Source organism: Hordeum vulgare, chromosome 3H, assembly GCF_904849725.1.
Source record: "Hordeum vulgare subsp. vulgare chromosome 3H, MorexV3_pseudomolecules_assembly, whole genome shotgun sequence".
Taxonomy (NCBI): Eukaryota; Viridiplantae; Streptophyta; class Magnoliopsida; order Poales; family Poaceae; genus Hordeum; species Hordeum vulgare.
This window is the reverse complement of record NC_058520.1, coordinates 683,609-755,697: the sequence shown is the minus strand read 5'-3', so window position 1 is coordinate 755,697 and position 72,089 is coordinate 683,609.

Below are 72,089 nucleotides of genomic sequence, written 5' to 3'. Positions count from 1 at the left end.
GCCCCGGGACCCAAAATCAGTGAGTAGTAGGAGGGAAAACTGGCCACATTGGACCAAATCTGTTAGTTTGGCCGAAGTCCCCTTAAGCAGTCCCTAGATTTCGTGGAACGTTCGGATCGCCCTTTGACCAAAAATCAGTGAGTAATGCATACAAAACTAGCTAGAATGTATAAAAATGTATGAGTTTTGACGAGGTTTTTGTAACTGAACCCCGAAGTTCCCGAAACGTTCGTATGGCCCCGAGACCCAAAATATGTGAGTAATAGCATACAAAACTGGTCAGAATGGACCAAATCTGCAAGTCTTGACGAGGTTTTCGTAACCGGACCCCTTAGTTCCCCGAACGTTCGTATCGCCCCGGGACTAAAAATCGGTGAGTAATAGCATCAAAAAAATGGCCAGAATAGACCAAATCTGTGAGTTTTAATGAGGTCCCCGTAAACTGTCCCAAGATTTCGCACAATGTTCGGATCGCCCCGTGTCACAAAATCAGTGAGTAATAGCATAGAAACCCGGCCATAATGTATAAAATCTACGAGTTTGGACGAGCTCCCCGTAACCGGAAACCGAAGTTACCCGAACATTCGTATCGCCACGGGACCCAAAATCAGTGAGTAATAGCATATAAAACTGGCCAGAATGTATAAATTCTGTGAGTTTCGACGAGGTACCCATAAACGCTCCCCGAAGTTCCCCGACGTTGGGATCGCCCCGGGAACCATAATCAGTGAGTAGTAGGAGGGAAAACTAGCCACATTGGACCAAATCTGGTAGTTTCGCCGAAGTCCCCTTAAGCGGTCCCTAGATTTCGCGGAACGTTCGGATCGCCGTGTGACCCAAAATCAATGAGTACTAGCATACAAAACTAGCTAGAATGTATAAAAATCTGTGAGTTTTGACGAGGTTTTTGTAACTGAACCCCGAAGTTCCCGAAACGTTCGTATGGCCCCAGGACCCAAAATATGTGAGTAATAGCATACAAAACTGGTCAGAATGGACCAAATCTGCGAGTCTTGACGAGGTTTTCTTAACCGGACCCCTTAGTTCCCCGAACGTTCGTATCGCCCCGGGACTAAAAATCGGTGAGTAATAGCATGAAAAAATGGCCAGAATAGACCAAATCTGTGAGTTTTAATGAGGTCCCCGTAAACTGTCCCCAGATTTCGCAGAATGTTCGGATCGCCCCGTGTCACAAAATCAGTGAGTAATAGCATACAAACCTAGCCATAATGCATAAAATCTACGAGTTTTGATGAGCTCCCCATAACCGGAAACCGAAGTTACCCGAACATTTGTATCGCCACGGGACCCAAAATCAGTGAGTAATAGCATATAAAACTAGCTAGAATGTATAAATTCTGCGAGTTTTGACGAGGTCCCCATAAACACTCCCCGAAGTTCCTCGAATGTTTGGATCGCCCCGGGACCGAAAATCAGTGAGTAATAGAAGGGAAAACTGGCCACGTTGGACCAAATCTGTTAGTTTGGCCGAAGTTCCCCGTAACCGGTCCCTAGATTACGCGGAACGTTCGGATCACCCTGTGACCAAAAATCAGTGAGTAATAGCAAACAAAACTAGCTAGAATGTCTAAAAATCTGTGAGTTTTAACGAGGTTTCAGTAACCGAACCCCGAAGTTCCCAAAACATTCGTATCGCCTCGGGACCCAAAATATGTGAGTAATAGCATACAAATCTGGCCAGAATGTAAAAAATATGCGAGTTTTGACGACGTCCCCGTAACCAGACCCCAAAGTTCCGCAAACATTCGTATCGCCCCAGGACCCAAACACGGTGAGTTATAGCATACAAAACTGGCTAGAATGGACCAAATCTACGAGTTTTGACGAGGTTTTCGTAACCGGACCCTGAAGTTCCCCGAACGTTCGTATCACCCCGGGACCAAAAATCAGTGAGTAATAGCATACAAACCCGGCCATAATGTATAAAATCTACGAGTTTTGACGAACTACCCGTAACCAGAAACCGAAGTTACCCAAACATTCGTATCGCCACGGGACCCAAAATCAGTGAGTAATAGCATATAAAACTAGCCAAAATGTATAAATTCTGTGAGTTTTGACGAGGTCCTCATAAATGCTCCCCGGAGTTCCCCGAACGTTCGGATCGCTCCAGGACCCAAAATCAGTGAGTAATACAAGGGAAAACTAGCCACATTGGATCAAATATGTTAGTTTGGCCGAAGTCCCCATAAACGGTCCCTAGATTTCGCGGAACGTTCGTATCGCCCTGTGACCCAAAATCAGTTAGTAATAGCATACAAAACTAGCTAGAATGTATGAAAATATGTGAGTATTGACGAGGTTTTTGTAACTGAACCCCGAACTTCCCTAAACGTTCGTATGGCCCCGGGACCCAAAATATGTGAGTAATAGCATACAAAACTGGTCAGAATGGACCAAATCTGCGAGTCTTGACGAGGATTTCGTAACCGGACCCCTTAGTTCCCTGAACGTTCGTATCGCCCTGGGACTAAAAATCGGTGAGTAATAGCATGAAAAAATGGAATAAATGGGCCAAATCTGTGAGTTTTAACAAGGTCCCCGTAAACTGTCCCCAGATTTCGCAGAATGTTCGGATCGCCCCGTGTCACAAAATCAGTGAGTAATAGCATACAAACCCGGCCATAATGTATAAAAGCTACGAGTTTGGACAAGCTCCCCGTAATCGGAAACCGAAGTTACCCGAACATTCGTATCGCCACGGGACCCAAAATCAGTGAGTAATAGCATATAAAACTGGCCAGAATGTATAAATTCTGTGAGTTTTGACGAGGTCCCCATAAACGCTCCCCGAAGTTCCCCGAACGTAGGGATCGCCCCGGGACCAAAAATCAGTGAGTAGTATGAGGGAAAACTGGCCACATTGGACCAAATCTGTTAGTTTGGCCGAAGTCCCCTTAAGCGGTCCCTAGATTTCGTGGAACGTTCGGATCGCCCTTTGACCAAAAATTAGTGAGTAATGCATACAAAACTAGCTAGAATGTATAAAAATCTATGAGTTTTGACGAGGTTTTTGTAACTGAACCCCGAAGTTCCCGAAACGTTCGTATGGCCCCAGGACCCAAAATATGTGAGTAATAGCATACAAAACTGGTCAGAATGGACCAAATCTGCGAGTCTTGACGAGGTTTTCTTAACCGGACCCCTTAGTTCCCCGAACGTTCGTATCGCCCCGGGACTAAAAATCGGTGAGTAATAGCATGAAAAAATGGCCAGAATAGACCAAATCTGTGAGTTTTAATGAGGTCCCCGTAAACTGTCCCCAGATTTCGCAGAATGTCCGGGTCGCCCCGTGTCACAAAATCAGTGAGTAATAGCATACAAACCTAGCCATAATGCATAAAATCTACGAGTTTTGATGAGCTCCCCATAACCGGAAACCGAAGTTACCCGAACATTTGTATCGCCACGGGACCCAAAATCAGTGAGTAATAGCATATAAAACTAGCTAGAATGTATAAATTCTGCGAGTTTTGACGAGGTCCCCATAAACACTCCCGGAAGTTCCTCGAATGTTTGGATCGCCCCGGGACCGAAAATCAGTGAGTAATAGAAGGGAAAACTGGCCACGTTGGACCAAATCTGTTACTTTGGCCAAAGTTCCCCGTAACCGGTCCCTAGATTACGCGGAACGTTCGGATCACCCTGTGACCCAAAATCAGTGAGTAATAGCAAACAAAACTAGCTAGAATGTCTAAAAATCTGTGAGTTTTAATGAGGTTTTCGTAACCGAACCCCGAAGTTCCCAAAACATTCGTATCGCCTCGGGACCCAAAATATGTGAGTAATAGCATACAAATCTGGCCAGAATGTAAAAAATATGCGAGTTTTGACGACGTCCCCGTAACCAGACCCCGAAGTTCCGCAAAAATGCGTATCGCCCCAGGACCCAAACACGGTGAGTTATAGCATACAAGACTGGCTAGAATGGACCAAATCTACGAGTTTTGACGAGGTTTTCGTAACCGGACCCCGAAGTTCCCCGAACGTTCGTATCACCCCGGGACCAAAAATCAGTGAGTAATAGCATACAAACCCGGCCATAATGTATAAAATCTACGAGTTTTGACGAACTACCCGTAACCAGAAACCGAAGTTACCCAAACATTCGTATCGCCACGGGACCCAAAATCAGTGAGTAATAGCATATAAAACTAGCCAAAATGTATAAATTCTGTGAGTTTTGACGAGGTCCTCATAAATGCTCCCCGGAGTTCCCCGAACGTTCGGATCGCCCCAGGACCCAAAATCAGTGAGTAATACAAGGGAAAACTAGCCACATTGGATCAAATATGTTAGTTTGGCCGAAGTCCCCATAAACGGTCCCTAGATTTCGCGGAACGTTCGTATCGCCATGTGACCCAAAATCAGTTAGTAATAGCATACAAAACTAGCTAGAATGTATAAAAATATGTGAGTATTGACGAGGTTTTTGTAACTGAACCCCGAAGTTCCCTAAACGTTCGTATGGCCCCGGGACCCAAAATATGTGAGTAATAGCATACAAAACTGGTCAGAATGGACCAAATCAGCAAGTCTTGACGAGGTTTTCGTAACCGGACCCCTTTGTTCCCCGAACGTTCGTATCGCCCCGGGACTAAAAATCGGTGAGTAATAGCATCAAAAAAATGGCCAGAATAGACCCAATCTGTGAGTTTCAATGAGGTCCCCGTAAACTGTCCCCAGATTTCGCAGAATGTTCGGATCGCCCCGTGTCACAAAATCAGTGAGTAATAGCATAGAAACCCGGCCATAATGTATAAAATCTACGAGTTTGGACGACCTCCCCGTAACCGGGAACCGAAGTTACCCGAACATTCGTATCGCCACGGGACCCAAAATCAGTGAGTAATAGCATATAAAACTGGCCAGAATGTATAAATTCTGTGAGTTTCGACGAGGTACCCATAAACGCTCCCCGAAGTTCCTCGACGTTGGGATCGCCCCGGGAACCATAATGAGTGAGTAGTAGGAGGGAAAACTAGCCACACTGGACCAAATCTGGTAGTTTGGCCGAAGTCCCCTTAAGCGGTCCCTAGATTTCGCGGAACGTTCGGATCGCCGTGTGACCCAAAATCAATGAGTACTAGCATACAAAACTAGCTAGAATGTATAAACATCTGTGAGTTTTGACGAGGTTTTTGTAACTGAACCCCGAAGTTCCCGAAACGTTCGTATGGCCCCAGGACCCAAAATATGTGAGTAATAGCATACAAAACTGGTCAGAATGGACCAAATCTGCGAGTCTTGACGAGGTTTTCTTAACCGGACCCCTTAGTTCCCCGAACGTTCGTATCGCCCCGGGACTAAAAATCGGTGAGTAATAGCATGAAAAAATGGCCAGAATAGACCAAATCTGTGAGTTTTAATGAGGTCCCCGTAAACTGTCCCCAGATTTCGCAGAATGTTCGGATCGCCCCGTGTCACAAAATCAGTGAGTAATAGCATACAAACCTAGCCATAATGCATAAAATCTACGAGTTTTGATGAGCTCCCCATAACCGGAAACCGAAGTTACCCGAACATTTGTATCGCCACGGGACCCAAAATCAGTGAGTAATAGCATATAAAACTAGATAGAATGTATAAATTTTGCGAGTTTTGACGAGGTCCCCATAAACACTCCCCGAAGTTCCTCGAATGTTTGGATCGCCCCGGGACCGAAAATCAGTGAGTAATAGAAGGGAAAACTGGCCACGTTGGACCAAATCTGTTAGTTTGGCCGAAGTTCCCCGTAACCGGTCCCTAGATTACGCGGAACGTTCGGATCACCCTGTGACCCAAAATCAGTTAGTAATAGCAAACAAAACTAGCTAGAATGTCTAAAAATCTGTGAGTTTTAACGAGGTTTTCGTAACCGAACCCCGAAGTTCCCAAAACATTCGTATCGCCTCGGGACCCAAAATATGTGAGTAATAGCATACAAATCTGGCCAGAATGTAAAAAATATGCGAGTTTTGACGACGTCCCCGTAACCAGACCCCGAAGTTCCGCAAACATTCGTATCGCCCCAGGACCCAAACACGGTGAGTTATAGCATACAAAACTGGCTAGAATGGACCAAATCTACGAGTTTTGACGAGGTTTTCGTAACCGGACCCCGAAGTTCCCCGAACGTTCGTATCACCCCGGGACCAAAAATCAGTGAGTAATAGCATAGAAACCCGGCCATAATGTATAAAATCTACGATTTTGACGAACTACCCGTAACCAGAAACCGAAGTTACCCAAACATTCGTATCGCCACGGGACCCAAAATCAGTGAGTAATAGCATATAAAACTAGCCAAAATGTATAAATTCTGTGAGTTTTGACGAGGTCCTCATAAATGCTCCCCGGAGTTCCCAGAACGTTCGGATCGCCCCAGGACCCAAAATCAGTGAGTAATACAAGGGAAAACTAGCCACATTGGATCAAATATGTTAGTTTGGCCGAAGTCCCCATAAACGGTCCCTAGATTTCGCGGAACGTTCGGATCGCCCTGTGACCCAAAATCAGTTAGTAATAGCATACAAAACTAGCTAGAATGTATAAAAATATGTGAGTATTGACGAGGTTTTTGTAACAGAACCCCGAAGTTCCCGAAACGTTCGTATGGCCCCGGGACCCAAAATATGTGAGTAATAGCATACAAAACTGGTCAGAATGGACCAAATCTGTGAGTCTTGATGAGGTTTTCGTAACCGGACCCCTTAGTTCCCCGAACGTTCGTATCACCCTGGGACTAAAAATCGGTGAGTAATAGCATGAAAAAATGGACAAAATGGACCAAATCTGTGAGTTTTAACGAGGTCCCCGTAAACTGTCCCCAGATTTCGCAGAATGTTCGGATCGCCCCGTGTCACAAAATCAGTGAGTAATAGCATACAAACCCGGCCATAATGTATAAAATCTACGAGTTTTGACAAGCTCCCCGTAATCGGAAACCGAAGTTACCGGAACATTCGTATCGCCACAGGACCCAAAATCAGTGAGTAATAGCATATAAAACTGGCCAGAATGTATAAATTCTGTGAGTTTTGACGAGGTCCCCATAAACGCTCCCCGAAGTTCCCCGAACGTAGGGATCGCCCCGGGACCCAAAATCAGTGAGTAGTAGGAGGGAAAACTGGCCACATTGGACCAAATCTGTTAGTTTGGCCGAAGTCCCCTTAAGCGGTCCCTAGATTTCGTGGAACGTTCGGATCGCCCTTTGACCAAAAATCAGTGAGTAATGCATACAAAACTAGCTAGAATGTATAAAAATCTATGAGTTTTGACGAGGTTTTTGTAACTGAACCCCGAAGTTCCCGAAACGTTCGTATGGCCCCGAGACCCAAAATATGTGAGTAATAGCATACAAAACTGGTCAGAATGGACCAAATCAGCAAGTCTTGACGAGGTTTTCGTAACCGGACCCCTTTGTTCCCCGAACGTTCGTATCGCCCCGGGACTAAAAATCGGTGAGTAATAGCATCAAAAAAATGGCCAGAATAGACCAAATCTGTGAGTTTCAATGAGGTCCCCGTAAACTGTCCCCAGATTTCGCAGAATGTTCGGATCGCCCCGTGTCACAAAATCAGTGAGTAATAGCATAGAAACCCGGCCATAATGTATAAAATCTACGAGTTTGGACGACCTCCCCGTAACCGGGAACCGAAGTTACCCGAACATTCGTATCGCCACGGGACCCAAAATCAGTGAGTAATAGCATATAAAACTGGCCAGAATGTATAAATTCTGTGAGTTTCGACGAGGTACCCATAAACGCTCCCCGAAGTTCCTCGACGTTGGGATCGCCCCGGGAACCATAATGAGTGAGTAGTAGGAGGGAAAACTAGCCACACTGGACCAAATCTGGTAGTTTGGCCGAAGTCCCCTTAAGCGGTCCCTAGATTTCGCGGAACGTTCGGATCGCCGTGTGACCCAAAATCAATGAGTACTAGCATACAAAACTAGCTAGAATGTATAAACATCTGTGAGTTTTGACGAGGTTTTTGTAACTGAACCCCGAAGTTCCCGAAACGTTCGTATGGCCCCAGGACCCAAAATATGTGAGTAATAGCATACAAAACTGGTCAGAATGGACCAAATCTGCGAGTCTTGACGAGGTTTTCTTAACCGGACCCCTTAGTTCCCCGAACGTTCGTATCGCCCCGGGACTAAAAATCGGTGAGTAATAGCATGAAAAAATGGCCAGAATAGACCAAATCTGTGAGTTTTAATGAGGTCCCCGTAAACTGTCCCCAGATTTCGCAGAATGTTCGGATCGCCCCGTGTCACAAAATCAGTGAGTAATAGCATACAAACCTAGCCATAATGCATAAAATCTACGAGTTTTGATGAGCTCCCCATAACCGGAAACCGAAGTTACCCGAACATTTGTATCGCCACGGGACCCAAAATCAGTGAGTAATAGCATATAAAACTAGATAGAATGTATAAATTTTGCGAGTTTTGACGAGGTCCCCATAAACACTCCCCGAAGTTCCTCGAATGTTTGGATCGCCCCGGGACCGAAAATCAGTGAGTAATAGAAGGGAAAACTGGCCACGTTGGACCAAATCTGTTAGTTTGGCCGAAGTTCCCTGTAACCGGTCCCTAGATTACGCGGAACGTTCGGATCACCCTGTGACCCAAAATCAGTTAGTAATAGCAAACAAAACTAGCTAGAATGTCTAAAAATCTGTGAGTTTTAACGAGGTTTTCGTAACCGAACCCCGAAGTTCCCAAAACATTCGTATCGCCTCGGGACCCAAAATATGTGAGTAATAGCATACAAATCTGGCCAGAATGTAAAAAATATGCGAGTTTTGACGACGTCCCCGTAACCAGACCCCGAAGTTCCGCAAACATTCGTATCGCCCCACGACCCAAACACGGTGAGTTATAGCATACAAAACTGGCTAGAATGGACCAAATCTACGAGTTTTGACGAGGTTTTCGTAACCGGACCCCGAAGTTCCCCGAACGTTCGTATCACCCCGGGACCAAAAATCAGTGAGTAATAGCATAGAAACCCGGCCATAATGTATAAAATCTACGAGTTTTGACGAACTACCCGTAACCAGAAACCGAAGTTACCCAAACATTCGTATCGCCACGGGACCCAAAATCAGTGAGTAATAGCATATAAAACTAGCCAAAATGTATAAATTCTGTGAGTTTTGACGAGGTCCTCATAAATGCTCCCCGGAGTTCCCAGAACGTTCGGATCGCCCCAGGACCCAAAATCAGTGAGTAATACAAGGGAAAACTAGCCACATTGGATCAAATATGTTAGTTTGGCCGAAGTCCCCATAAACGGTCCCTAGATTTCGCGGAACGTTCGGATCGCCCTGTGACCCAAAATCAGTTAGTAATAGCATACAAAACTAGCTAGAATGTATAAAAATATGTGAGTATTGACGAGGTTTTTGTAACAGAACCCCGAAGTTCCCGAAACGTTCGTATGGCCCCGGGACCCAAAATATGTGAGTAATAGCATACAAAACTGGTCAGAATGGACCAAATCTGTGAGTCTTGATGAGGTTTTCGTAACCGGACCCCTTAGTTCCCCGAACGTTCGTATCACCCTGGGACTAAAAATCGGTGAGTAATAGCATGAAAAAATGGACAAAATGGACCAAATCTGTGAGTTTTAACGAGGTCCCCGTAAACTGTCCCCAGATTTCGCAGAATGTTCGGATCGCCCCGTGTCACAAAATCAGTGAGTAATAGCATACAAACCCGGCCATAATGTATAAAATCTACGAGTTTTGACAAGCTCCCCGTAATCGGAAACCGAAGTTACCGGAACATTCGTATCGCCACAGGACCCAAAATCAGTGAGTAATAGCATATAAAACTGGCCAGAATGTATAAATTCTGTGGGTTTTGACGAGGTCCCCATAAACGCTCCCTGAAGTTCCCCGAACGTTGGGATAGCCCCGGGACCCAAAATCAGTGAGTAGTAGGAGGGAAAACTGGCCACATTGGACCAAATCTGTTAGTTTGGCCGAAGTCCCCTTAAGCGGTCCCTAGATTTCGTGGAACGTTCGGATCTCCCTTTGACCAAAAATCAGTGAGTAATGCATACAAAACTAGCTAGAATGTATAAAAATCTATGAGTTTTGACGAGGTTTTCGTAACTGAACCCCGAAGTTCCCGAAACGTTCGTATGGCCCCGAGACCCAAAATATGTGAGTAATAGCATACAAAACTGGTCAGAATGGACCAAATCAGCAAGTCTTGACGAGGTTTTCGTAACCGGACCCCTTAGTTCCCCGAACGTTCGTATCGCCCCGGTACTAAAAATCGGTGAGTAATAGCATCAAAAAAATGGCCAGAATAGACCAAATCTGTGAGTTTTAATGAGGTCCCCGTAAACTGTCCCCAGATTTCGCAGAATGTTCGGATCGCCCCGTGTCACAAAATCAGTGAGTAATAGCATAGAAACCCGGCCATAATGTATAAAATCTACGAGTTTGGACGACCTCCCCGTAACCGGAAACCGAAGTTACCCGAACATTCGTATCGCCACGGGACCGAAAATCAGTGAGTAATAGGATATAAAACTGGCCAGAATGTATAAATTCTGTGAGTTTCGACGAGGTACCCATAAACGCTCCCCGAAGTTCCCCGACGTTGGGATCGCCCCGGGAACCATAATGAGTGAGTAGTAGGAGGGAAAACTAGCCACATTGGACCAAATCTGCTAGTTTGGCCGAAGTCCCCTTAAGCGGTCCCTAGATTTCGCGGAACGTTCGGATCGCCGTGTGACCCAAAATCAATGAGTACTAGCATACAAAACTAGCTAGAATGTATAAACATCTGTGAGTTTTGACGAGGTTTTTGTAACTGAACCCCGAAGTTCCCGAAACGTTCGTATGGCCCCAGGACCCAAAATATGTGAGTAATAGCATACAAAACTGGTCAGAATGGACCAAATCTGCGAGTCTTGACGAGGTTTTCTTAACCGGACCCCTTAGTTCCCCGAACGTTCGTATCGCCCCGGGACTAAAAATCGGTGAGTAATAGCATGAAAAAATGGGCAGAATAGACCAAATCTGTGAGTTTTAATGTGGTCCCCGTAAACTGTCCCCAGATTTCGCAGAATGTTCGGATCGCCCCGTGTCACAAAATCAGTGAGTAATAGCATACAAACCTAGCCATAATGCATAAAATCTACGAGTTTTGATGAGCTCCCCATAACCGGAAACCGAAGTTACCCGAACATTTGTATCGCCACGGGACCCAAAATCAGTGAGTAATAGCATATAAAACTAGATAGAATGTATAAATTTTGCGAGTTTTGACGAGGTCCCCATAAACACTCCCCGAAGTTCCTCGAATGTTTGGATCGCCCCGGGACCGAAAATCAGTGAGTAATAGAAGGGAAAACTGGCCACGTTGGACCAAATCTGTTAGTTTGGCCGAAGTTCCCTGTAACCGGTCCCTAGATTACGCGGAACGTTCGGATCACCCTGTGACCCAAAATCAGTTAGTAATAGCAAACAAAACTAGCTAGAATGTCTAAAAATCTGTGAGTTTTAACGAGGTTTTCGTAACCGAACCCCGAAGTTCCCAAAACATTCGTATCGCCTCGGGACCCAAAATATGTGAGTAATAGCATACAAATCTGGCCAGAATGTAAAAAATATGCGAGTTTTGACGACGTCCCCGTAACCAGACCCCGAAGTTCCGCAAACATTCGTATCGCCCCACGACCCAAACACGGTGAGTTATAGCATACAAAACTGGCTAGAATGGACCAAATCTACGAGTTTTGACGAGGTTTTCGTAACCGGACCCCGAAGTTCCCCGAACGTTCGTATCACCCCGGGACCAAAAATCAGTGAGTAATAGCATAGAAACCCGGCCATAATGTATAAAATCTACGAGTTTTGACGAACTACCCGTAACCAGAAACCGAAGTTACCCAAACATTCGTATCGCCACGGGACCCAAAATCAGTGAGTAATAGCATATAAAACTAGCCAAAATGTATAAATTCTGTGAGTTTTGACGAGGTCCTCATAAATGCTCCCCGGAGTTCCCAGAACGTTCGGATCGCCCCAGGACCCAAAATCAGTGAGTAATACAAGGGAAAACTAGCCACATTGGATCAAATATGTTAGTTTGGCCGAAGTCCCCATAAACGGTCCCTAGATTTCGCGGAACGTTCGGATCGCCCTGTGACCCAAAATCAGTTAGTAATAGCATACAAAACTAGCTAGAATGTATAAAAATATGTGAGTATTGACGAGGTTTTTGTAACAGAACCCCGAAGTTCCCGAAACGTTCGTATGGCCCCGGGACCCAAAATATGTGAGTAATAGCATACAAAACTGGTCAGAATGGACCAAATCTGTGAGTCTTGATGAGGTTTTCGTAACCGGACCCCTTAGTTCCCCGAACGTTCGTATCACCCTGGGACTAAAAATCGGTGAGTAATAGCATGAAAAAATGGACAAAATGGACCAAATCTGTGAGTTTTAACGAGGTCCCCGTAAACTGTCCCCAGATTTCGCAGAATGTTCGGATCGCCCCGTGTCACAAAATCAGTGAGTAATAGCATACAAACCCGGCCATAATGTATAAAATCTACGAGTTTTGACAAGCTCCCCGTAATCGGAAACCGAAGTTACCGGAACATTCGTATCGCCACAGGACCCAAAATCAGTGAGTAATAGCATATAAAACTGGCCAGAATGTATAAATTCTGTGGGTTTTGACGAGGTCCCCATAAACGCTCCCTGAAGTTCCCCGAACGTTGGGATAGCCCCGGGACCCAAAATCAGTGAGTAGTAGGAGGGAAAACTGGCCACATTGGACCAAATCTGTTAGTTTGGCCGAAGTCCCCTTAAGCGGTCCCTAGATTTCGTGGAACGTTCGGATCTCCCTTTGACCAAAAATCAGTGAGTAATGCATACAAAACTAGCTAGAATGTATAAAAATCTATGAGTTTTGACGAGGTTTTCGTAACTGAACCCCGAAGTTCCCGAAACGTTCGTATGGCCCCGAGACCCAAAATATGTGAGTAATAGCATACAAAACTGGTCAGAATGGACCAAATCAGCAAGTCTTGACGAGGTTTTCGTAACCGGACCCCTTAGTTCCCCGAACGTTCGTATCGCCCCGGGACTAAAAATCGGTGAGTAATAGCATCAAAAAAATGGCCAGAATAGACCAAATCTGTGAGTTTTAATGAGGTCCCCGTAAACTGTCCCCAGATTTCGCAGAATGTTCGGATCGCCCCGTGTCACAAAATCAGTGAGTAATAGCATAGAAACCCGGCCATAATGTATAAAATCTACGAGTTTGGACGACCTCCCCGTAACCGGAAACCGAAGTTACCCGAACATTCGTATCGCCACGGGACCGAAAATCAGTGAGTAATAGGATATAAAACTGGCCAGAATGTATAAATTCTGTGAGTTTCGACGAGGTACCCATAAACGCTCCCCGAAGTTCCCCGACGTTGGGATCGCCCCGGGAACCATAATGAGTGAGTAGTAGGAGGGAAAACTAGCCACATTGGACCAAATCTGCTAGTTTGGCCGAAGTCCCCTTAAGCGGTCCCTAGATTTCGCGGAACGTTCGGATCGCCGTGTGACCCAAAATCAATGAGTACTAGCATACAAAACTAGCTAGAATGTATAAACATCTGTGAGTTTTGACGAGGTTTTTGTAACTGAACCCCGAAGTTCCCGAAACGTTCGTATGGCCCCAGGACCCAAAATATGTGAGTAATAGCATACAAAACTGGTCAGAATGGACCAAATCTGCGAGTCTTGACGAGGTTTTCTTAACCGGACCCCTTAGTTCCCCGAACGTTCGTATCGCCCCGGGACTAAAAATCGGTGAGTAATAGCATGAAAAAATGGGCAGAATAGACCAAATCTGTGAGTTTTAATGTGGTCCCCGTAAACTGTCCCCAGATTTCGCAGAATGTTCGGATCGCCCCGTGTCACAAAATCAGTGAGTAATAGCATACAAACCTAGCCATAATGCATAAAATCTACGAGTTTTGATGAGCTCCCCATAACCGGAAACCGAAGTTACCCGAACATTTGTATCGCCACGGGACCCAAAATCAGTGAGTAATAGCATATAAAACTAGCTAGAATGTATAAATTTTGCGAGTTTTGACGAGGTCCCCATAAACACTCCCCGAAGTTCCTCGAATGTTTGGATCGCCCCGGGACCGAAAATCAGTGAGTAATAGAAGGGAAAACTGGCCACGTTGGACCAAATCTGTTAGTTTGGCCGAAGTTCCCCGTAACCGGTCCCTAGATTACGCGGAACGTTCGGATCACCCTGTGACCCAAAATCAGTGAGTAATAGCAAACAAAACTAGCTAGAATGTCTAAAAATCTGTGAGTTTTAACGAGGTTTTCGTAACCGAACCCCGAAGTTCCCAAAACATTCGTATCGCCTCGGGACCCAAAATATGTGAGTAATAGCATACAAATCTGGCCAGAATGTAAAAAATATGCGAGTTTTGACGACGTCCCCGTAACCAGACCCCGAAGTTCCGCAAACATTCGTATCGCCCCAGGACCCAAACACGGTGAGTTATAGCATACAAAACTGGCTAGAATGGACCAAATCTACGAGTTTTGACGAGGTTTTCGTAACCGGACCCCGAAGTTCCCCGAACGTTCGTATCACCCCGGGACCAGAAATCAGTGAGTAATAGCATACAAACCCGGCCATAATGTATAAAATCTACGAGTTTTGACGAACTACCCGTAACCAGAAACCGAAGTTACCCAAACATTCGTATCGCCACGGGACCCAAAATCAGTGAGTAATAGCATATAAAACTAGCCAAAATGTATAAATTCTGTGAGTTTTGACGAGGTCCTCATAAATGCTCCCCGGAGTTCCCCGAACGTTCGGATCGCCCCAGGACCCAAAATCAGTGAGTAATACAAGGGAAAACTAGCCACATTGGATCAAATATGTTAGTTTGGCCGAAGTCCCCATAAACGGTCCCTAGATTTCGCGGAACGTTCGGATCGCCCTGTGACCCAAAATCAGTTAGTAATAGCATACAAAACTAGCTAGAATGTATAAAAATATGTGAGTATTGACGAGGTTTTTGTAACAGAACCCCGAAGTTCCCGAAACGTTCGTATGGCCCCGGGACCCAAAATATGTGAGTAATAGCATACAAAACTGGTCAGAATGGACCAAATCTGTGAGTCTTGATGAGGTTTTCGTAACCGGACCCCTTAGTTCCCCGAACGTTCGTATCACCCTGGGACTAAAAATCGGTGAGTAATAGCATGAAAAAATGGACAAAATGGACCAAATCTGTGAGTTTTAACGAGGTCCCCGTAAACTGTCCCCAGATTTCGCAGAATGTTCGGATCGCCCCGTGTCACAAAATCAGTGAGTAATAGCATACAAACCCGGCCATAATGTATAAAATCTACGAGTTTTGACAAGATCCCCGTAATCGGAAACCGAAGTTACCGGAACATTCGTATCGCCACGGGACCCAAAATCAGTGAGTAATAGCATATAAAACTGGCCAGAATGTATAAATTCTGTGAGTTTTGACGAGGTCCCCATAAACGCTCCCTGAAGTTCCCCGAACGTTGGGATAGCCCCGGGACCCAAAATCAGTGAGTAGTAGGAGGGCAAACTGACCACATTGGACCAAATCTGTTAGTTTGGCCGAAGTCCCCTTAAGCGGTCCCTAGATTTCGCGGAACGTTCGGATCGCCCTTTGACCAAAAATCAGTGAGTAATAGCATACAAAACTAGCTAGAATGTATAAAAATCTATGAGTTTTGACGAGGTTTTTGTAACTGAACCCCGAAGTTCCCGAAACGTTCGTATGGCCCCGAGATCCAAAATATGTGAGTAATAGCATACAAAACTGGTCAGAATGGACCAAATCTGCAAGTCTTAACGAGGTTTTCGTAACCGGACCCCTTAGTTCCCCGAACGTTCGTATCGCCCCGGGACTAAAAATCGATGAGTAATAGCATCAAAAAAATGGCCAGAATAGACCAAATCTGTGAGTTTTAATGAGGTCCCCATAAACTGTCCCCAGATTTCGCAGAATGTTCGGATCGCCCCGTGTCACAAAATCAGTGAGTAATAGCATAGAAACCCGGCCATATTGTATAAAATCTACGAGTTTGGACGAGCTCCCCGTAACCGGAAACCGGAGTTACCCGAACATTCGTATCGCCACGGGACCCAAAATCAGTGAGTAATAGCATATAAAACTGGCCAGAATGTATAAATTCTGTGAGTTTCGACGAGGTACCCATAAACGCTCCCCGAAGTTCCCCGACGTTGGGATCGCCCCGGGAACCATAATCAGTGAGTAGTAGGAGGGAAAACTGGCCACATTGGACCAAATCTGTTAGTTTGGCCGAAGTCCCCTTAAGCGGTCCCTAGATTTCGCGGAACGTTCGGATCGCCGTGTGACCCAAAATCAATGAGTACTAGCATACAAAACTAGCTAGAATGTATAAAAATCTGTGAGTTTTGACGAGGTTTTTGTAACTGAACCCCGAAGTTCCCGAAACGTTCGTATGGCCCCAGGACCCAAAATATGTGAGTAATAGCATAAAAAACTGGTCAGAATGGACCAAATCTGCAAGTCTTGACGAGGTTTTCTTAACCGGACCCCTTAGTTCCCCGAACGTTCGTATCGCCCCGGGACTAAAAATCGGTGAGTAATAGCATGGAAAAATGGCCAGAATGGACCAAATCTGTGAGTTTTAATGAGGTCCCCGTAAACAGTCCCCAGATTTCGCAGAATGTTCGGATCGCCCCGTGTCACAAAATCAGTGAGTAATAGCATAGAAACCCGGCCATAATGTATAAAATCTACGAGTTTGGACGAGCTCCCCGTAACCGGAAACCGGAGTTACCCGAACATTCGTATCGCCACGGGACCCAAAATCAGTGAGTAATAGCATATAAAACTGGCCAGAATGTATAAATTCTGTGAGTTTCGACGAGGTACCCATAAACGCTCCCCGAAGTTCCCCGACGTTGGGATCGCCCCGGGAACCATAATCAGTGAGTAGTAGGAGGGAAAACTGGCCACATTGGACCAAATCTGTTAGTTTGGCCGAAGTCCCCTTAAGCGGTCCCTAGATTTCGCGGAACGTTCGGATCGCCGTGTGACCCAAAATCAATGAGTACTAGCATACAAAACTAGCTAGAATGTATAAAAATCTGTGAGTTTTGACGAGGTTTTTGTAACTGAACCCCGAAGTTCCCGAAACGTTCGTATGGCCCCAGGACCCAAAATATGTGAGTAATAGCATAAAAAACTGGTCAGAATGGACCAAATCTGCAAGTCTTGACGAGGTTTTCTTAACCGGACCCCTTAGTTCCCCGAACGTTCGTATCGCCCCGGGACTAAAAATCGGTGAGTAATAGCATGGAAAAATGGCCAGAATGGACCAAATCTGTGAGTTTTAATGAGGTCCCCGTAAACAGTCCCCAGATTTCGCAGAATGTTCGGATCGCCCCGTGTCACAAAATCAGTGAGTAATAGCATAGAAACCCGGCCATAATGTATAAAATCTACGAGTTTGGACGAGCTCCCCGTAACCGGAAACCGGAGTTACCCGAACATTCGTATCGCCACGGGACCCAAAATCAGTGAGTAATAGCATATAAAACTGGCCAGAATGTATAAATTCTGTGAGTTTCGACGAGGTACCCATAAACGCTCCCCGAAGTTCCCCGACGTTGGGATCGCCCCGGGAACCATAATCAGTGAGTAGTAGGAGGGAAAACTGGCCACATTGGACCAAATCTGTTAGTTTGGCCGAAGTCCCCTTAAGCGGTCCCTAGATTTCGCGGAACGTTCGGATCGCCGTGTGACCCAAAATCAATGAGTACTAGCATACAAAACTAGCTAGAATGTATAAAAATCTGTGAGTTTTGACGAGGTTTTTGTAACTGAACCCCGAAGTTCCCGAAACGTTCGTATGGCCCCAGGACCCAAAATATGTGAGTAATAGCATAAAAAACTGGTCAGAATGGACCAAATCTGCAAGTCTTGACGAGGTTTTCTTAACCGGACCCCTTAGTTCCCCGAACGTTCGTATCGCCCCGGGATTAAAAATCGGTGAGTAATAGCATGGAAAAATGGCCAGAATGGACCAAATCTGTGAGTTTTAATGAGGTCCCCGTAAACAGTCCCCAGATTTCGCAGAATGTTCGGATCGCCCCGTGTCACAAAATCAGTGAGTAATAGCATAGAAACCCGGCCATAATGTATAAAATCTACGAGTTTGGACGACCTCCCCGTAACCGGAAACCGGAGTTACCCGAACATTCGTATCGCCACGGGACCCAAAATCAGTGAGTAATAGCATATAAAACTGGCCAGAATGTATAAATTCTGTGAGTTTCGACGAGGTACCCATAAACGCTCCCCGAAGTTCCCCGACGTTGGGATCGCCCCGGGAACCATAATCAGTGAGTAGTAGGAGGGAAAACTGGCCACATTGGACCAAATCTGTTAGTTTGGCCGAAGTCCCCTTAAGTGGTCCCTAGATTTCGCGGAACGTTCGGATCGCCGTGTGACCCAAAATCAATGAGTACTAGCATACAAAACTAGCTAGAATGTATAAACATCTGTGAGTTTTGACGAGGTTTTTGTAACTGAACCCCGAAGTTCCCGAAACGTTCGTATGGCCCCAGGACCCAAAATATGTGAGTAATAGCACAAAAAACTGGTCAGAATTGACCAAATCTGCGAGTCTTGACGAGGTTTTCTTAACCGGACCCCTTAGTTCCCCGAACGTTCGTATCGCCCCGGGACTAAAAATCGGTGAGTAATAGCATAAAAAATGGGCAGAATAGACCAAATCTGTGAGTTTTAATGAGGTCCCCGTAAACAGTCCCCAGATTTCGCAGAATGTTCGGATCGCCCCGTGTCACAAAATCAGTGAGTAATAGCATACAAACCTAGCCATAATGCATAAAATCTACGAGTTTTGATGAGCTCCCCATAACCGGAAACCGAAGTTACCCGAACATTTGTATCGCCACGGGACCCAAAATCAGTGAGTAATAGCATATAAAACTAGCTAGAATGTATAAATTCTGCGAGTTTTGACGAGGTCCCCATAAACACTCCCCGAAGTTCCTCGAATGTTTGGATCGCCCCGGGACCGAAAATCAGTGAGTAATAGAAGGGAAAACTGGCCACGTTGGACCAAATCTGTTAGTTTGGCCGAAGTTCCCCGTAACCGGTCCCTATATTACGCGGAACGTTCAGATCACCCTGTGACCCAAAATCAGTGAGTAATAGCAAACAAAACTAGCTAGAATGTCTAAAAATCTGTGAGTTTTAACGAGGTTTTCGTAACCGAACCCCGAAGTTCCCAAAACATTCGTATCGCCTCGGGACCCAAAATATGTGAGTAATAGCATACAAATCTGGCCAGAATGTAAAAAATATGCGAGTTTTGACGACGTCCCCGTAACCAGACCCCGAAGTTCCGCAAACATTCGTATCGCCCCAGGACCCAAACACGGTGAGTTATAGCATACAAAACTGGCTAGAATGGACCAAATCTACGAGTTTTGACGAGGTTTTCGTAACCGGACCCCGAAGTTCCCCGAACGTTCGTATCACCCCGGGACCAGAAATCAGTGAGTAATAGCATACAAACCCGGCCATAATGTATAAAATCTACGAGTTTTGACGAACTACCCGTAACCAGAAACCGAAGTTACCCAAACATTCGTATCGCCACGGGACCCAAAATCAGTGAGTAATAGCATATAAAACTAGCCAAAATGTATAAATTCTGTGAGTTTTGACGAGGTCCTCATAAATGCTCCCCGGAGTTCCCCGAATGTTCGGATCGCCCCAGGACCCAAAATCAGTGAGTAATACAAGGGAAAACTAGCCACATTGGATCAAATATGTTAGTTTGGCCGAAGTCCCCATAAACGGTCCCTAGATTTCGCGGAACGTTCGGATCGCCCTGTGACCCAAAATCAGTTAGTAATAGCATACAAAACTAGCTAGAATGTATAAAAATATGTGAGTATTGACGAGGTTTTTGTAACAGAACCCCGAAGTTCCCGAAACGTTCGTATGGCCCCGGGACCCAAAATATGTGAGTAATAGCATACAAAACTGGTCAGAATGGACCAAATCTGTGAGTCTTGATGAGGTTTTCGTAACCGGACCCCTTAGTTCCCCGAACGTTCGTATCACCCTGGGACTAAAAATCGGTGAGTAATAGCATCAAAAAATGGACAAAATGGACCAAATCTGTGAGTTTTAACGAGGTCCCCGTAAACTGTCCCCAGATTTCGCAGAATGTTCGGATCGCCCCGTGTCACAAAATCAGTGAGTAATAGCATACAAACCCGGCCATAATGTATAAAATCTACGAGTTTTGACAAGATCCCCGTAATAGGAAACCGAAGTTACCGGAACATTCGTATCGCCACGGGACCCAAAATCAGTGAGTAATAGCATATAAAACTGGCCAGAATGTATAAATTCTGTGAGTTTTGACGAGGTCCCCATAAACGCTCCCTGAAGTTCCCCGAACGTTGGGATAGCCCCGGGACCCAAAATCAGTGAGTAGTAGGAGGGCAAACTGACCACATTGGACCAAATCTGTTAGTTTGGCCGAAGTCCCCTTAAGCGGTCCCTAGATTTCGCGGAACGTTCGGATCGCCGTGTGACCCAAAATCAATGAGTACTAGCATACAAAACTAGCTAGAATGTATAAAAATCTGTGAGTTTTGACGAGGTTTTTGTAACTGAACCCCGAAGTTCCCGAAACGTTCGTATGGCCCCAGGACCCAAAATATGTGAGTAATAGCATAAAAAACTGGTCAGAATGGACCAAATCTGCAAGTCTTGACGAGGTTTTCTTAACCGGACCCCTTAGTTCCCCGAACGTTCGTATCGCCCCGGGACTAAAAATCGGTGAGTAATAGCATGGAAAAATGGCCAGAATGGACCAAATCTGTGAGTTTTAATGAGGTCCCCGTAAACAGTCCCCAGATTTCGCAGAATGTTCGGATCGCCCCGTGTCACAAAATCAGTGAGTAATAGCATAGAAACCCGGCCATAATGTATAAAATCTACGAGTTTGGACGAGCTCCCCGTAACCGGAAACCGGAGTTACCCGAACATTCGTATCGCCACGGGACCCAAAATCAGTGAGTAATAGCATATAAAACTGGCCAGAATGTATAAATTCTGTGAGTTTCGACGAGGTACCCATAAACGCTCCCCGAAGTTCCCCGACGTTGGGATCGCCCCGGGAACCATAATCAGTGAGTAGTAGGAGGGAAAACTGGCCACATTGGACCAAATCTGTTAGTTTGGCCGAAGTCCCCTTAAGCGGTCCCTAGATTTCGCGGAACGTTCGGATCGCCGTGTGACCCAAAATCAATGAGTACTAGCATACAAAACTAGCTAGAATGTATAAAAATCTGTGAGTTTTGACGAGGTTTTTGTAACTGAACCCCGAAGTTCCCGAAACGTTCGTATGGCCCCAGGACCCAAAATATGTGAGTAATAGCATAAAAAACTGGTCAGAATGGACCAAATCTGCAAGTCTTGACGAGGTTTTCTTAACCGGACCCCTTAGTTCCCCGAACGTTCGTATCGCCCCGGGACTAAAAATCGGTGAGTAATAGCATGGAAAAATGGCCAGAATGGACCAAATCTGTGAGTTTTAATGAGGTCCCCGTAAACAGTCCCCAGATTTCGCAGAATGTTCGGATCGCCCCGTGTCACAAAATCAGTGAGTAATAGCATAGAAACCCGGCCATAATGTATAAAATCTACGAGTTTGGACGACCTCCCCGTAACCGGAAACCGAAGTTACCCGAACATTCGTATCACCACGGGACCCAAAATCAGTGAGTAATAGCATATAAAACTGGCCAGAATGTATAAATTCTGTGAGTTTCGACGAGGTACCCATAAACGCTCCCCGAAGTTCCCCGACGTTGGGATCGCCCCGGGAACCATAATGAGTGAGTAGTAGGAGGGAAAACTGGCCACATTGGACCAAATCTGTTAGTTTGGCCGAAGTCCCCTTAAGCGGTCCCTAGATTTCGCGGAACGTTCGGATCGCCGTGTGACCCAAAATCAATGAGTACTAGCATACAAAACTAGCTAGAATGTATAAACATCTGTGAGTTTTGACGAGGTTTTTGTAACTGAACCCCGAAGTTCCCGAAACGTTCGTATGGCCCCAGGACCCAAAATATGTGAGTAATAGCACAAAAAACTGGTCAGAATTGACCAAATCTGCGAGTCTTGACGAGGTTTTCTTAACCGGACCCCTTAGTTCCCCGAACGTTCGTATCGCCCCGGGACTAAAAATCGGTGAGTAATAGCATAAAAAATGGGCAGAATAGACCAAATCTGTGAGTTTTAATGAGGTCCCCGTAAACAGTCCCCAGATTTCGCAGAATGTTCGGATCGCCCCGTGTCACAAAATCAGTGAGTAATAGCATACAAACCTAGCCATAATGCATAAAATCTACGAGTTTTGATGAGCTCCCCATAACCGGAAACCGAAGTTACCCGAACATTTGTATCGCCACGGGACCCAAAATCAGTGAGTAATAGCATATAAAACTAGCTAGAATGTATAAATTCTGCGAGTTTTGACGAGGTCCCCATAAACACTCCCCGAAGTTCCTCGAATGTTTGGATCGCCCCGGGACCGAAAATCAGTGAGTAATAGAAGGGAAAACTGGCCACGTTGGACCAAATCTGTTAGTTTGGCCGAAGTTCCCCGTAACCGGTCCCTATATTACGCGGAACGTTCAGATCACCCTGTGACCCAAAATCAGTGAGTAATAGCAAACAATACTAGCTAGAATGTCTAAAAATCTGTGAGTTTTAACGAGGTTTTCGTAACCGAACCCCGAAGTTCCCAAAACATTCGTATCGCCTCGGGACCCAAAATATGTGAGTAATAGCATTCAAATCTGGCCAGAATGTAAAAAATATGCGAGTTTTGACGACGTCCCCGTAACCAGACCCCGAAGTTCCGCAAACATTCGTATCGCCCCAGGACCCAAACACGGTGAGTTATAGCATACAAAACTGGCTAGAATGGACCAAATCTACGAGTTTTGACGAGGTTTTCGTAACCGGACCCCGAAGTTCCCCGAACGTTCGTATCACCCCGGGACCAAAAATCAGTGAGTAATAGCATACAAACCCGGCCATAATGTATAAAATCTACGAGTTTTGACGAACTACCCGTAACCAGAAACCGAAGTTACCCAAACATTCGTATCGCCACGTGACCCAAAATGAGTGAGTAATAGCATACAAAACTAGCCAGAATGTATAAATTCTGTGAGTTTTGACGAGGTCCTCATAAATGCTCCCCGGAGTTCCCCGAACGTTCGGATCGCCCCAGGACCCAAAATCAGTGAGTAATACAAGGGAAAACTAGCCACATTGGATCAAATATGTTAGTTTGGCCGAAGTCCCCATAAACGGTCCCTAGATTTCGCGGAATGTTCGGATCGCCCTGTGACCCAAAATCAGTTAGTAATAGCATACAAAACTAGCTAGAATGTATAAAAATATGTGAGTATTGACGAGGTTTTTGTAACAGAACCCCGAAGTTCCCGAAACGTTCGTATGGCCCCGGGACCCAAAATATGTGAGTAATAGCATACAAAACTGGTCAGAATGGACCAAATCTGTGAGTCTTGATGAGGTTTTCGTAACCGGACCCTTAGTTCCCCGAACGTTCGCATCACCCTGGGACTAAAAATCGGTGAGTAATAGCATGAAAAAATGGACAAAATGGACCAAATCTGTGAGTTTTAACGAGGTCCCCGTAAACAGTCCCCAGATTTCGCAGAACGTTCGGATCGCCCCGTGTCACAAAATCAGTGAGTAATAGCATACAAACCCGGCCATAATGTATAAAATCTACGAGTTTTGACAAGCTCCCCGTAATCGGAAACCGAAGTTACCGGAACATTCGTATCGCCACGGGACCCAAAATCAGTGAGTAATAGCATATAAAACTGGCCAGAATGTATAAATTCTGTGAGTTTTGACGAGGTCCCCATAAACGCTCCCTGAAGTTCCCCGAACGTTGGGATAGCCCCGGGACCCAAAATCTGTGAGTAGTAGGAGGGAAAACTGGCCACATTGGACCAAATCTGTTAGTTTGGCCGAAGTCCCCTTAAGCGGTCCCTAGATTTCGCGGAACGTTCGGATCGCCCTTTGACCAAAAATGAGTGAGTAATAGCATACAAAACTAGCTAGAATGTATAAAAATCTATGAGTTTTGACGAGGTTTTTGTAATTGAACCCCGAAGTTCCCGAAACGTTCGTATGGCCCCGAGATCCAAAATATGTGAGTAATAGCATACAAAACTGGTCAGAATGGACCAAATCTGCAAGTCTTGACGAGGTTTTCGTAACCGGACCCCTTAGTTCCCCGAACGTTCGTATCGCCCCGGGACTAAAAATCGATGAGTAATAGCATCAAAAAAATGGCCAGAATAGACCAAATCTGTGAGTTTTAATGAGGTCCCCGTAAACTGTCCCCAGATATCGCAGAATGTTCGGATCGCCCCGTGTCACAAAATCAGTGAGTAATAGCATAGAAACCCGGCCATAATGTATAAAATCTACGAGTTTGGACGAGCTCCCCGTAACCGAAAACCGGAGTTACCCGAACATTCGTATCGCCACGGGACCCAAAATCAGTGAGTAATAGCATATAAAACTGGCCAGAATGTATAAATTCTGTGAGTTTCGACGAGGTACCCATAAACGCTCCCCGAAGTTCCCCGACGTTGGGATCGCCCCGGGAACCATAATCAGTGAGTAGTAGGAGGGAAAACTGGCCACATTAGACCAAATCTGTTAGTTTGGCCGAAGTCCCCTTAAGCGGTCCCTAGATTTCGCAGAACGTTCGGATCGCCCTTTGACCAAAAATCAGTGAGTAATAGCATACAAAACTAGCTAGAATGTATAAAAATCTGTGAGTTTTGACGAGGTTTTTGTAACTGAACCCCGAAGTTCCCGAAACGTTCGTATGGCCCCAGGACCCAAAATATGTGAGTAATAGCATACAAAACTGGTCAGAATGGACCAAATCTGCGAGTCTTGACGAGGTTTTCTTAACCGGACCCCTTAGTTCCCCGAACGTTCGTATCGCCCCGGGACTAAAAATCGGTGAGTAATAGCATGGAAAAATGGCCAGAATGGACCAAATCTGTGAGTTTTAATGAGGTCCCCGTAAACAGTCCCCAGATTTCGCAGAATGTTCGGATCGCCTCGTGTCACAAAATCAGTGAGTAATAGCATACAAACCTAGCCATAATGCATAAAATCTACGAGTTTTGATGAGCTCCCCATAACTGGAAACCGAAGTTACCCGAACATTTGTATCGCCACGGGACCCAAAATCAGTGAGTAATAGCATATAAAACTAGCTAGAATGTATAAATTCTGCGAGTTTTGACGAGGTCCCCATAAACACTCCCGAAAGTTCCTCGAATGTTTGGATCGCCCCGGGACCGAAAATCAGTGAGTAATAGAAGGGAAAACTGGCCACGTTGGACCAAATCTGTTAGTTTGGCCGAAGTTCCCCGTAAGCGGTCCCTAGATTACGCGGAACGTTCGGATCACCCTGTGACCCAAAATCAGTGAGTAATAGCAAACAAAACTAGCTAGAATGTCCAAAAATCTGTGAGTTTTAACGAGGTTTTCGTAACCGAACCCCGAAGTTCCCAAAACATTCGTATCGCCTCGGGACCCAAAATATGTGACTAATAGCATACAAATCTGGCCAGAATGTAAAAAATATGCGAGTTTTGACGACGTCCCCGTAACCAGACCCCGAAGTTCCGCAAACATTCGTATCGCCCCAGGACCCAAACACGGTGAGTTATAGCATACAAAACTGGCTAGAATGGACCAAATCTACGAGTTTTGACGAGGTTTTCGTAACCGGACCCCGAAGTTCCCCGAACGTTCGTGTCACCCCGGGACCAAAAATCAGTGAGTAATAGCATACAAACCCGGCCATAATGTATAAAATCTACGAGTTTTGACGAGCTACCCGTAACCAGAAACCGAAGTTACCCAAACATTCGTATCGCCACGGGATCCAAAATCAGTGAGTAATAGCATATAAAACTAGCCAGAATGTATAAATTCTGTGAGTTTTGACGAGGTCCTCATAAATGCTCCCCGGAGTTCCCCGAACGTTCGGATCGCCCCAGGACCCAAAATCAGTGAGTAATACAAGGGAAAACTAGCCACATTGGATCAAATATGTTAGTTTGGCCGAAGTCCCCATAAACGGTCCCTAGATTTCGCGGAACGTTCGGATCGCCCTGTGACCCAAAATCAGTTAGTAATAGCATACAAAACTAGCTAGAATGTATAAAAATATGTGAGTATTGACGAGGTTTTTGTAACTTAACCCCGAAGTTCCCGAAACGTTCGTATGGCCCCGGGACCCAAAATATGTGAGTAATAGCATACAAAACTGGTCAGAATGGACCAAATCTGCGAGTCTTGACGAGGTTTTCGTAACCGGACCCCTTAGTTCCCCGAACGTTCGTATCACCCTGGGACTAAAAATCGGTGAGTAATAGCATGAAAAAATGGACAAAATGGACCAAATCTGTGAGTTTTAACGAGGTCCCCGTAAACTGTCCCCAGATTTCGCAGAATGTTCGGATCGCCCCGTGTCACAAAATCAGTGAGTAATAGCATACAAACCCGGCCATAATGTATAAAATCTACGAGTTTTGACAAGCTCCCCGTAATCGGAAACCGAAGTTACCGGAACATTCGTATCGCCACGGGACCCAAAATCAGTGAGTAATAGCATATAAAACTGGCCAGAATGTATAAATTCTGTGAGTTTTGGCGAGGTCCCCATAAACGCTCCCCGAAGTTCCCCGAACGTTGGGATCGCCCCGGGACCCAAAATCAGTGAGTAGTAGGAGGGAAAACTGGCCAGATTGGACCAAATCTGTTAGTTTGGCCGAAGTCCCCTTAAGCGGTCCCTAGATTTCGCGGAACGTTCGGATCGCCCTTTGACCAAAAATCAGTGAGTAATAGCATACAAAACTAGCTAGAATGTATAAAAATCTATGAGTTTTGACGAGGTTTTTGTAACTGAACCCCGACGTTCCCGAAACGTTCGTATGGCCCCGAGACCCAAAATATGTGAGTAATAGCATACAAAACTGGTCAGAATGGACCAAATCTGCAAGTCTTGACGAGGTTTTCGTAACCGGACCCCTTAGTTCCCCGAACGTTCGTGTCGCCCCGGGACTAAAAATCGGTGAGTAATAACATAAAAAAACTGGCCAGAATAGACCAAATCTGTGAGTTTTAATGAGGTCCCCGTAAACTGTCCCCAGATTTCGTAGAATGTTCGGATCGCCCCGTGTCACAAAATCAGTGAGTAATAGCATAGAAACCCGGCCATAATGTATAAAATCTACGAGTTTGGACGAGCTCCCCGTAACCGGAAACCGAAGTTACCCGAACATTCGTATCGCCACGGGACCCAAAATCAGTGAGTAATAGCATATAAAACTGGCCAGAATGTATAAATTCTGTGAGTTTCAACGAGGTACCCATAAACGCTCCCCGAAGTTCCCCGACGTTGGGATCGCCCCGGGAACCATAATCACTGAGTAGTAGGAGGGAAAACTGGCCACATTGGACTAAATCTGTTAGTTTGGCCGAAGTCCCCTTAAGCGGTCCCTAGATTTCGCGGAACGTTCGGATCGCCGTGTGACCCAAAATCAATGAGTACTAGCATACAAAACTAGCTAGAATGTATAAAAATCTGTGAGTTTTGACGATGTTTTTGTAACTGAACCCCGAAGTTCCCGAAACGTTCGTATGGCCCGAGGACCCAAAATATGTGAGTAATAGCATACAAAACTGGTCAGAATGGACCAAATCTGCGAGTCTTGACGAGGTTTTCTTAACCGGTCCCCTTAGTTCCCCGAACGTTCGTATCGCCCCGGGACTAAAAATCGGTGAGTAATAGCATGGAAAAATGGCCAGAATGGACCAAATCTGTGAGTTTTAATGAGGTCCCCGTAAACTGTCCCCAGATTTCGCAGAATGTTCGGATTGCCCCGTGTCACAAAATCAGTGATCAATAGCATACAAACCTAGCCATAATGCATAAAATCTACGAGTTTTGATGAGCTCCCCATAACTAGAAACCGAAGTTACCCGAACATTTGTATCGCCACAGGACCCAAAATCAGTGAGTAATAGCATATAAAACTAGCTAGAATGTATAAATTCTGCGAGTTTTGACGAGGTCCCCATAAACGCTCCCCGAGGTTCCTCGAATGTTTGGATCGCCCCGGGACCGAAAATCAGTGAGTAATAGAAGGGAAAACTGGCCACGTTGGACCAAATCTGTTAGTTTGGCCGAAGTTCCCCGTAACCGGTCCCTAAATTACGCGGAACGTTCGGATCACCCTGTCACCCAAAATCAGTGAGTAATAGCAAACAAAACTAGCTAGAATGTGTAAAACTCTGTGAGTTTTAACGAGGTTTTCGTAACCGAACCCCGAAGTTCCCAAAACATTCGTATCGCCTCGGGACCCAAAATATGTGAGTAATAGCATTCAAATCTGGCCAGAATGTAAAAAATATGCGAGTTTTGACGACGTCCCCGTAACCAGACCCCGAAGTTCCGCAAACATTCGTATCGCCCCAGGACCCAAACACGGTGAGTTATAGCATACAAAACTGGCTAGAATGGACCAAATCTACGAGTTTTGACGAGGTTTTCGTAACCGGACCCCGAAGTTCCCCGAACGTTCGTATCACCCCGGGACCAAAAATCAGTGAGTAATAGCATACAAACCCGGCCATAATGTATAAAATCTGCGAGTTTTGACGAACTACCCGTAACCAGAAACCGAAGTTACCCAAACATTCGTATCGCCACGTGACCCAAAATGAGTGAGTAATAGCATATAAAACTAGCCAGAATGTATAAATTCTGTGAGTTTTGACGAGGTCCTCATAAATGCTCCCCGGAGTTCCCCGAACGTTCGGATCGCCCCAGGACCCAAAATCAGTGAGTAATACAAGGGAAAACTAGCCACATTGGATCAAATATGTTAGTTTGGCCGAAGTCCCCATAAACGGTCCCTAGATTTCGCGGAATGTTCGGATCGCCCTGTGACCCAAAATCAGTTAGTAATAGCATACAAAACTAGCTAGAATGTATAAAAATATGTGAGTATTGACGAGGTTTTTGTAACAGAACCCCGAAGTTCCCGAAACGTTCGTATGGCCCCGGGACCCAAAATATGTGAGTAATAGCATACAAAACTGGTCAGAATGGACCAAATCTGTGAGTCTTGATGAGGTTTTCGTAACCGGACCCTTAGTTCCCCGAACGTTCGCATCACCCTGGGACTAAAAATCGGTGAGTAATAGCATGAAAAAATGGACAAAATGGACCAAATCTGTGAGTTTTAACGAGGTCCCCGTAAACAGTCCCCAGATTTCGCAGAACGTTCGGATCGCCCCGTGTCACAAAATCAGTGAGTAATAGCATACAAACCCGGCCATAATGTATAAAATCTACGAGTTTTGACAAGCTCCCCGTAATCGGAAACCGAAGTTACCGGAACATTCGTATCGCCACGGGACCCAAAATCAGTGAGTAATAGCATATAAAACTGGCCAGAATGTATAAATTCTGTGAGTTTTGACGAGGTCCCCATAAACGCTCCCTGAAGTTCCCCGAACGTTGGGATAGCCCCGGGACCCAAAATCTGTGAGTAGTAGGAGGGAAAACTGGCCACATTGGACCAAATCTGTTAGTTTGGCCGAAGTCCCCTTAAGCGGTCCCTAGATTTCGCGGAACGTTCGGATCGCCCTTTGACCAAAAATGAGTGAGTAATAGCATACAAAACTAGCTAGAATGTATAAAAATCTATGAGTTTTGACGAGGTTTTTGTAATTGAACCCCGAAGTTCCCGAAACGTTCGTATGGCCCCGAGATCCAAAATATGTGAGTAATAGCATACAAAACTGGTCAGAATGGACCAAATCTGCAAGTCTTGACGAGGTTTTCGTAACCGGACCCCTTAGTTCCCCGAACGTTCGTATCGCCCCGGGACTAAAAATCGATGAGTAATAGCATCAAAAAAATGGCCAGAATAGACCAAATCTGTGAGTTTTAATGAGGTCCCCGTAAACTGTCCCCAGATTTCGCAGAATGTTCGGATCGCCCCGTGTCACAAAATCAGTGAGTAATAGCATAGAAACCCGGCCATAATGTATAAAATCTACGAGTTTGGACGAGCTCCCCGTAACCGAAAACCGGAGTTACCCGAACATTCGTATCGCCACGGGACCCAAAATCAGTGAGTAATAGCATATAAAACTGGCCAGAATGTATAAATTCTGTGAGTTTCGACGAGGTACCCATAAACGCTCCCCGAAGTTCCCCGACGTTGGGATCGCCCCGGGAACCATAATCAGTGAGTAGTAGGAGGGAAAACTGGCCACATTAGACCAAATCTGTTAGTTTGGCCGAAGTCCCCTTAAGCGGTCCCTAGATTTCGCAGAACGTTCGGATCGCCCTTTGACCAAAAATCAGTGAGTAATAGCATACAAAACTAGCTAGAATGTATAAAAATCTGTGAGTTTTGACGAGGTTTTTGTAACTGAACCCCGAAGTTCCCGAAACGTTCGTATGGCCCCAGGACCCAAAATATGTGAGTAATAGCATACAAAACTGGTCAGAATGGACCAAATCTGCGAGTCTTGACGAGGTTTTCTTAACCGGACCCCTTAGTTCCCCGAACGTTCGTATCGCCCCGGGACTAAAAATCGGTGAGTAATAGCATGGAAAAATGGCCAGAATGGACCAAATCTGTGAGTTTTAATGAGGTCCCCGTAAACAGTCCCCCGATTTCGCAGAATGTTCGGATCGCCTCGTGTCACAAAATCAGTGAGTAATAGCATACAAACCTAGCCATAATGCATAAAATCTACGAGTTTTGATGAGCTCCCCATAACTGGAAACCGAAGTTACCCGAACATTTGTATCGCCACGGGACCCAAAATCAGTGAGTAATAGCATATAAAACTAGCTAGAATGTATAAATTCTGCGAGTTTTGACGAGGTCCCCATAAACACTCCCGAAAGTTCCTCGAATGTTTGGATCGCCCCGGGACCGAAAATCAGTGAGTAATAGAAGGGAAAACTGGCCACGTTGGACCAAATCTGTTAGTTTGGCCGAAGTTCCCCGTAAGCGGTCCCTAGATTACGCGGAACGTTCGGATCACCCTGTGACCCAAAATCAGTGAGTAATAGCAAACAAAACTAGCTAGAATGTCCAAAAATCTGTGAGTTTTAACGAGGTTTTCGTAACCGAACCCCGAAGTTCCCAAAACATTCGTATCGCCTCGGGACCCAAAATATGTGACTAATAGCATACAAATCTGGCCAGAATGTAAAAAATATGCGAGTTTTGACGACGTCCCCGTAACCAGACCCCGAAGTTCCGCAAACATTCGTATCGCCCCAGGACCCAAACACGGTGAGTTATAGCATACAAAACTGGCTAGAATGGACCAAATCTACGAGTTTTGACGAGGTTTTCGTAACCGGACCCCGAAGTTCCCCGAACGTTCGTGTCACCCCGGGACCAAAAATCAGTGAGTAATAGCATACAAACCCGGCCATAATGTATAAAATCTACGAGTTTTGACGAGCTACCCGTAACCAGAAACCGAAGTTACCCAAACATTCGTATCGCCACGGGATCCAAAATCAGTGAGTAATAGCATATAAAACTAGCCAGAATGTATAAATTCTGTGAGTTTTGACGAGGTCCTCATAAATGCTCCCCGGAGTTCCCCGAACGTTCGGATCGCCCCAGGACCCAAAATCAGTGAGTAATACAAGGGAAAACTAGCCACATTGGATCAAATATGTTAGTTTGGCCGAAGTCCCCATAAACGGTCCCTAGATTTCGCGGAACGTTCGGATCGCCCTGTGACCCAAAATCAGTTAGTAATAGCATACAAAACTAGCTAGAATGTATAAAAATATGTGAGTATTGATGAGGTTTTTGTAACTTAACCCCGAAGTTCCCGAAACGTTCGTATGGCCCCGGGACCCAAAATATGTGAGTAATAGCATACAAAACTGGTCAGAATGGACCAAATCTGCGAGTCTTGACGAGGTTTTCGTAACCGGACCCCTTAGTTCCCCGAACGTTCGTATCACCCTGGGACTAAAAATCGGTGAGTTTTAACGAGGTCCCCGTAAACTGTCCCCAGATTTCGCAGAATGTTCGGATCGCCCCGTGTCACAAAATCAGTGAGTAATAGCATACAAACCCGGCCATAATGTATAAAATCTACGAGTTTTGACAAGCTCCCCGTAATCGGAAACCGAAGTTACCGGAACATTCGTATCGCCACGGGACCCAAAATCAGTGAGTAATAGCATATAAAACTGGCCAGAATGTATAAATTCTGTGAGTTTTGGCGAGGTCCCCATAAACGCTCCCCGAAGTTCCCCGAACGTTGGGATCGCCCCGGGACCCAAAATCAGTGAGTAGTAGGAGGGAAAACTGGCCAGATTGGACCAAATCTGTTAGTTTGGCCGAAGTCCCCTTAAGCGGTCCCTAGATTTCGCGGAACGTTCGGATCGCCCTTTGACCAAAAATCAGTGAGTAATAGCATACAAAACTAGCTAGAATGTATAAAAATCTATGAGTTTTGACGAGGTTTTTGTAACTGAACCCCGACGTTCCCGAAACGTTCGTATGGCCCCGAGACCCAAAATATGTGAGTAATAGCATACAAAACTGGTCAGAATGGACCAAATCTGCAAGTCTTGACGAGGTTTTCGTAACCGGACCCCTTAGTTCCCCGAACGTTCGTGTCGCCCCGGGACTAAAAATCGGTGAGTAATAACATAAAAAAACTGGCCAGAATAGACCAAATCTGTGAGTTTTAATGAGGTCCCCGTAAACTGTCCCCAGATTTCGTAGAATGTTCGGATCGCCCCGTGTCACAAAATCAGTGAGTAATAGCATAGAAACCCGGCCATAATGTATAAAATCTACGAGTTTGGACGAGCTCCCCGTAACCGGAAACCGAAGTTACCCGAACATTCGTATCGCCACGGGACCCAAAATCAGTGAGTAATAGCATATAAAACTGGCCAGAATGTATAAATTCTGTGAGTTTCAACGAGGTACCCATAAACGCTCCCCGAAGTTCCCCGACGTTGGGATCGCCCCGGGAACCATAATCACTGAGTAGTAGGAGGGAAAACTGGCCACATTGGACTAAATCTGTTAGTTTGGCCGAAGTCCCCTTAAGCGGTCCCTAGATTTCGCGGAACGTTCGGATCGCCGTGTGACCCAAAATCAATGAGTACTAGCATACAAAACTAGCTAGAATGTATAAAAATCTGTGAGTTTTGACGATGTTTTTGTAACTGAACCCCGAAGTTCCCGAAACGTTCGTATGGCCCGAGGACCCAAAATATGTGAGTAATAGCATACAAAACTGGTCAGAATGGACCAAATCTGCGAGTCTTGACGAGGTTTTCTTAACCGGTCCCCTTAGTTCCCCGAACGTTCGTATCGCCCCGGGACTAAAAATCGGTGAGTAATAGCATGGAAAAATGGCCAGAATGGACCAAATCTGTGAGTTTTAATGAGGTCCCCGTAAACTGTCCCCAGATTTCGCAGAATGTTCGGATTGCCCCGTGTCACAAAATCAGTGATCAATAGCATACAAACCTAGCCATAATGCATAAAATCTACGAGTTTTGATGAGCTCCCCATAACTAGAAACCGAAGTTACCCGAACATTTGTATCGCCACAGGACCCAAAATCAGTGAGTAATAGCATATAAAACTAGCTAGAATGTATAAATTCTGCGAGTTTTGACGAGGTCCCCATAAACGCTCCCCGAGGTTCCTCGAATGTTTGGATCGCCCCGGGACCGAAAATCAGTGAGTAATAGAAGGGAAAACTGGCCACGTTGGACCAAATCTGTTAGTTTGGCCGAAGTTCCCCGTAACCGGTCCCTAAATTACGCGGAACGTTCGGATCACCCTGTCACCCAAAATCAGTGAGTAATAGCAAACAAAACTAGCTAGAATGTGTAAAAATCTGTGAGTTTTAACGTGGTTTTCGTAACCGAACCCCGAAGTTCCCAAAACATTCGTATCGCCTCGGGACCCAAAATATGTGAGTAATAGCATACAAATCTGGCCAGAATGTAAAAAATATGCGAGTTTTGACGACGTCCCCGTAACCAGACCCCGAAGTTCCGCAAACATTCGTATCGCCCCAGGACCCAAACACGGTGAGTTATAGCATACAAAACTGGCTAGAATGGACCAAATCTACGAGTTTTGACAAGGTTTTTGTAATCGGACCCCAAAGTTCCCCGAACGTTCGTATAACCCCGGGACCAAAAATCAGTGAGTAATAGCACACAAACCCGGCCATAATGTATAAAATCTACGAGTTTTGACGAGCTACCTGTAACCAGAAACCAAAGTTACCCAAACATTCCTATCGCCACGGGACCCAAAATCAGTGAGTAATAGCATATAAAACTAGCCAGAATGTATAAATTCTGTGAGTTTTGACGAGGTCCCCATAAATGCTCCCCGGAGTTCCCCGAACGTTGGGATCGCCCCAGGACCCAAAATCAGTGAGTAGTAGGAGGTAAAACTGGCCACATTGGACCAAATCTCTTAGTTTGGCCGAAGTCCCCTTAAGCGGTCCCTAGATTTCGCGGAACGTTCGGATCGCCCTTTGACCCAAAATCAGTGAGTAATAGCATACAAAACTAGCTAGAATGTATAAAAATCTATGAGTTTTGACGAGGTTTTTGTAACTGAACCCCGAAGTTCCCGAAACGTTCGTATGGCCCCGAGACCCAAAATATGTGAGTAATAGCATACAAAACTGGTCAGAATGGACCAAATCTGCAAGTCTTGACGAGGTTTTCGTAACCGGACCCCTTAGTTCCCCGAACGTTTGTATCGCCCCGGGACTAAAAATCGGTGAGTAATAGCATGAAAAAATGGCCAGAATAGACCAAATCTGTGAGTTTTAATGAGGTCCCCGTAAACTGTCCCCAGATTTCGCAGAATGTTCGGATCGCCCCGTGTCACAAAATCAGTGAGTAATAGCTTACAAACCCGGCCATAATGTATAAAATCTACGAGTTTGGACGAGCTCCCCGTAACCGAAAACCGGAGTTACCCGAACATTCGTATCGCCACGGGACCCAAAATCAGTGAGTAATAGCATATAAAACTGGCCAGAATGTATAAATTCTGTGAGTTTCGACGAGGTACCCATAAACGCTCCCCGAAGTTCCCCGACGTTGGGATCGCCCCAGGAACCATAATCAGTGAGTAGTAGGAGGGAAAACTGGCCACATTGGACTAAATCTGTTAGTTTGGCCGAAGTCCCCTTAAGCGGTCCCTAGATTTCGCGGAACGTTCGGATCGCCGTGTGACCCAAAATCAATGAGTATTAGCATACAAAACTAGCTAGAATGTATAAAAATCTGTGAGTTTTGACGATGTTTTCGTAACTGAACCCCGAAGTTCCCGAAACGTTCGTATGGCCCGAGGACCCAAAATATGTGAGTAATAGCATACAGAACTGGTCAGAATGGACCAAATCTGCGAGTCTTGACGAGGTTTTCTTAACCGGTCCCCTTAGTTCCCCGAACGTTCGTATCGCCCCGGGACTAAAAATCGGTGAGTAATAGCATGGAAAAATGGCCAGAATGGACCAAATCTGTGAGTTTTAATGAGGTCCCCGTAAACTGTCCCCAGATTTCGCAGAATGTTCGGATCGCCCCGTGTCACAAAATCAGTGAGTAATAGCATACAAACCTAGCCATAATGCATAAAATCTACGAGTTTTGATGAGCTCCCCATAACCAGAAACCGAAGTTACCCAAACATTTGTATCGCCAAGGGACCCAAAATCAGTGAGTAATAGCATATAAAACTAGCTAGAATGTATAAATTCTGCGAGTTTTGACGAGGTCCCCATAAACGCTCCCCGAGGTTCCTCGAATGTTTGGATCGCCCCGGGACCGAAAATCAGTGAGTAATAGAAGGGAAAACTGGCCACGTTGGACCAAATCTGTTAGTTTGGCCGAAGTTCCCCGTAACCGGTCCCTAGATTACGCGGAACGTTCGGATCACCCTGTGACCCAAAATCAGTGAGTAATAGCAAACAAAACTAGCTAGAATGTGTAAAAATCTGTGAGTTTTAACGAGGTTTTCGTAACCGAACCCCGAAGTTCCCAAAACATTCGTATCGCCTCGGGACCCAAAATATGTGAGTAATAGCATACAAATCTGGCCAGAATGTAAAAAATATGCGAGTTTTGACGACGTCCCCGTAACCAGACCCCGAAGTTCCGCAAACATTCGTATCGCCCCAGGACCCAAACACGGTGAGTTATAGCATACAAAACTGGCTAGAATGGACCAAATCTATGAGTTTTGACGAGGTTTTTGTAATCGGACCCCGAAGTTCCCCGAACGTTCGTATCACCCCGGGACCAAAAATCAGTGAGTAATAGCACACAAACCCGGCCATAATGTATAAAATCTACGAGTTTTGACGAGCTACCCGTAACCAGAAACCAAAGTTACCCAAACATTCCTATCGCCACGGGACCCAAAATCAGTGAGTAATAGCATATAAAACTGGCCAGAATGTATAAATTCTGTGAGTTTTGACGAGGTCCCCATAAACGCTCCCCGAAGTTCCCCGAACGTTGGGATCGCCCCGGGACCCAAAATCAGTGAGTAGTAGGAGGGAAAACTGGCCACATTGGACCAAATCTGTTAGTTTGGCCGAAGTCCCCTTAAGCGGTCCCTAGATTTCGCGGAACGTTCGGATCGCCGTGTGACCCAAAATCAATGAGTAATAGCATACGAAACTAGCTAGAATGTATAAAAATCTGTGAGTTTTGACGATGTTTTTGTAACTGAACCCCGAAGTTCCCGAAACGTTCGTATGGCCCCAGGACCCAAAATATGTGAGTAATAGCATACAAAACTGGTCAGAATGGACCAAATCTGCGAGTCTTGACGAGGTTTTCTTAACCGGACCCCTTAGTTCCCCGAACGTTCGTATCGCCCTGGTACTAAAAATCGGTGAGTAATAGCATGGAAAAATGGCCAGAATGGACGAAATCTGTGAGTTTTAATGAGGTCCCCGTAAACTGTCCCCAGATTTCGCAGAATGTTCGGATCGCCCCGTGTCACAAAATCAGTGAGTAATAGCATACAAACCCGGCCATAATGTATAAAATCTACGAGTTTGGACGAGCTCCCCGTAACCGGAAACCGAAGTTCCCCGAACGTTCGTATCGCCACGGGATCCAAAATCAGTGAGTAATAGCATATAAAACTAGCCAGAATGTATAAATTCTGTGAGTTTTGACGAGGTCCTCATAAATGCTCCCCGGAGTTCCCCGAACGTTCGGATCGCCCCAGGACCCAAAATCAGTGAGTAATACAAGGGAAAACTAGCCACATTGGATCAAATATGTTAGTTTGGCCGAAGTCCCCATAAACGGTCCCTAGATTTCGCGGAACGTTCGGATCGCCCTGTGACCCAAAATCAGTTACTAATAGCATACAAAACTAGCTAGAATGTATAAAAATATGTGAGTATTGACGAGGTTTTTGTAACTTAACCCCGAAGTTCCCGAAACGTTCGTATGGCCCCGGGACCCAAAATATGTGAGTAATAGCATACAAAACTGGTCAGAATGGACCAAATCTGCGAGTCTTGACGAGGTTTTCGTAACCGGACCCCTTAGTTCCCCGAACGTTCGTATCACCCTGGGACTAAAAATCGGTGAGTAATAGCATGAAAAAATGGACAAAATGGACCAAATCTGTGAGTTTTAACGAGGTCCCCGTAAACTGTCCCCAGATTTCGCAGAATGTTCGGATCGCCCCGTGTCACAAAATCAGTGAGTAATAGCTTACAAACCCGGCAATAATGTATAAAATCTACGAGTTTGTACGAGCTCCCCGTAACCGGAAACCGGAGTTACCCGAACATTCGTATCGCCACGGGACCCAAAATCAGTGAGTAATAGCATATAAAACTGGCCAGAATGTATAAATTCTGTGAGTTTCGACGAGGTACCCATAAACGCTCCCCGAAGTTCCCCGACGTTGGGATCGCCCCAGGAACCATAATCAGTGAGTAGTAGGAGGGAAAACTGGCCACATTGGACTAAATCTGTTAGTTTGGCCGAAGTCCCCTTAAGCGGTCCCTAGATTTCGCGGAACGTTCGGATCGCCGTGTGACCCAAAATCAATGAGTATTAGCATACAAAACTAGCTAGAATGTATAAAAATCTGTGAGTTTTGACGATGTTTTCGTAACTGAACCCCGAAGTTCCCGAAACGTTCGTATGGCCCGAGGACCCAAAATATGTGAGTAATAGCATACAGAACTGGTCAGAATGGACCAAATCTGCGAGTCTTGACGAGGTTTTCTTAACCGGTCCCCTTAGTTCCCCGAACGTTCGTATCGCCCCGGGACTAAAAATCGGTGAGTAATAGCATGGAAAAATGGCCAGAATGGACCAAATCTGTGAGTTTTAATGAGGTCCCCGTAAACTGTCCCCAGATTTCGCAGAATGTTCGGATCGCCCCGTGTCACAAAATCAGTGAGTAATAGCATACAAACCTAGCCATAATGCATAAAATCTACGAGTTTTGATGAGCTCCCCATAACTAGAAACCGAAGTTACCCGAACATTTGTATCGCCACAGGACCCAAAATCAGTGAGTAATAGCATATAAAACTAGCTAGAATGTATAAATTCTGCGAGTTTTGACGAGGTCCCCATAAACGCTCCCCGAGGTTCCTCGAATGTTTGGATCGCCCCGGGACCGAAAATCAGTGAGTAATAGAAGGGAAAACTGGCCACGTTGGACCAAATCTGTTAGTTTGGCCGAAGTTCCCCGTAACCGGTCCCTAAATTACGCGGAACGTTCGGATCACCCTGTGACCCAAAATCAGTGAGTAATAGCAAACAAAACTAGCTAGAATGTGTAAAAATCTGTGAGTTTTAACGTGGTTTTCGTAACCGAACCCCGAAGTTCCCAAAACATTCGTATCGCCTCGGGACCCAAAATATGTGAGTAATAGCATACAAATCTGGCCAGAATGTAAAAAATATGCGAGTTTTGACGACGTCCCCGTAACCAGACCCCGAAGTTCCGCAAACATTCGTATCGCCCCAGGACCCAAACACGGTGAGTTATAGCATACAAAACTGGCTAGAATGGACCAAATCTACGAGTTTTGACAAGGTTTTTGTAATCGGACCCCAAAGTTCCCCGAACGTTCGTATAACCCCGGGACCAAAAATCAGTGAGTAATAGCACACAAACCCGGCCATAATGTATAAAATCTACGAGTTTTGACGAGCTACCTGTAACCAGAAACCAAAGTTACCCAAACATTCCTATCGCCACGGGACCCAAAATCAGTGAGTAATAGCATATAAAACTAGCCAGAATGTATAAATTCTGTGAGTTTTGACGAGGTCCCCATAAATGCTCCCCGGAGTTCCCCGAACGTTGGGATCGCCCCAGGACCCAAAATCAGTGAGTAGTAGGAGGTAAAACTGGCCACATTGGACCAAATCTCTTAGTTTGGCCGAAGTCCCCTTAAGCGGTCCCTAGATTTCGCGGAACGTTCGGATCGCCCTTTGACCCAAAATCAGTGAGTAATAGCATACAAAACTAGCTAGAATGTATAAAAATCTATGAGTTTTGACGAGGTTTTTGTAACTGAACCCCGAAGTTCCCGAAACGTTCGTATGGCCCCGAGACCCAAAATATGTGAGTAATAGCATACAAAACTGGTCAGAATGGACCAAATCTGCAAGTCTTGACGAGGTTTTCGTAACCGGACCCCTTAGTTCCCCGAACGTTCGTATCACCCTGGGACTAAAAATCGGTGAGTAATAGCATGAAAAAATGGACAAAATGGACCAAATCTGTGAGTTTTAACGAGGTCCCCGTAAACTGTCCCCAGATTTCGCAGAATGTTCGGATCGCCCCGTGTCACAAAATCAGTGAGTAATAGCTTACAAACCCGGCAATAATGTATAAAATCTACGAGTTTGTACGAGCTCCCCGTAACCGGAAACCGGAGTTACCCGAACATTCGTATCGCCACGGGACCCAAAATCAGTGAGTAATAGCATATAAAACTGGCCAGAATGTATAAATTCTGTGAGTTTCGACGAGGTACCCATAAACGCTCCCCGAAGTTCCCCGACGTTGGGATCGCCCCAGGAACCATAATCAGTGAGTAGTAGGAGGGAAAACTGGCCACATTGGACTAAATCTGTTAGTTTGGCCGAAGTCCCCTTAAGCGGTCCCTAGATTTCGCGGAACGTTCGGATCGCCGTGTGACCCAAAATCAATGAGTATTAGCATACAAAACTAGCTAGAATGTATAAAAATCTGTGAGTTTTGACGATGTTTTCGTAACTGAACCCCGAAGTTCCCGAAACGTTCGTATGGCCCGAGGACCCAAAATATGTGAGTAATAGCATACAGAACTGGTCAGAATGGACCAAATCTGCGAGTCTTGACGAGGTTTTCTTAACCGGTCCCCTTAGTTCCCCGAACGTTCGTATCGCCCCGGGACTAAAAATCGGTGAGTAATAGCATGGAAAAATGGCCAGAATGGACCAAATCTGTGAGTTTTAATGAGGTCCCCGTAAACTGTCCCCAGATTTCGCAGAATGTTCGGATCGCCCCGTGTCACAAAATCAGTGAGTAATAGCATACAAACCTAGCCATAATGCATAAAATCTACGAGTTTTGATGAGCTCCCCATAACTAGAAACCGAAGTTACCCGAACATTTGTATCGCCACAGGACCCAAAATCAGTGAGTAATAGCATATAAAACTAGCTAGAATGTATAAATTCTGCGAGTTTTGACGAGGTCCCCATAAACGCTCCCCGAGGTTCCTCGAATGTTTGGATCGCCCCGGGACCGAAAATCAGTGAGTAATAGAAGGGAAAACTGGCCACGTTGGACCAAATCTGTTAGTTTGGCCGAAGTTCCCCGTAACCGGTCCCTAAATTACGCGGAACGTTCGGATCACCCTGTGACCCAAAATCAGTGAGTAATAGCAAACAAAACTAGCTAGAATGTGTAAAAATCTGTGAGTTTTAACGTGGTTTTCGTAACCGAACCCCGAAGTTCCCAAAACATTCGTATCGCCTCGGGACCCAAAATATGTGAGTAATAGCATACAAATCTGGCCAGAATGTAAAAAATATGCGAGTTTTGACGACGTCCCCGTAACCAGACCCCGAAGTTCCGTAAACATTCGTATCGCCCCAGGACCCAAACACGGTGAGTTATAGCATACAAAACTGGCTAGAATGGACCAAATCTACGAGTTTTGACAAGGTTTTTGTAATCGGACCCCAAAGTTCCCCGAACGTTCGTATAACCCCGGGACCAAAAATCAGTGAGTAATAGCACACAAACCCGGCCATAATGTATAAAATCTACGAGTTTTGACGAGCTACCTGTAACCAGAAACCAAAGTTACCCAAACATTCCTATCGCCACGGGACCCAAAATCAGTGAGTAATAGCATATAAAACTAGCCAGAATGTATAAATTCTGTGAGTTTTGACGAGGTCCCCATAAATGCTCCCCGGAGTTCCCCGAACGTTGGGATCGCCCCAGGACCCAAAATCAGTGAGTAGTAGGAGGTAAAACTGGCCACATTGGACCAAATCTCTTAGTTTGGCCGAAGTCCCCTTAAGCGGTCCCTAGATTTCGCGGAACGTTCGGATCGCCCTTTGACCCAAAATCAGTGAGTAATAGCATACAAAACTAGCTAGAATGTATAAAAATCTATGAGTTTTGACGAGGTTTTTGTAACTGAACCCCGAAGTTCCCGAAACGTTCGTATGGCCCCGAGACCCAAAATATGTGAGTAATAGCATACAAAACTGGTCAGAATGGACCAAATCTGCAAGTCTTGACGAGGTTTTCGTAACCGGACCCCTTAGTTCCCCGAACGTTTGTATCGCCCTGGGACTAAAAATCGGTGAGTAATAGCATGAAAAAATGGCCAGAATAGACCAAATCTGTGAGTTTTAATGAGGTCCCCGTAAACTGTCCCCAGATTTCGCAGAATGTTCGGATCGCCCCGTGTCACAAAATCAGTGAGTAATAGCTTACAAACCCGGCCATAATGTATAAAATCTACGAGTTTGGACGAGCTCCCCGTAACCGAAAACCGGAGTTACCCGAACATTCGTATCGCCACGGGACCCAAAATCAGTGAGTAATAGCATATAAAACTGGCCAGAATGTATAAATTCTGTGAGTTTCGACGAGGTACCCATAAACGCTCCCCGAAGTTCCCCGACGTTGGGATCGCCCCAGGAACCATAATCAGTGAGTAGTAGGAGGGAAAACTGGCCACATTGGACTAAATCTGTTAGTTTGGCCGAAGTCCCCTTAAGCGGTCCCTAGATTTCGCGGAACGTTCGGATCGCCGTGTGACCCAAAATCAATGAGTATTAGCATACAAAACTAGCTAGAATGTATAAAAATCTGTGAGTTTTGACGATGTTTTCGTAACTGAACCCCGAAGTTCCCGAAACGTTCGTATGGCCCGAGGACCCAAAATATGTGAGTAATAGCATACAGAACTGGTCAGAATGGACCAAATCTGCGAGTCTTGACGAGGTTTTCTTAACCGGTCCCCTTAGTTCCCCGAACGTTCGTATCGCCCCGGGACTAAAAATCGGTGAGTAATAGCATGGAAAAATGGCCAGAATGGACCAAATCTGTGAGTTTTAATGAGGTCCCTGTAAACTGTCCCCAGATTTCGCAGAATGTTCGGATCGCCCCGTGTCACAAAATCAGTGAGTAATAGCATACAAACCTAGCCATAATGCATAAAATCTACGAGTTTTGATGAGCTCCCCATAACCAGAAACCGAAGTTACCCGAACATTTGTATCGCCAAGGGACCCAAAATCAGTGAGTAATAGCATATAAAACTAGCTAGAATGTATAAATTCTGCGAGTTTTGACGAGGTCCCCATAAACGCTCCCCGAGGTTCCTCGAATGTTTGGATCGCCCCGGGACCGAAAATCAGTGAGTAATAGAAGGGAAAACTGGCCACGTTGGACCAAATCTGTTAGTTTGGCCGAAGTTCCCCGTAATCGGTCCCTAGATTACGCGGAACGTTCGGATCACCCTGTGACCCAAAATCAGTGAGTAATAGCAAACAAAACTAGCTAGAATGTGTAAAAATCTGTGAGTTTTAACGAGGTTTTCGTAACCGAACCCCGAAGTTCCCAAAACATTCGTATCGCCTCGGGACCCAAAATATGTGAGTAATAGCATACAAATCTGGCCAGAATGTAAAAAATATGCGAGTTTTGACGACGTCCCCGTAACCAGACCCCGAAGTTCCGCAAACATTCGTATCGCCCCAGGACCCAAACACGGTGAGTTATAGCATACAAAACTGGCTAGAATGGACCAAATCTATGAGTTTTGACGAGGTTTTTGTAATCGGACCCCGAAGTTCCCCGAACGTTCGTATCACCCCGGGACCAAAAATCAGTGAGTAATAGCACACAAACCCGGCCATAATGTATAAAATCTACGAGTTTTGACGAGCTACCCGTAACCAGAAACCAAAGTTACCCAAACATTCCTATCGCCACGGGACCCAAAATCAGTGAGTAATAGCATATAAAACTGGCCAGAATGTATAAATTCTGTGAGTTTTGACGAGGTCCCCATAAACGCTCCCCGAAGTTCCCCGAACGTTGGGATCGCCCCGGGACCCAAAATCAGTGAGTAGTAGGAGGGAAAACTGGCCACATTGGACCAAATCTGTTAGTTTGGCCGAAGTCCCCTTAAGCGGTCCCTAGATTTCGCGGAACGTTCGGATCGCCGTGTGACCCAAAATCAATGAGTAATAGCATACAAAACTAGCTAGAATGTATAAAAATCTGTGAGTTTTGACGATGTTTTTTGTAACTGAACCCCGAAGTTCCCGAAACGTTCGTATGGCCCCAGGACCCAAAATATGTGAGTAATAGCATACAAAACTGGTCAGAATGGACCAAATCTGCAAGTCTTGACGAGGTTTTCGTAACCGGACCCCTTAGTTCCCCGAACGTTCGTATCGCCCTGGTACTAAAAATCGGTGAGTAATAGCATGGAAAAATGGCCAGAATGGACGAAATCTGTGAGTTTTAATGAGGTCCCCGTAAACTGTCCCCAGATTTCGCAGAATGTTCGGATCGCCCCGTGTCACAAAATCAGTGAGTAATAGCATACAAACCCGGCCATAATGTATAAAATCTACGAGTTTGGAGGAGCTCCCCGTAACCGGAAACCGAAGTTCCCCGAACGTTCGTATCGCCACGGGATCCAAAATCAGTGAGTAATAGCATATAAAACTAGCCAGAATGTATAAATTCTGTGAGTTTTGACGAGGTCCTCATAAATGCTCCCCGGAGTTCCCCGAACGTTCGGATCGCCCCAGGACCCAAAATCAGTGAGTAATACAAGGGAAAACTAGCCACATTGGATCAAATATGTTAGTTTGGCCGAAGTCCCCATAAACGGTCCCTAGATTTCGCGGAACGTTCGGATCGCCCTGTGACCCAAAATCAGTTACTAATAGCATACAAAACTAGCTAGAATGTATAAAAATATGTGAGTATTGACGAGGTTTTTGTAACTTAACCCCGAAGTTCCCGAAACGTTCGTATGGCCCCGGGACCCAAAATATGTGAGTAATAGCATACAAAACTGGTCAGAATGGACCAAATCTGCGAGTCTTGACGAGGTTTTCGTAACCGGACCCCTTAGTTCCCCGAACGTTCGTATCACCCTGGGACTAAAAATCGGTGAGTAATAGCATGAAAAAATGGACAAAATGGACCAAATCTGTGAGTTTTAACGAGGTCCCCGTAAACTGTCCCCAGATTTCGCAGAATGTTCGGATCGCCCCGTGTCACAAAATCAGTGAGTAATAGCTTACAAACCCAGCCATAATGTATAAAATCTACGAGTTTGTACGAGCTCCCCGTAACCGGAAACCGGAGTTACCCGAACATTCGTATCGCCACGGGACCCAAAATCAGTGAGTAATAGCATATAAAACTGGCCAGAATGTATAAATTATGTGAGTTTCGACGAGGTACCCATAAACGCTCCCCGAAGTTCCCCGACGTTGGGATCGCCCCAGGAACCATAATCAGTGAGTAGTAGGAGGGAAAACTGGCCACATTGGACTAAATCTGTTAGTTTGGCCGAAGTCCCCTTAAGCGGTCCCTAGATTTCGCGGAACGTTCGGATCGCCGTGTGACCCAAAATCAATGAGTATTAGCATACAAAACTAGCTAGAATGTATAAAAATCTGTGAGTTTTGACGATGTTTTCGTAACTGAACCCCGAAGTTCCCGAAACGTTCGTATGGCCCGAGGACCCAAAATATGTGAGTAATAGCATACAGAACTGGTCAGAATGGACCAAATCTGCGAGTCTTGACGAGGTTTTCTTAACCGGTCCCCTTAGTTCCCCGAACGTTCGTATCGCCCCGGGACTAAAAATCGGCGAGTAATAGCATGGAAAAATGGCCAGAATGGACCAAATCTGTGAGTTTTAATGAGGTCCCCGTAAACTGTCCCCAGATTTCGCAGAATGTTCGGATCGCCCCGTGTCACAAAATCGGTGAGTAATAGCATACAAACCTAGCCATAATGCATAAAATCTACTAGTTTTGATGAGCTCCCCATAACCAGAAACCGAAGTTACCCGAACATTTGTATCGCCAAGGGACCCAAAATCAGTGAGTAATAGCATATAAAACTAGCTAGAATGTATAAATTCTGCGAGTTTTGACGAGGTCCCCATAAACGCTCCCCGAGGTTCCTCGAATGTTTGGATCGCCCCGGGACCGAAAATCAGTGAGTAATAGAAGGGAAAACTGGCCACGTTGGACCAAATCTGTTAGTTTGGCCGAAGTTCCCCGTAATCGGTCCCTAGATTACGCGGAACGTTCGGATCACCCTGTGACCCAAAATCAGTGAGTAATAGCAAACAAAACTAGCTAGAATGTGTAAAAATCTGTGAGTTTTAACGAGGTTTTCGTAACCGAACCCCGAAGTTCCCAAAACATTCGTATCGCCTCGGGACCCAAAATATGTGAGTAATAGCATACAAATCTGGCCAGAATGTAAAAAATATGCGAGTTTTGACGACGTCCCCGTAACCAGACCCCGAAGTTCCGCAAACATTCGTATCGCCCCAGGACCCAAACACGGTGAGTTATAGCATACAAAACTGGCTAGAATGGACCAAATCTATGAGTTTTGACGAGGTTTTTGTAATCGGACCCCGAAGTTCCCCGAACGTTCGTATCACCCCGGGACCAAAAATCAGTGAGTAATAGCACACAAACCCGGCCATAATGTATAAAATCTACGAGTTTTGACGAGCTACCCGTAACCAGAAACCAAAGTTACCCAAACATTCCTATCGCCACGGGACCCAAAATCAGTGAGTAATAGCATATAAAACTGGCCAGAATGTATAAATTCTGTGAGTTTTGACGAGGTCCCCATAAACGCTCCCCGAAGTTCCCCGAACGTTGGGATCGCCCCGGGACCCAAAATCAGTGAGTAGTAGGAGGGAAAACTGGCCACATTGGACCAAATCTGTTAGTTTGGCCGAAGTCCCCTTAAGCGGTCCCTAGATTTCGCGGAACGTTCGGATCGCCGTGTGACCCAAAATCAATGAGTAATAGCATACAAAACTAGCTAGAATGTATAAAAATCTGTGAGTTTTGACGATGTTTTTGTAACTGAACCCCGAAGTTCCCGAAACGTTCGTATGGCCCCAGGACCCAAAATATGTGAGTAATAGCATACAAAACTGGTCAGAATGGACCAAATCTGCAAGTCTTGACGAGGTTTTCGTAACCGGACCCCTTAGTTCCCCGAACGTTCGTATCGCCCTGGTACTAAAAATCGGTGAGTAATAGCATGGAAAAATGGCCAGAATGGACGAAATCTGTGAGTTTTAATGAGGTCCCCGTAAACTGTCCCCAGATTTCGCAGAATGTTCGGATCGCCCCGTGTCACAAAATCAGTGAGTAATAGCATACAAACCCGGCCATAATGTATAAAATCTACGAGTTTGGAGGAGCTCCCCGTAACCGGAAACCGAAGTTCCCCGAACGTTCGTATCGCCACGGGATCCAAAATCAGTGAGTAATAGCATATAAAACTAGCCAGAATGTATAAATTCTGTGAGTTTTGACGAGGTCCTCATAAATGCTCCCCGGAGTTCCCCGAACGTTCGGATCGCCCCAGGACCCAAAATCAGTGAGTAATACAAGGGAAAACTAGCCACATTGGATCAAATATGTTAGTTTGGCCGAAGTCCCCATAAACGGTCCCTAGATTTCGCGGAACGTTCGGATCGCCCTGTGACCCAAAATCAGTTACTAATAGCATACAAAACTAGCTAGAATGTATAAAAATATGTGAGTATTGACGAGGTTTTTGTAACTTAACCCCGAAGTTCCCGAAACGTTCGTATGGCCCCGGGACCCAAAATATGTGAGTAATAGCATACAAAACTGGTCAGAATGGACCAAATCTGCGAGTCTTGACGAGGTTTTCGTAACCGGACCCCTTAGTTCCCCGAACGTTCGTATCACCCTGGGACTAAAAATCGGTGAGTAATAGCATGAAAAAATGGACAAAATGGACCAAATCTGTGAGTTTTAACGAGGTCCCCGTAAACTGTCCCCAGATTTCGCAGAATGTTCGGATCGCCCCGTGTCACAAAATCAGTGAGTAATAGCTTACAAACCCAGCCATAATGTATAAAATCTACGAGTTTGTACGAGCTCCCCGTAACCGGAAACCGGAGTTACCCGAACATTCGTATCGCCACGGGACCCAAAATCAGTGAGTAATAGCATATAAAACTGGCCAGAATGTATAAATTATGTGAGTTTCGACGAGGTACCCATAAACGCTCCCCGAAGTTCCCCGACGTTGGGATCGCCCCAGGAACCATAATCAGTGAGTAGTAGGAGGGAAAACTGGCCACATTGGACTAAATCTGTTAGTTTGGCCGAAGTCCCCTTAAGCGGTCCCTAGATTTCGCGGAACGTTCGGATCGCCGTGTGACCCAAAATCAATGAGTATTAGCATACAAAACTAGCTAGAATGTATAAAAATCTGTGAGTTTTGACGATGTTTTCGTAACTGAACCCCGAAGTTCCCGAAACGTTCGTATGGCCCGAGGACCCAAAATATGTGAGTAATAGCATACAGAACTGGTCAGAATGGACCAAATCTGCGAGTCTTGACGAGGTTTTCTTAACCGGTCCCCTTAGTTCCCCGAACGTTCGTATCGCCCCGGGACTAAAAATCGGCGAGTAATAGCATGGAAAAATGGCCAGAATGGACCAAATCTGTGAGTTTTAATGAGGTCCCCGTAAACTGTCCCCAGATTTCGCAGAATGTTCGGATCGCCCCGTGTCACAAAATCGGTGAGTAATAGCATACAAACCTAGCCATAATGCATAAAATCTACTAGTTTTGATGAGCTCCCCATAACCAGAAACCGAAGTTACCCGAACATTTGTATCGCCAAGGGACCCAAAATCAGTGAGTAATAGCATATAAAACTAGCTAGAATGTATAAATTCTGCGAGTTTTGACGAGGTCCCCATAAACGCTCCCCGAGGTTCCTCGAATGTTTGGATCGCCCCGGGACCGAAAATCAGTGAGTAATAGAAGGGAAAACTGGCCACGTTGGACCAAATCTGTTAGTTTGGCCGAAGTTCCCCGTAACCGGTCCCTAGATTACGCGGAACGTTCGGATCACCCTGTGACCCAAAATCAGTGAGTAATAGCAAACAAAACTAGCTAGAATGTGTAAAAATCTGTGAGTTTTAACGAGGTTTTCGTAACCGAACCCCGAAGTTCCCAAAACATTCGTATCGCCTCGGGACCCAAAATATGTGAGTAATAGCATACAAATCTGGCCAGAATGTAAAAAATATGCGAGTTTTGACGACGTCCCCGTAACCAGACCCCGAAGTTCCGCAAACATTCGTATCGCCCCAGGACCCAAACACGGTGAGTTATAGCATACAAAACTGGCTAGAATGGACCAAATCTACGAGTTTTGACGAGGTTTTTGTAATCGGACCCCGAAGTTCCCCGAACGTTCGTATCACCCCGGGACCAAAAATCAGTGAGTAATAGCACACAAACCCGGCCATAATGTATAAAATCTACGAGTTTTGACGAGCTACCCGTAACCAGAAACCAAAGTTACCCAAACATTCCTATCGCCACGGGACCCAAAATCAGTGAGTAATAGCATATAAAACTGGCCAGAATGTATAAATTCTGTGAGTTTTGACGAGGTCCCCATAAACGCTCCCCGAAGTTCCCCGAACGTTGGGATCGCCCCGGGACCCAAAATCAGTGAGTAGTAGGAGGGAAAACTGGCCACATTGGACCAAATCTGTTAGTTTGGCCGAAGTCCCCTTAAGCGGTCCCTAGATTTCGCGGAACGTTCGGATCGCCGTGTGACCCAAAATCAATGAGTAATAGCATACAAAACTAGCTAGAATGTATAAAAATCTGTGAGTTTTGACGAGGTTTTTGTAACTGAACCCCGAAGTTCCCGAAACGTTCGTATGGCCCCAGGACCCAAAATATGTGATTAATAGCATACAAAACTGGTCAGAATGGACCAAATCTGCGAGTGTTGACGAGGTTTTCGTAACCGGACCCCTTAGTTCCCCGAACGTTCGTATCGCCCTGGGACTAAAAATCGGTGAGTAATAGCATGGAAAAATGGCCAGAATGGACGAAATCTGTGAGTTTTAATGAGGTCCCCGTAAACTGTCCCCAGATTTCGCAGAATGTTCGGATCGCCCCGTGTCACAAAATCGGTGAGTAATAGCATACAAACCTAGCCATAATGCATAAAATCTACTAGTTTTGATGAGCTCCCCATAACCAGAAACCGAAGTTACCCGAACATTTGTATCGCCAAGGGACCCAAAATCAGTGAGTAATAGCATATAAAACTAGCTAGAATGTATAAAATCTGCGAGTTTTGACGAGGTCCCCATAAACGCTCCCCGAGGTTCCTCGAATGTTTGGATCGCCCCGGGACCGAAAATCAGTGAGTAATAGAAGGGAAAACTGGCCACGTTGGACCAAATCTGTTAGTTTGGCCGAAGTTCCCCGTAACCGGTCCCTAGATTACGCGGAACGTTCGGATCACCCTGTGACCCAAAATCAGTGAGTAATAGCAAACAAAACTAGCTAGAATGTGTAAAAATCTGTGAGTTTTAACGAGGTTTTCGTAACCGAACCCCGAAGTTCCCAAAACATTCGTATCGCCTCGGGACCCAAAATATGTGAGTAATAGCATACAAATCTGGCCAGAATGTAAAAAATATGCGAGTTTTGACGACGTCCCCGTAACCAGACCCCGAAGTTCCGCAAACATTCGTATCGCCCCAGGACCCAAACACGGTGAGTTATAGCATACAAAACTGGCTAGAATGGACCAAATCTACGAGTTTTGACGAGGTTTTTGTAATCGGACCCCGAAGTTCCCCGAACGTTCGTATCACCCCGGGACCAAAAATCAGTGAGTAATAGCACACAAACCCGGCCATAATGTATAAAATCTACGAGTTTTGACGAGCTACCCGTAACCAGAAACCAAAGTTACCCAAACATTCCTATCGCCACGGGACCCAAAATCAGTGAGTAATAGCATATAAAACTGGCCAGAATGTATAAATTCTGTGAGTTTTGACGAGGTCCCCATAAACGCTCCCCGAAGTTCCCCGAACGTTGGGATCGCCCCGGGACCCAAAATCAGTGAGTAGTAGGAGGGAAAACTGGCCACATTGGACCAAATCTGTTAGTTTGGCCGAAGTCCCCTTAAGCGGTCCCTAGATTTCGCGGAACGTTCGGATCGCCGTGTGACCCAAAATCAATGAGTAATAGCATACAAAACTAGCTAGAATGTATAAAAATCTGTGAGTTTTGACGAGGTTTTTGTAACTGAACCCCGAAGTTCCCGAAACGTTCGTATGGCCCCAGGACCCAAAATATGTGATTAATAGCATACAAAACTGGTCAGAATGGACCAAATCTGCGAGTGTTGACGAGGTTTTCGTAACCGGACCCCTTAGTTCCCCGAACGTTCGTATCGCCCTGGGACTAAAAATCGGTGAGTAATAGCATGGAAAAATGGCCAGAATGGACGAAATCTGTGAGTTTTAATGAGGTCCCCGTAAACTGTCCCCAGATTTCGCAGAATGTTCGGATCGCCCCGTGTCACAAAATCGGTGAGTAATAGCATACAAACCTAGCCATAATGCATAAAATCTACTAGTTTTGATGAGCTCCCCATAACCAGAAACCGAAGTTACCCGAACATTTGTATCGCCAAGGGACCCAAAATCAGTGAGTAATAGCATATAAAACTAGCTAGAATGTATAAAATCTGCGAGTTTTGACGAGGTCCCCATAAACGCTCCCCGAGGTTCCTCGAATGTTTGGATCGCCCCGGGACCGAAAATCAGTGAGTAATAGAAGGGAAAACTGGCCACGTTGGACCAAATCTGTTAGTTTGGCCGAAGTTCCCCGTAACCGGTCCCTAGATTACGCGGAACGTTCGGATCACCCTGTGACCCAAAATCAGTGAGTAATAGCAAACAAAACTAGCTAGAATGTGTAAAAATCTGTGAGTTTTAACGAGGTTTTCGTAACCGAACCCCGAAGTTCCCAAAACATTCGTATCACCTCGGGACCCAAAATATGTGAGTAATAGCATACAAATCTGGCCAGAATGTAAAAAATATGCGAGTTTTGACGACGTCCCCGTAACCAGACCCCGAAGTTCCGCAAACATTCGTATCGCCCCAGGACCCAAACACGGTGAGTTATAGCATACAAAACTGGCTAGAATGGACCAAATCTACGAGTTTTGACGAGGTTTTTGTAATCGGACCCCGAAGTTCCCCGAACGTTCGTATCACCCCGGGACCAAAAATCAGTGAGTAATAGCACACAAACCCGGCCATAATGTATAAAATCTACGAGTTTTGACGAGCTACCCGTAACCAGAAACCAAAGTTACCCAAACATTCCTATCGCCACGGGACCCAAAATCAGTGAGTAATAGCATATAAAACTGGCCAGAATGTATAAATTCTGTGAGTTTTGACGAGGTCCCCATAAACGCTCCCCGAAGTTCCCCGAACGTTGGGATCGCCCCGGGACCCAAAATCAGTGAGTAGTAGGAGGGAAAACTGGCCACATTGGACCAAATCTGTTAGTTTGGCCGAAGTCCCCTTAAGCGGTCCCTAGATTTCGCGGAACGTTCGGATCGCCGTGTGACCCAAAATCAATGAGTAATAGCATACAAAACTAGCTAGAATGTATAAAAATCTGTGAGTTTTGACGAGGTTTTTGTAACTGAACCCCGAAGTTCCCGAAACGTTCGTATGGCCCCAGGACCCAAAATATGTGATTAATAGCATACAAAACTGGTCAGAATGGACCAAATCTGCGAGTGTTGACGAGGTTTTCGTAACCGGACCCCTTAGTTCCCCGAACGTTCGTATCGCCCTGGGACTAAAAATCGGTGAGTAATAGCATGGAAAAATGGCCAGAATGGACGAAATCTGTGAGTTTTAATGAGGTCCCCGTAAACTGTCCCCAGATTTCGCAGAATGTTCGGATCGCCCCGTGTCACAAAATCGGTGAGTAATAGCATACAAACCTAGCCATAATGCATAAAATCTACTAGTTTTGATGAGCTCCCCATAACCAGAAACCGAAGTTACCCGAACATTTGTATCGCCAAGGGACCCAAAATCAGTGAGTAATAGCATATAAAACTAGCTAGAATGTATAAATTCTGCGAGTTTTGACGAGGTCCCCATAAACGCTCCCCGAGGTTCCTCGAATGTTTGGATCGCCCCGGGACCGAAAATCAGTGAGTAATAGAAGGGAAAACTGGCCACGTTGGACCAAATCTGTTAGTTTGGCCGAAGTTCCCCGTAACCGGTCCCTAGATTACGCGGAACGTTCGGATCACCCTGTGACCCAAAATCAGTGAGTAATAGCAAACAAAACTAGCTAGAATGTGTAAAAGTCTGTGAGTTTTAACGAGGTTTTCGTAACCGAACCCCGAAGTTCCCAAAACATTCGTATCACCTCGGGACCCAAAATATGTGAGTAATAGCATACAAATCTGGCCAGAATGTAAAAAATATGCGAGTTTTGACGACGTCCCCGTAACCAGACCCCGAAGTTCCGCAAACATTCGTATCGCCCCAGGACCCAAACACGGTGAGTTATAGCATACAAAACTGGCTAGAATGGACCAAATCTACGAGTTTTGACGAGGTTTTTGTAATCGGACCCCGAAGTTCCCCGAACGTTCGTATCACCCCGGGACCAAAAATCAGTGAGTAATAGCACACAAACCCGGCCATAATGTATAAAATCTACGAGTTTTGACGAGCTACCCGTAACCAGAAACCAAAGTTACCCAAACATTCCTATCGCCACGGGACCCAAAATCAGTGAGTAATAGCATATAAAACTGGCCAGAATGTATAGATTCTGTGAGTTTTGACGAGGTCCCCATAAACGCTCCCCGAAGTTCCCCGAACGTTGGGATCGCCCCGGGACCCAAAATCAGTGAGTAGTAGGAGGGAAAACTGGCCACATTGGACCAAATCTGTTAGTTTGGCCGAAGTCCCCTTAAGCGGTCCCTAGATTTCGCGGAACGTTCGGATCGCCGTGTGACCCAAAATCAATGAGTAATAGCATACAAAACTAGCTAGAATGTATAAAAATCTGTGAGTTTTGACGAGGTTTTTGTAACTGAACCCCGAAGTTCCCGAAACGTTCGTATGGCCCCAGGACCCAAAATATGTGATTAATAGCATACAAAACTGGTCAGAATGGACCAAATCTGCGAGTGTTGACGAGGTTTTCGTAACCGGACCCCTTAGTTCCCCGAACGTTCGTATCGCCCTGGGACTAAAAATCGGTGAGTAATAGCATGGAAAAATGGCCAGAATGGACGAAATCTGTGAGTTTTAATGAGGTCCCCGTAAACTGTCCCCAGATTTCGCAGAATGTTCGGATCGCCCCGTGTCACAAAATCAGTGAGTAATAGCATACAAACCCGGCCATAATGTATAAAATCTACGAGTTTGGACGAGCTCCCCGTAACCGGAAACCGAAGTTACCGGAACATTTGTATCGCCACGGGACCCAAAATCAGTGAGTAATAGCATATAAAACTAGCTAGAATGTATAAATTCTGCGAGTTTTGACGAGGTCCCCATAAACGCTCCCCGAAGTTCCTCGAATGTTTGGATCGCACCGGGACCGAAAATCAGTGAGTAATAGAAGGGAAAATTGGCCACGTTGGATCAAATATGTTAGGTTGGCCGAAGTCCCCATAAACGGTCCCTAGATTTCGCGGAACGTTCGGATCGCCCTGTGACCCAAAATCAGTTAGTAATAGCATACAAAACTAGCTAGAATGTATAAAAATATGTGAGTATTGACGAGGTTTTTGTAACTTAACCCCGAAGTTCCCGAAACGTTCGTATGGCCCCGGGACCCAAAATATGTGAGTAATAGCATACAAAACTGGTCAGAATGGACCAAATCTGCGAGTCTTGACGAGGTTTTCGTAACCGGACCCCTTAGTTCCCCGAACGTTCGTATCACCCTGGGACTAAAAATCGGTGAGTAATAGCATGAAAAAATGGACAAAATGGACCAAATCTGTGAGTTTTAACGAGGTCCCCGTAAACTGTCCCCAGATTTCGCAGAATGTTCGGATCGCCCCGTGTCACAAAATCAGTGAGTAATAGCTTACAAACCCGGCCATAATGTATAAAATCTACGAGTTTGGACGAGCTCCCCGTAACCGGAAACCGGAGTTACCCGAACATTCGTATCGCCACGGGACCCAAAATCAGTGAGTAATAGCATATAAAACTGGCCAGAATGTATAAATTCTGTGAGTTTCGACGAGGTACCCATAAACGCTCCCCGAAGTTCCCCGACGTTGGGATCGCCCCAGGAACCATAATCAGTGAGTAGTAGGAGGGAAAACTGGCCACATTGGACTAAATCTGTTAGTTTGGCCGAAGTCCCCTTAAGCGGTCCCTAGATTTCGCGGAACGTTCGGATCGCCGTGTGACCCAAAATCAATGAGTATTAGCATACAAAACTAGCTAGAATGTATAAAAATCTGTGAGTTTTGACGATGTTTTCGTAACTGAACCCCGAAGTTCCCGAAACGTTCGTATGGCCCGAGGACCCAAAATATGTGAGTAATAGCATACAGAACTGGTCAGAATGGACCAAATCTGCGAGTCTTGACGAGGTTTTCTTAACCGGTCCCCTTAGTTCCCCGAACGTTCGTATCGCCCCGGGACTAAAAATCGGTGAGTAATAGCATGGAAAAATGGCCAGAATGGACCAAATCTGTGAGTTTTAATGAGGTCCCCGTAAACTGTCCCCAGATTTCGCAGAATGTTCGGATCGCCCCGTGTCACAAAATCAGTGAGTAATAGCATACAAACCTAGCCATAATGCATAAAATCTACTAGTTTTGATGAGCTCCCCATAACCAGAAACCGAAGTTACCCGAACATTTGTATCGCCAAGGGACCCAAAATCAGTGAGTAATAGCATATAAAACTAGCTAGAATGTATAAATTCTGCGAGTTTTGACGAGGTCCCCATAAACGCTCCCCGAGGTTCCTCGAATGTTTGGATCGCCCCGGGACCGAAAATCAGTGAGTAATAGAAGGGAAAACTGGCCACGTTGGACCAAATCTGTTAGTTTGGCCGAAGTTCCCCGTAACCGGTCCCTAGATTACGCGGAACGTTCGGATCACCCTGTGACCCAAAATCAGTGAGTAATAGCAAACAAAACTAGCTAGAATGTGTAAAAATCTGTGAGTTTTAACGAGGTTTTCGTAACCGAACCCCGAAGTTCCCAAAACATTCGTATCGCCTCGGGACCCAAAATATGTGAGTAATAGCATACAAATCTGGCCAGAATGTAAAAAATATGCGAGTTTTGACGACGTCCCCGTAACCAGACCCCGAAGTTCCGCAAACATTCGTATCGCCCCAGGACCCAAACACGGTGAGTTATAGCATACAAAACTGGCTAGAATGGACCAAATCTACGAGTTTTGACGAGGTTTTTGTAATCGGACCCCGAAGTTCCCCGAACGTTCGTATCACCCCGGGACCAAAAATCAGTGAGTAATAGCACACAAACCCGGCCATAATGTATAAAATCTACGAGTTTTGACGAGCTACCCGTAACCAGAAACCAAAGTTACCCAAACATTCCTATCGCCACGGGACCCAAAATTAGTGAGTAATAGCATATAAAACTGGCCAGAATGTATAAATTCTGTGAGTTTTGACGAGGTCCCCATAAACGCTCCCCGAAGTTCCCCGAACGTTGGGATCGCCCCGGGACCCAAAATCAGTGAGTAGTAGGAGGGAAAACTGGCCACATTGGACCAAATCTGTTAGTTTGGCCGAAGTCCCCTTAAGCGGTCCCTAGATTTCGCGGAACGTTCGGATCGCCGTGTGACCCAAAATCAATGAGTAATAGCATACAAAACTAGCTAGAATGTATAAAAATCTGTGAGTTTTGACGAGGTTTTTGTAACTGAACCCCGAAGTTCCCGAAACGTTCGTATGGCCCCAGGACCCAAAATATGTGAGTAATAGCATACAAAACTGGTCAGAATGGACCAAATCTGCGAGTGTTGACGAGGTTTTCGTAACCGGACCCCTTAGTTCCCCGAACGTTCGTATCGCCCTGGGACTAAAAATCGGTGAGTAATAGCATGGAAAAATGGCCAGAATGGACGAAATCTGTGAGTTTTAATGAGGTCCCCGTAAACTGTCCCCAGATTTCGCAGAATGTTCGGATCGCCCCGTGTCACAAAATCAGTGAGTAATAGCATACAAACCCGGCCATAATGTATAAAATCTACGAGTTTGGACGAGCTCCCCGTAACCGGAAACCGAAGTTACCGGAACATTTGTATCGCCACGGGACCCAAAATCAGTGAGTAATAGCATATAAAACTAGCTAGAATGTATAAATTCTGCGAGTTTTGACGAGGTCCCCATAAACGCTCCCCGAAGTTCCTCGAATGTTTGGATCGCCCCGGGACCGAAAATCAGTGAGTAATAGAAGGGAAAACTGGCCACGTTGGACCAAATCTGTTAGTTTGGCCGAAGTTCCCCGTAACCGGTCCCTAGATTACGCGGAACGTTCGGATCACCCTGTGACCCAAAATCAGTGAGTAATAGCAAACAAAACTAGCTAGAATGTTTAAAAATCTGTGAGTTTTAACGAGGTTGTCGTAACCGAACCACAAAGTTCCCAAAACATTCGTATCGCCTCGGGACCCAAAATATGTGAGTAATAGCATACAAATCTGGCCAGAATGTAAAAAATATGCGAGTTTTGACGACGTCCCCGTAACCAGACCCCGAAGTTCCGCAAACATTCGTATCGCCCCAGGACCCAAACACGGTGAGTTATAGCATACAAAACTGGCTAGAATGGACCAAATCTACGAGTTTTGACGAGGTTTTTGTAATCGGACCCCGAAGTTCCCCGAACGTTCGTATCACCCCGGGACCAAAAATCAGTGAGTAATAGCATACAAACCCGGCCATAATGTATAAAATCTACGAGTTTTGACGAGCTACCTGTAACCAGAAACCAAAGTTACCCAAACATTCCTATCGCCATGGGACCCAAAATGAGTGAGTAATAGCATATAAAACTGGCCAGAATGTATAAATTCTGTGAGTTTTGACGAGGTCCCCATAAACGCTCCCCGAAGTTCCCCGAACGTTGGGATCGCCCCGGGACCCAAAATCAGTGAGTAGTAGGAGGGAAAACTGGCCACATTGGACCAAATCTGTTAGTTTGGCCGAAGTCCCCTTAAGCGGTCCCTAGATTTCGCGGAACGTTCGGATCGCCGTGTGACCCAAAATCAATGAGTAATAGCATACAAAACTAGCTAGAATGTATAAAAATCTGTGAGTTTTGACGAGGTTTTTGTAACTGAACCCCGAAGTTCCCGAAACGTTCGTATGGCCCCAGGACCCAAAATATGTGATTAATAGCATACAAAACTGGTCAGAATGGACCAAATCTGCGAGTGTTGACGAGGTTTTCGTAACCGGACCCCTTAGTTCCCCGAACGTTCGTATCGCCCTGGGACTAAAAATCGGTGAGTAATAGCATGGAAAAATGGCCAGAATGGACGAAATCTGTGAGTTTTAATGAGGTCCCCGTAAACTGTCCCCAGATTTCGCAGAATGTTCGGATCGCCCCGTGTCACAAAATCGGTGAGTAATAGCATACAAACCTAGCCATAATGCATAAAATCTACTAGTTTTGATGAGCTCCCCATAACCAGAAACCGAAGTTACCCGAACATTTGTATCGCCAAGGGACCCAAAATCAGTGAGTAATAGCATATAAAACTAGCTAGAATGTATAAATTCTGCGAGTTTTGACGAGGTCCCCATAAACGCTCCCCGAGGTTCCTCGAATGTTTGGATCGCCCCGGGACCGAAAATCAGTGAGTAATAGAAGGGAAAACTGGCCACGTTGGACCAAATCTGTTAGTTTGGCCGAAGTTCCCCGTAACCGGTCCCTAGATTACGCGGAACGTTCGGATCACCCTGTGACCCAAAATCAGTGAGTAATAGCAAACAAAACTAGCTAGAATGTGTAAAAGTCTGTGAGTTTTAACGAGGTTTTCGTAACCGAACCCCGAAGTTCCCAAAACATTCGTATCACCTCGGGACCCAAAATATGTGAGTAATAGCATACAAATCTGGCCAGAATGTAAAAAATATGCGAGTTTTGACGACGTCCCCGTAACCAGACCCCGAAGTTCCGCAAACATTCGTATCGCCCCAGGACCCAAACACGGTGAGTTATAGCATACAAAACTGGCTAGAATGGACCAAATCTACGAGTTTTGACGAGGTTTTTGTAATCGGACCCCGAAGTTCCCCGAACGTTCGTATCACCCCGGGACCAAAAATCAGTGAGTAATAGCACACAAACCCGGCCATAATGTATAAAATCTACGAGTTTTGACGAGCTACCCGTAACCAGAAACCAAAGTTACCCAAACATTCCTATCGCCACGGGACCCAAAATCAGTGAGTAATAGCATATAAAACTGGCCAGAATGTATAGATTCTGTGAGTTTTGACGAGGTCCCCATAAACGCTCCCCGAAGTTCCCCGAACGTTGGGATCGCCCCGGGACCCAAAATCAGTGAGTAGTAGGAGGGAAAACTGGCCACATTGGACCAAATCTGTTAGTTTGGCCGAAGTCCCCTTAAGCGGTCCCTAGATTTCGCGGAACGTTCGGATCGCCGTGTGACCCAAAATCAATGAGTAATAGCATACAAAACTAGCTAGAATGTATAAAAATCTGTGAGTTTTGACGAGGTTTTTGTAACTGAACCCCGAAGTTCCCGAAACGTTCGTATGGCCCCAGGACCCAAAATATGTGATTAATAGCATACAAAACTGGTCAGAATGGACCAAATCTGCGAGTGTTGACGAGGTTTTCGTAACCGGACCCCTTAGTTCCCCGAACGTTCGTATCGCCCTGGGACTAAAAATCGGTGAGTAATAGCATGGAAAAATGGCCAGAATGTACGAAATCTGTGAGTTTTAATGAGGTCCCCGTAAACTGTCCCCAGATTTCGCAGAATGTTCGGATCGCCCCGTGTCACAAAATCAGTGAGTAATAGCATACAAACCCGGCCATAATGTATAAAATCTACGAGTTTGGACGAGCTCCCCGTAACCGGAAACCGAAGTTACCGGAACATTTGTATCGCCACGGGACCCAAAATCAGTGAGTAATAGCATATAAAACTAGCTAGAATGTATAAATTCTGCGAGTTTTGACGAGGTCCCCATAAACGCTCCCCGAAGTTCCTCGAATGTTTGGATCGCACCGGGACCGAAAATCAGTGAGTAATAGAAGGGAAAATTGGCCACGTTGGATCAAATATGTTAGGTTGGCCGAAGTCCCCATAAACGGTCCCTAGATTTCGCGGAACGTTCGGATCGCCCTGTGACCCAAAATCAGTTAGTAATAGCATACAAAACTAGCTAGAATGTATAAAAATATGTGAGTATTGACGAGGTTTTTGTAACTTAACCCCGAAGTTCCCGAAACGTTCGTATGGCCCCGGGACCCAAAATATGTGAGTAATAGCATACAAAACTGGTCAGAATGGACCAAATCTGCGAGTCTTGACGAGGTTTTCGTAACCGGACCCCTTAGTTCCCCGAACGTTCGTATCACCCTGGGACTAAAAATCGGTGAGTAATAGCATGAAAAAATGGACAAAATGGACCAAATCTGTGAGTTTTAACGAGGTCCCCGTAAACTGTCCCCAGATTTCGCAGAATGTTCGGATCGCCCCGTGTCACAAAATCAGTGAGTAATAGCTTACAAACCCGGCCATAATGTATAAAATCTACGAGTTTGGACGAGCTCCCCGTAACCGGAAACCGGAGTTACCCGAACATTCGTATCGCCACGGGACCCAAAATCAGTGAGTAATAGCATATAAAACTGGCCAGAATGTATAAATTCTGTGAGTTTCGACGAGGTACCCATAAACGCTCCCCGAAGTTCCCCGACGTTGGGATCGCCCCAGGAACCATAATCAGTGAGTAGTAGGAGGGAAAACTGGCCACATTGGACTAAATCTGTTAGTTTGGCCGAAGTCCCCTTAAGCGGTCCCTAGATTTCGCGGAACGTTCGGATCGCCGTGTGACCCAAAATCAATGAGTATTAGCATACAAAACTAGCTAGAATGTATAAAAATCTGTGAGTTTTGACGATGTTTTCGTAACTGAACCCCGAAGTTCCCGAAACGTTCGTATGGCCCGAGGACCCAAAATATGTGAGTAATAGCATACAGAACTGGTCAGAATGGACCAAATCTGCGAGTCTTGACGAGGTTTTCTTAACCGGTCCCCTTAGTTCCCCGAACGTTCGTATCGCCCCGGGACTAAAAATCGGTGAGTAATAGCATGGAAAAATGGCCAGAATGGACCAAATCTGTGAGTTTTAATGAGGTCCCCGTAAACTGTCCCCAGATTTCGCAGAATGTTCGGATCGCCCCGTGTCACAAAATCAGTGAGTAATAGCATACAAACCTAGCCATAATGCATAAAATCTACTAGTTTTGATGAGCTCCCCATAACCAGAAACCGAAGTTACCCGAACATTTGTATCGCCAAGGGACCCAAAATCAGTGAGTAATAGCATATAAAACTAGCTAGAATGTATAAATTCTGCGAGTTTTGACGAGGTCCCCATAAACGCTCCCCGAGGTTCCTCGAATGTTTGGATCGCCCCGGGACCGAAAATCAGTGAGTAATAGAAGGGAAAACTGGCCACGTTGGACCAAATCTGTTAGTTTGGCCGAAGTTCCCCGTAACCGGTCCCTAGATTACGCGGAACGTTCGGATCACCCTGTGACCCAAAATCAGTGAGTAATAGCAAACAAAACTAGCTAGAATGTGTAAAAATCTGTGAGTTTTAACGAGGTTTTCGTAACCGAACCCCGAAGTTCCCAAAACATTCGTATCGCCTCGGGACCCAAAATATGTGAGTAATAGCATACAAATCTGGCCAGAATGTAAAAAATATGCGAGTTTTGACGACGTCCCCGTAACCAGACCCCGAAGTTCCGCAAACATTCGTATCGCCCCAGGACCCAAACACGGTGAGTTATAGCATACAAAACTGGCTAGAATGGACCAAATCTACGAGTTTTGACGAGGTTTTTGTAATCGGACCCCGAAGTTCCCCGAACGTTCGTATCACCCCGGGACCAAAAATCAGTGAGTAATAGCACACAAACCCGGCCATAATGTATAAAATCTACGAGTTTTGACGAGCTACCCGTAACCAGAAACCAAAGTTACCCAAACATTCCTATCGCCACGGGACCCAAAATTAGTGAGTAATAGCATATAAAACTGGCCAGAATGTATAAATTCTGTGAGTTTTGACGAGGTCCCCATAAACGCTCCCCGAAGTTCCCCGAACGTTGGGATCGCCCCGGGACCCAAAATCAGTGAGTAGTAGGAGGGAAAACTGGCCACATTGGACCAAATCTGTTAGTTTGGCCGAAGTCCCCTTAAGCGGTCCCTAGATTTCGCGGAACGTTCGGATCGCCGTGTGACCCAAAATCAATGAGTAATAGCATACAAAACTAGCTAGAATGTATAAAAATCTGTGAGTTTTGACGAGGTTTTTGTAACTGAACCCCGAAGTTCCCGAAACGTTCGTATGGCCCCAGGACCCAAAATATGTGAGTAATAGCATACAAAACTGGTCAGAATGGACCAAATCTGCGAGTGTTGACGAGGTTTTCGTAACCGGACCCCTTAGTTCCCCGAACGTTCGTATCGCCCTGGGACTAAAAATCGGTGAGTAATAGCATGGAAAAATGGCCAGAATGGACGAAATCTGTGAGTTTTAATGAGGTCCCCGTAAACTGTCCCCAGATTTCGCAGAATGTTCGGATCGCCCCGTGTCACAAAATCAGTGAGTAATAGCATACAAACCCGGCCATAATGTATAAAATCTACGAGTTTGGACGAGCTCCCCGTAACCGGAAACCGAAGTTACCGGAACATTTGTATCGCCACGGGACCCAAAATCAGTGAGTAATAGCATATAAAACTAGCTAGAATGTATAAATTCTGCGAGTTTTGACGAGGTCCCCATAAACGCTCCCCGAAGTTCCTCGAATGTTTGGATCGCCCCGGGACCGAAAATCAGTGAGTAATAGAAGGGAAAACTGGCCACGTTGGACCAAATCTGTTAGTTTGGCCGAAGTTCCCCGTAACCGGTCCCTAGATTACGCGGAACGTTCGGATCACCCTGTGACCCAAAATCAGTGAGTAATAGCAAACAAAACTAGCTAGAATGTTTAAAAATCTGTGAGTTTTAACGAGGTTGTCGTAACCGAACCACAAAGTTCCCAAAACATTCGTATCGCCTCGGGACCCAAAATATGTGAGTAATAGCATACAAATCTGGCCAGAATGTAAAAAATATGCGAGTTTTGACGACGTCCCCGTAACCAGACCCCGAAGTTCCGCAAACATTCGTATCGCCCCAGGACCCAAACACGGTGAGTTATAGCATACAAAACTGGCTAGAATGGACCAAATCTACGAGTTTTGACGAGGTTTTTGTAATCGGACCCCGAAGTTCCCCGAACGTTCGTATCACCCCGGGACCAAAAATCAGTGAGTAATAGCATACAAACCCGGCCATAATGTATAAAATCTACGAGTTTTGACGAGCTACCTGTAACCAGAAACCAAAGTTACCCAAACATTCCTATCGCCATGGGACCCAAAATGAGTGAGTAATAGCATATAAAACTAGCCAGAATGTATAAATTCTGTGAGTTTTGACGAGGTCCCCATAAACGCTCCCCGGAGTTCCCCGAACGTTGGGATCGCCCCAGGACCCAAAATCAGGGAGTAGTAGGAGGTAAAACTAGCCACATTGGACCAAATCTGTTAGTTTGGCCGAAGTCCCCTTAAGCGGTCCCTAGATTTCGCGGAACGTTCGGATCGCCCTTTGACCCAAAATCAGTGAGTAATAGCATACAAAACTAGCTAGAATGTATAAAAATCTATGAGTTTTGACGAGGTTTTTGTAACTGAACCCCGAAGTTCCCGAAACGTTTGTATGGCCCGGAGACCCAAAATATGTGAGTAATAGCATACAAAACTGGTCAGAATGGACCAAATCTGCAAGTCTTGACGAGGTTTTCGTAACCGGACCCCTTAGTTCCCCGAACGTTCGTATCGCCCCAGGACTAAAAATCGGTGAGTAATAGCATGAAAATATGGCCAGAATAGACCAAATCTGTGAGTTTTAATGAGGTCCCCGTAAACTGTCCCCAGATTTCGCAGAATGTTCGGATCGCCCCGTGTCACAAAATCAGTGAGTAATAGCATACAAACCCGGCCATAATGTATAAAATCTACGAGTTTGGACGAGCTCCCCGTAACCGAAAACCGAAGTTACCCGAACATTCGTATCGCCACGGGACCCAAAATCAGTGAGTAATAGCATATAAAACTGGCCAGAATGTATAAATTCTGTGAGTTTCGACGAGGTACCCACAAACGCTACCCGAAGTTCCCCGAACGTTGGGATCGCCCCGGGAACCATAATCAGTGAGTAGTAGGAGGGAAAACTGGCCACATTGGACCAAATCTGTTAGTTTGGCCGAAGTCCCCTTAAGCGGTCCCTAGATTTCGCGGAACGTTCGGATCGCCGTGTGACCCAAAATCAATGAGTAATAGCATACAAAACTAGCTATAATGTATAAAAATCTGTGAGTTTTGACAAGGTTTTTGTAACTGAAACCCGAAGTTCCCGAAACGTTCGTATGGCCCCAGGACCCAAAATATGTGAGTAATAGCATACAAAACTGGTCAGAATGGACCAAATCTGCGAGTCTTGACGAGGTTTTCATAACCGGACCCCTTAGTTCCCCGAACGTTCGTATCGCCCCAGGACTAAAAATCGGTGAGTAATAGCATGAAAAAATGGACAAAATGGACCAAATCTGTGAGTTTTAACGAGGTCCCCGTAAACTGTCCCCAGATTTCGCAGAATGTTCGGATCGCCCCGTGTCACAAAATCAGTGAGTAATAGCATACAAACCCGTCCATAATGTATAAAATCTATGAGTTTTGACAAGCTCCCCGTAATCGGAAACCGAAGTTACCCGAACATTCGTATCGCCACGGCACCCAAAATCAGTGAGTAATAGCATATAAAACTGGCCATAATGTATAAATTCTGTGAGTTTTGACGAGGTCCCCATAAACGCTCCCCGAAGTTCCCCGAACGTTGGGATCGCCCCGGGACCCAAAATCAGTGAGTAGTAGGAGGGAAAACTGGCCACATTGGACCAAATCTGTTAGTTTGGCCGAAGTCCCCTTAAGCGGTCCCTAGATTTTGCGGAACATTCGGATCGCTCTTTGACCCAAAATCAATGAGTAATAGCATACAAAACTAGCTACGATGTATAAAAATCTGTGAGTTTTGACGAGGTTTTTGTAACTGAACCCCGAAGTTCCCGAAACGTTCGTATGGCCCCAGGACCCAAAATATGTGAGTAATAGCATACAAAACTGGTCAGAATGGACCAAATCTGCGAGTCTTGACGAGGTTTTCTTAACCGGACCCCTTAGTTCCCCGAACGTTCGTATCGCCCCGGGACTAAAAATCGGTGAGTAATAGCATGGAAAAATGGCCAGAATGGACGAAATCTGTGAGTTTTAATGAGGTCCCCGTAAACTGTCCCCAGATTTTGCAGAATGTTCGGATCGCCCCGTGTCACAAAATCAGTGAGTAATAGCATACAAACCCGGCCATAATGTATAAAATCTACGAGTTTAGACGAGCTCCCCGTAACCGGAAACCGAAGTTACCCGAACATTCGTATCGCCACGGGACCCAAAATCAGTGAGTAATAGCATATAAAACTGGCCAGAATGTATAAATTCTGTGAGTTTCGACGAGGTACCCATAAACGCTCCCCGAAGTTCCCCGAACGTTGGGATCGCCCCGGGACCGAAAATTAGTGAGTAATAGAAGGGAAAACTGGCCACGTTGGACCAAATCTGTTAGTTTGGCCGAAGTCCCCTTAAGCGGTCCCTAGATTTCGCGGAACGTTCGGATCGCCATGTGACCCAAAATCAATGAGTAATAGCATACAAAACTAGCTAGAATGTATAAAAATCTGTGAGTTTTGACGAGGTTTTTGTAACTGAACCCCGAAGTTCCCGAAACGTTCGAATGGCCCCAGGACCCAAAATATGTGAGTAATAGCATACAAAACTGGTCAGAATGGGCCAAATCTGCGAGTCTTGACGAGGTTTTCGTAACCGGACCCCTTAGTTCCCCGAACGTTCGTATCGCCCTGGGACTAAAAATCGGTGAGTAATAGCATGAAAAAATGGACAAAATGGACCAAATCTGTGAGTTTTAACGAGGTCCCCGTAAACTGTCCCCAGATTTCGCAGAATGTTCGGATCGCCCCGTGTCACAAAATCAGTGAGTAATAGTATACAAACCCGTCCATAATGTATAAAATCTACGAGTTTTGACAAGCTCCCCGTAATCGGAAACCGAAGTTACCCGAACAATCGTATCGCCACGGGACCCAAAATCAGTGAGAGCATATAAAACTGGCCAGAATGTATAAATTCTGTGAGTTTTGACGAGGTCCCCATAAACGCTCCCCAAAGTTCCCCGAACGTTGGGATCGCCCCGGGACCCAAAATCAGTGAGTAGTAGGAGGGAAAACTGGCCACATTGGACCAAATCTGTTAGTTTGGCCGAAGTCCCCTTAAGCGGTCCCTAGATTTCGCGGAACGTTCGGATCGCTCTTTGACCCAAAATCAATGAGTAATAGCATACAAAACTAGCTACAATGTATAAAAATCTGTGAGTCTTGACGAGGTTTTCTTAATCGGACCCCTTAGTTCCCCGAACGTTCGTATCGCCTCGGGACTAAAAATCGGTTAGTAATAGCATGGAAAAATGGCCAGAATGGACGAAATCTGTGAGTTTTAATGAGGTCCCCGTAAACTGTCCCCAGATTTCGCAGAATGTTCGGATTGCCCCGTGTCACAAAATCAGTGAGTAATAGCATACAACCTAGCCATAATGCATAAAATCTACGAGTTTTGATGAGCTCCCCATAACCGGAAACCAAAGTTACCCGAACATTTGTATCGCCACGGGACCCAAAATCAGTGAGTAATAGCATATAAAACTAGCTAGAATGTATAAATTCTACGAGTTTTGACGAGGTCCCCATAAACGCTCCCCGAAGTTCCCCGAATGTTTGGATCACCCCGGGACCGAAAATCAGTGAGTAATAGAAGGGAAAACTGGCCTCGTTGGACCAAATCGGTTAGTTTGGCCGAAGTTCCCCGTAACCGGTCCCTAGATTACGCGGAACGTTCGGATCACCCTGTGACCCAAAATCAGTGAGTAATAGCAAACAAAACTAGCTAGAATGTATAAAAATCTGTGAGTTTTAACGAGGTTTTCGTAACCGAACCCCGAAGTTCCCAATACATTCGTATCGCCTCGGGACCCAAAATATGTGAGTAATAGCATACAAATCTGGCCAGAATGTAAAAAATATGCGAGTTTTGACGACGTCCCCGTAACCAGACCCCGAAGTTCCGCAAACATTCGTATCGCCCCAGGACCCAAAGACGGTGAGTTATAGCATACAAAACTGGCTAGAATGGACCAAATCTACGAGTTTTGACGAGGTTTTCGTAACCGGACCCCGAAGTTCCCCGAACGTTCTTATCACCCCGGGACCAAAAATCAGTGAGTAATAGCATACAAACCCGGCCATAATGTATAAAACCTACGAGTTTTGACGAGCTCCCCATAACCAGAAACCGAAGTTACCCAAACATTCCTATTGCCACGGGACCCAAAATCAGTCAGTAATAGCATATAAAACTAGCCAGAATGTATAAATTCTGTGAGTTTTGATGAGGTCCTCATAAATGCTCCCCGGAGTTCCCCGAACGTTCGGATCGCCCCAGGACCCAAAATCAGTGAGTAATACAAGGGAAAACTAGCCACATTGGATCAAATATGTTAGTTTGGCCGAAGTCCCCGTAACCGGTCCCTAGATTTCGCGGAACGTTCGGATCGCCCTGTGACCCAAAATCAGTTAGTAATAGCATACAAAACTAGCTAGAATGTATAAAAATCTATGAGTTTTGACGAGGTTTTTGTAACTGAACCCTGAAGTTCCCGAAACGTTCGTATGGCCCCGAGACCCCAAATATGTGAGTAATAGCATACAAAACTGGTCAGAATGGACCAAATCTGCAAGTCTTGACGAGGTTTTTGTAACCGGACCCCTTAGTTCCCCGAACGTTCGTATCGCCCTGGGACTAAAAATCTGTGAGTAATAGCATGAAAAAATGGACAAAATGAACCAAATCTGTGAGTTTTAACGAGGTCCCCTGTATCTGTCCCCAGATTTCGCAGAATGTTCGGATCGCCCCGTGTCACAAAATCAGTGAGTAATAGCATACAAACCCGGCCATAATGTATAAAATCTACGAGTTTTAAAAAGCTCCCCGTAAACGGAAACCGAAGTTACCCGAACATTCGTATCGCCACGGGACCCAAAATCAGTGAGTAATAGCATATAAAACTGGCCAGAATGTATAAATTCTGTGAGTTTTGACGAGGTCCCCATAAACGCTCCCCGAAGTTCCCCGAACGTTGGGATCGCCCCGGGACCCAAAATCAGTGAGTAGTAGGAGGTAAAACTGGTCACACTGGACCAAATCTGTTAGTTTGGCCGAAGTCCCCTTAAGCGGTCCCTAGATTTCGCGGAACGTTCGGATCGCCCTTTGACCCAAAATCAGTGAGTAATAGCATACAAAACTAGCTAGAATGTATAAAAATCTATGAGTTTTGACGAGGTTTTTGTAACAGAACCCCGAAGTTCCCGAAACGTTCGTATGGCCCCGAGACCCAAAATATGTGAGTAATAGCATACAAAACTGGTCAGAATGGACCAAATCTGCAAGTCTTGACGAGGTTTTCGTAACCGGACCCCTTAGTTCCCCGAACGATCGTATCGCCCCGGGACTAAAAATCGGTGAGTAATAGCATGAAAAAATGGCCAGAATAGACCAAATCTGTGAGTTTTAATGAGGTCCCCGTAAACTGTCCCCAGATTTCGCAGAATGTTTGGATCGCCCCGTGTCACAAAATCAGTGAGTAATAGCATACAAACCCGGCCATAATGTATAAAATCTACGAGTTTGGACGAGCTCCCCGTAACCGGAAACCGAAGTTACCCGAACATTCGTATCGCCACGGGACCCAAAATCAGTGAGTAATAGCATATAAAACTGGCCAGAGTGTATAAATTCTGTGAGTTTCGACGAGCTCCCCATAAACGCTCCCCGAAGTTCCCCGAACGTTGGGCTCGCCCCGGGACCCAAAATCAGTGAGTAGTAGGAGGGAAGACTGGCCACATTGGACCAAATCTGTTAGTTTGGCCGAAGTCCCTTTAAGCGGTCCCTAGATTTTGCGGAACGTTCGGATCACCCTGTGACCCAAAATCAATGAGTAATAGCATACAAAACTAGCTAGAATGTATAAAAATCTGTGAGTTTTGACGAGGTTTTTGTAACTGAACCCCGAAGTTAACGAAACGTTCGTATGGCCCCAGGACCCAAAATATGTGAGTAATAGCATACAAAACTGGTCAGAATGGACCAAATCTCCAAGTCTTGACGAGGTTTTCGTAACCGGACCCCTTAGTTCCCCGAACGTTCGTATCGCCCCGGGACTAAAAATCGGTGAGTAATAGCATGGAAAAATGGCCAGAATGGACGAAATCTGTGAGTTTTAATGAGGTCCCCGTAAACTGTCCCCAGATTTCGCAGAATGTTCGGATCGCCCTGTGTCACAAAATCAGTGAGTAATAGCATACAAACCTAGCCATAATGCATAAAATCTACGAGTTCTGATGAGCTCCCCATAACCGGAAACCGAAGTTACCCGAACATTTGTATCGCCACGGGACCCAAAATCAGTGAGTAATAGCATATAAAACTAGCTAGAATGTATAAATTCTGCGAGTTTTGACGAGGTCCCCATAAATGCTCTCCGAAGTTCCCCGAATGTTTGGATCGCCCCGGGACCGAAAATCAGTGAGTAACAGAAGGGAAAACTGGCCACGTTCCCCGTAACCAAATCTGTTAGTTTGGCCGAAGTTCCCCGTAACCGGTCCCTAGATTACGCTGAACGTTCGGATCGCCCTGTGACCCACAATTAGTGAGTAATAGCAAACAAAACTAGCTAGAATCTGTAAAAATCTGTGAGTTTTGACGAGGTTTTCGTAACCGAACCCCGAAGTTCCCAAAACATTCATATCACCTCGGGACCCAAAATATGTGAGTAATAGCATACACAACTGGCCAGAATGTAAAAAATATGCGAGTTTTGACGAGGTCCCCGTAACAAGACCGCGAAGTTCCGCAAACATTCGTATCGCCCCGGGACCCAAACACGGTGAGTAATAGCATATAAAACTGGCTAGAATGGACCAAATCTACGAGTTTTGACGAGGTTTTCGTAACCGGACCCCGAAGTTCCCTGAATGTTCGTATCTCCCCGGGACCAAAAATCAGTGAGTAATAGCATACAAACCCGGCCATAATGTATAAAATCTACGAGTTTTCACGAGCTCCCCGTAACCGGAAACCGAAGTTACCCGAACATTCGTATCGCCACGGGACCCAAAATCAGTGAGTAATAGCATATAAAACTGGCCAGAATGTATAAATTCTGTGAGCTTCGACGAGGTACCCATAAACGCTCCCCGAAGTTCCCCGAACGTTGGGATCGCCCCGGGAACCAAAATCAGTGAGTAGTAGGAGGGAAAACTGGCCACATTGGACCAAATCTGTTAGTTTGGCCGAAGTCCCCTCAAGCGGTCCCTAGATTTCGCGGAACGTTCGGATCGCCCTGTGACCCAAAATCAATGAGTAATAGCATACAAAACTAGCTAGAATGTATAAAAATCTGTGAGTTTTGACGAGGTTTTTGTAACTGAACCCCGAAGTTCCCGGAACGTTCGTATGTCCCCAGGACCCAAAATATGTGAGTAATAGCATACAAAACTGGTCAGAATGGACCAAATCTCCAAGTCTTGACGAGGTTTTCGTAACCGGACCCCTTAGTTCCCCGAACGTTCGTATCGCCCTGGGACTAAAAATCGCTGAGTAATAGCATGAAAAAATGGACAAAATGGACCAAATCTGTGAGTTCTAACGAGGTCCCCGTAAACTGTCCCCAGATTTCGCAGAATGTTCGGATCGCCCCGTGTCACAAAATCAGTGAGTAATAGCATACAAACCCGTCCATAATGTATAAAATCTACGAGTTTTGACAAGCTCCCCGTAATCGGAAACCGAAGTTACCCGAACATTCGTATCGCCACGGGACCCAAAATCAGTGAGTAATAGCATATAAAACTGGCCAGAATGTATAAATTCTGTGAGTTTTGACGAGGTCCCCATAAACGCTCCCCGAAGTTCCCCGAACGTTGGGATCGCCCCGGGACCCAAAATCAGTGAGTAGTAGGAGGGAAAACTAGCCACATTGGACCAAATCTGTTAGTTTGGCCGAAGTCCCCTTAAGCGGTCCCTTGATTTTGCGGAACGTTCGGATCACCCTGTGATCCAAAATCAATGAGTAATAGCATACAAAACTAGCTAGAATGTATAAAAATCTGTGAGTTTTGACGAGGTTTTTGTAACTGAACCCCAAAGTTCCCGAAACGTTCGTATGGCCCCAGGACCCAAAATATGTGAGTAATAGCATAGAAAACTGGTCAGAATGGACCAAATCTGCGAGTCTTGACGAGGTTTTCGTAACCGGACCCCATAGTTCCCCGAACGTTCGTATCGCCCCGGCACTAAAAATCGGTGAGTAATAGCATGAAAAATTGGCCAGAATAGACCAAATCTGTGAGTTTTAATGAGGTCCCCGTAAACTGTCCCCAGATTTCGCAGAATGTTCGGATCGCCCCGTGTCACAAAATCAGTGAGTAATAGCATACAAACCCGTCCATAATGTATAAAATCTACGAGTTTTGACAAGCTCCCCGTAACCGGAAACCGAAGTTACCCGAACATTTGTATCGCCACGGGCCCCAAAATCAGTGAGTAATAGCATATAAAACTAG